General features: G+C 44.7%; 2 protein-coding genes and 1 non-coding gene across 3 annotated transcripts; 2 read left to right on the plus strand and 1 right to left on the minus strand.

The window, feature by feature from the left end:
- Positions 1–2,378: 2,378 nt before the first annotated feature.
- On the plus strand, positions 2,379–18,526 carry AHCY (adenosylhomocysteinase). Its single transcript, XM_061208761.1, has 10 exons — positions 2,379–2,488; positions 7,875–8,065; positions 9,218–9,293; positions 10,971–11,120; positions 12,007–12,119; positions 12,593–12,800; positions 12,892–12,979; positions 13,080–13,197; positions 14,005–14,199; positions 17,626–18,526. The coding sequence occupies exons 1-10, from the start codon at positions 2,461–2,463 to the stop codon at positions 17,755–17,757; spliced, it is 1,299 nt and encodes a 432-aa protein (XP_061064744.1). The 5' UTR covers positions 2,379–2,460; the 3' UTR covers positions 17,758–18,526.
- Positions 18,527–30,073: 11,547 nt separating this feature from the next.
- ASIP (agouti signaling protein) lies at positions 30,074–32,966 on the minus strand. The gene is made up of 3 exons (XM_061209228.1): positions 32,807–32,966; positions 31,500–31,564; positions 30,074–30,250 (listed from the first exon to the last, which is right to left on the minus strand). The coding sequence occupies exons 1-3, from the start codon at positions 32,964–32,966 to the stop codon at positions 30,074–30,076; spliced, it is 402 nt and encodes a 133-aa protein (XP_061065211.1).
- A 35,336-nt stretch (positions 32,967–68,302) lies between these two features.
- TRNAG-CCC (transfer RNA glycine (anticodon CCC)) lies at positions 68,303–68,375 on the plus strand. Its single transcript has one exon. It is a non-coding gene; the product is annotated as a tRNA-Gly (tRNA).
- Positions 68,376–70,984: the final 2,609 nt, after the last annotated feature.

Genomic DNA, 70,984 nt, shown 5'->3' on the forward strand with positions numbered 1-70,984 from the left:
AGCCCGTGCTCCGCAACAAAAAAGCAACCACAATGAGAAGTCTGCGCACCGCAACAAAGAGTAGCCCCCACTCACCGCAACTAGAGAAAGCCCGCGTGCAGCAGCGAAGACCCAGCGCAGCCAAAAATAAATAAAAAACAAAAAAACCCTGAAACAACCCAATGTCCATCAACGATAGAATGAATAAATAAGTGGATTAAACAGAAATGAAAATAAATGAACCATAGCTACAGTATATACATGAATGACTCTCAAAAGCAATGTTGAAAGAGAAAGCAAGTTGCAGAAGAATATATACAGTATGATTTCATTTATACCAGGGCAAAACACAGTCAAAACTAAACAATGTATTATTTAGGATAGTCATATAGGTAGTAACATCCATTTTTAAAAAGCAAGGGAACGATAAAGACATTAAACCTTAATCACTGTAGTGCTAACTCCAGGGAGAAGGGGCATGTAATTGAGAAGTGAAACAGGCAGTGTCTGGGGTAAGGCAGTGTTTTATTCCATGAACACTGGGATTACCTGGATATAAGTGGTCACAATAGCCATAAGTGTGGGTGAGATGGGCCTGGAAGATGGAGCAGAGTAAGAGAAAAAAGGAACATCAACACTTGAAGTCGCTAGTGAAGGATAGGAAGTTGTTTAGGCCAGAGAAGTTACCCTGTGGAGAGTGGGAGGAGAGTCAGGAAAGTGGAGGCCAAGGGCACATTGTGTGCAGCAGTGAGGTGGGTTGGGATGCAGGCTGAGGCACATCCTTTGGATTCAGCCAGGTTCCCTGCTGACTTTGGCTGGAGCAGTTTCAGCAGAGACCTGGGGGTGGAGATCACACAGCTGAGGACTGAGTGGGTGGTGAGAAAGCACAGACACAGAATGGGTCAACTCTGAAAAAGTATGAGAAGGAGAGGAAGGAGATAGCAGCTGGGTGGATGCTGGGGCAGAGGGTTCCTAGAGAGACGTTAAAGAGTCTTCAGGTGGCCGATTAAAACCACAAGGAGATTTGCACACCCATCAGTTTAACAAAAATTTATTTCAGACTGACAAGTGCTGACAGGGATGTGGAACAACAAGCCCTCTCAGACACTGCTGGTGAGAGGATAAACTATTTTGGAAAACAATTTGGCAATATCTAGGAAAGTTAAAAATGTGTTAAGATGCATCATTGTAATATGTGCCATTATTTTATGTAACACTACCTACTTTTAAAAACTGCTGCAGGGGGCTTCCCTGCTGGCGCAGTGGTTGAGAATCTGCCTGCCAATGCAGCGGACACGGGTTCGAGCCCTAGTCTGGGAAGATCCCACATGCCGCGGAGCAACTAGGCACGTGAGCCACAATTACTGAGCCTGCGCGTCTGGAGCCTGTGCTCCGCAACAAGAGAGGCCGCGATAATGAGAGGCCCGCGCACCGCGATGAAGAGTGGCCCCCACTTGACGCAACTAGAGAAAGCCCTCGCACAGAAACGAAGACCCAACACAGCCATAAATAAATAAATAAATAAATAAACAAACAAACCCAAAGTTTAAAAAAAAAAAAAGAATTACCTCTTTAAAAAAAAAAAAAAATGTGCCTTCAGCTCAGAAACTTCACCCTTAAGTACACTTATGGCCCAGAGACACCTACTCATGGGCACTAAGAGACAATGTTCATTTTTCCATGTATGCAATAATGGCAGACTGACTATACAACCCGAATGCCAGCAAACAGGAGAACAGATAAATTAATCATGGGATGTAGACAATGAAATTATATACAGCAGCAAAAATGAATACATTCAAAGTCTATGCATGACTCTTAACAGAAAAAAGCAAACTGCAGAAGGATAAGTACAGTATGGTACCATTTATATGAAGGGTTTAAACACAGAAAGAATTCTATGAAGCATTTAATGATTTATACATATGTAGTAAAAGTATAAAAACGCATACAAATTTAACTAAACTCAGGACAGTGGCAGGAGGGTGGAAGGTCTAGGATGTGCTAGGAACTTGACATATTGCAAGTTAGAATCTGTATGGTAGGTATCATTCTGCCCGCTTTACTGAAGAAGAAACTGAGGTTCGGGGAAGTGAACTGGTTGGAATTTCAGTTTCACCCGGTTTTGACATCGGTTTCACTGGTTGAACGAATGAAAGAAAGAACGGCCTCGAGTTAGTTCTCAGGCCTATCCCCGATCTCCCTTCGCTGCCCAGGGCAGGAGGTGGAAGGACCGCATGGGAAAAATACTGCGCTCAGCAGGGACCAAAGTCCACTCCGGCCCCGCCCCCGTGCGTTTGGCCCGCCCCTATGGCTCAGCTCCAGCGGGACTCATGAATATGCAAGCCAGGGGAAGATATTTAAAGGCGCCGGCGCCACGCGCAGGTCCCTACCCGGCGCCGCCTGACCCGCTCCAGTCTCCAGTCCGCGGCTCGGCACCCTTCGCCCGTGTCCATCACTCCGTGCGGAAACGCCGCCGGCATGTCGGACAAGCTGCCTTACAAAGTCGGTGAGTTCCAGGACGTGCAGCCGGCCGCATCTGCTCCGCCTTCGCTGGGGGCCTGTTGAGGCGGTTGCCGCGGAGCCGACCCGGGGCGCTCTGAAAGACCCCCCTGAATCGCCGGCACAGCGCGGTCTTGGCCGCGCGAGGCCGTCTGGGGGTTGAAGTTCTCCCGCCGCCGCGAGCGGGTCTTCGGAGGCGGCCGCGGACTATGCGTCCCGGCGTGCCCCGCGAGGCCGGTGCAGCGGCGAGGCCCGCGGAGCGGCGAACTGGCGGCGTGTTCCGCCAGAGCCGCCTGGGGCAGGCGGGCAGCGCGCACCTGGCCGCGGCGTGGGACCAGTGGCACCTGCCGGGACCTACACTAGGGGGCCTGGATCCTGCCTCCTGGGCCTGGACCGGCTCTTTGGCTAACTTGGTGGTCCCGGGCAAGTGCCCACCCTCTCTGGGCCTCCTACAGGGAAGGCGAGAGCACTGGGGCCCCGAAGGGCACGTGGGGAGAGGCCTGGAGACTGAGCCCAAGGCCGGGCTAGTCCACTTACCAGGGACTTTGGGCTTGTTACTCAACCTCTTGGGGTCACCCACCTGGCCAGAAGGTACAGTCATACAGAGAATCTCGAAATTTTGGAGTGGTTAGAAAACTTCTTCCTGCTGTTCTATGGATTGAAGCTGATACACTGATAGTTAACGTTTATTGGGCGTTTACTGTGGAATGGGCATTGTCTTCTACGTTTATTATAGATTAATTCATTTTATTCTAATGGCTTTTTAGGGTAGGGACTATTACTTTCTCATTTTATGATGGGTTTACTGAAACCCAGGAAAAAAGGTAACTTGCCCACATTTTTACAGCTGGGAGGTGGTGGAGCAGGATATGAACCCAGGCTGTGCCCACCTTTTCACCACTGTATATAAGTGAACACATCTGGAATAACCCTAATGACCTTTCAGCAAAAACCAGTTCAGCCTGGCTAGCAATTTTTAAAGTAAATTCAAGATGCCATTCAACCTGGAGAAAAGCATCATTCATGGAGCACTTGCTATGTATCTGGGGATTTGCATTTGTTTACAGAATGATCTTTAGAGGTGGACTTTATCTCATGATACAGAGGAAGAAACTGAAGCCCTAACAGGAAGTGACTTGCAAAGACTGTGGAAAATAACAACCTATCAATAGTAGTTTATAAAGTAGCAGGCCAGAGTAGGTATTGTCCCTCTTGTGTGGATGAAACTGAAGCCCAGAAAGATTAAGTCAAGGTCCAGTGGCAGAAGTGGAATGGGGACATGTTACACTGTGGAGAGTTGGATGGGTTAGGGTTGAGGGCTTCGGGTTGTGTGGCAGCAGATAAGGCTGCATTTGGAAGTGGAGGAGCTTGGCTAGGTAGGGTTAGAGGAAGGACGCTTCCATCAGGGAGGGCACAGTGTGCCCGACCTTGCCCATATGGCATCTTCTTTAATCCTCAGGGCTCATAGAAGGTTAGGGATGATTATTCCCACTTTACAGATGAAGAAACTGAGGCTCAGAGAGGGTTTTGCTATTATGCCTCTTAGCTTGTCCTGGGACAGGTGTTACTGCAACCTCTGCAAGTCCTCAGCTCTCCTGGGCACCAAAACCCCCAGAGCTTAGAGTGCCAGACCCTCCTGTGCCCTTGGAGTTGAGGGACCCACGAAAACACCAGGGCTGACACAGCTGTCCTGAGGGCAGTGAAAGAGTTCTTTTCGGCTAGAGGGACAGGTGGTGGCAGAGGGGGTGAAGCTTAGGATAGGACAGGAACCATTGTCCACTACTGCTGTGCCCCTCCCAGGAGCCTCTGGCTCTAGCCCTCCCTGGCCACCAGTCCTGCCTCTGCCATTGACTGGCTGTGGAACCTGGGGCAAACCCTTCTCTGAGCCTTTCCTCATTCGTAAATGCTGGGAGTTGGACTAGGTTCAGATTTGTTTCTTGTTTGCTAACCCTGTCTCATGCCAGCCCCTTTCGTGGACCTTCTCTCATTCAGTCCTAACAACAGGTGTGGTTGGTAAACATTTGCGGACCCCTTCTCTGTGCCAGGCCCAGCTGGGCACTAGAGATACAAGGGTGACTCAAGGATGAGGGTGGGACAGACATGCATACGGATAATATAGTAGTATTGTCTCCATTTTATAAGTGAGGAGATCTGCCCAATTCTCTGTCTCCGTGGCCACCACCCCAGTCCTGGTCTCCCTCCTCACAGGTCTCCCCGGGTCTGTTGCTCCACAGATACATGCAGCAACCAAAGAGGGCTTTTCGGAAGACAAGTCTGGTCATGATACTCCCCTTAAAACTCTATAGGAATAAAGTCCTGATTCATCATCTTACTCCCTCTACTAGAGTCACCCTGGCACACTCTGTTCCTCCAGCAACAAAATACCAAGTTCTTTCCTGTTTCCAGGTTTTTGTTGAGCCCCTGCTGTGTGCCAGGTACTGTATCAGGTGCTGGGGAGGAGCCTTCCAGGGTAAGAGAGCTGCTTGGTTAAAGCCCTGAGGTGGGAATGAGTTTAGCTCACCCGGAGGTTCGTGTGGTTAAGCAACTAGAGAGGGGGAGAAGAGGGTGGAGAGGTGGGGGAGAAGGTTGGGCAGTCACCTGGGTAGGACCCTAAAGCCATATGATGAGTTAGGATTTTATTCATGGTTAAGGGGAAGCCATTGGATGTTGGCTTGTTTTTTACTTGAGCAGAAGAATGGAGGTGATATATTTTAAAATTGAAAAGTTTGTTTCTCTGACTTCTGTGGGGAGAATAGTACGTGGGAGCAGGGAGACCAGTGAGGAGGTGGCTTCAGTGATCCACGGTGGTGAGATGCTGTTGGATTGCTTGTATTGGGGATGTTGAGCCAACAGTGTGCTGATGGGTTGAAAGGGGGTGCAAGGGAGAAAGAGAAAGCAAGAAATCGTTAAGTTTTTGGCTGGAGCAGCTGGTCGAATGGTGGTTTCATTTCCTAAAATGGGAAGATTTGGGGAGTGACAAGTTTGGGGGTGAGGGCAAGGAGTCACGAGGGCTCAAACTTGACACATAATCCAGTTGGGCATCCAAATTGAGATGCTGAATAGGCAGTTGGATTATATGAGTCTCAAGTTCAGGGGAGAAGATTGGGCTGGAGATGAATGTGTGGGAGACATTTCCATAGAAAAGGTATTTCAAGCCATAAAATGGGATGAGCTCATCTGGTAGGAGAGAAGAGGGAGATGATGAAGCCCTGAGGGCTTCCAAACTTTAGAGTCTGTAACAGGAAGAGGAGCCAGGAAGGTGGTAGGGAAGCCACAGAAAGACAGGCCTAGAAGCCAAGCAAAGAAAGGGTTTCAGAAGGAGAGAGTACTTAGTGCTATTCGTGCTGCAGGGAGAACCATGAACATAGGTAATTGACCATTAGTTATGGGGATTAGGCCTTACAGAGACCTTGAGAAGAGCAGTTTTAGTGGAGTAGTGAAGTCATCAAGGAGGTAAAACGATATGGGATCAGGCCCCACAGAGCAGAGACAGCCCTGTCTGTTGTAACAAAGGAATGCCTGGTCTGTAACTACATGTGAGGAGGACTAGTGGATTCCCTGGAGGAAAAGTGGCATAGTTCTGAATTCTTCTCGATGAATTGTGAAGTGAGGTCATCAGTTGATGAGGAAAGGTTAGAAGTTTGGAGTGGAAAAGGTGGTAAATTTACTAAGAAGATGTAATAGGATTGCTGGAGTGTCCCTTGAGATTTGTGGTCTTAATAAATGAAACTCTTGGTGTGGTCATCATTTTCCTCCTGCTGGGCTCAATGACTTGGGTGCAGTGGAGGGCTGGGTTTAACCAGGGTGGGAGTTTTGCTGAGGAGTTCTCAGAGAACAAGAGGGTAGAAGGGACAGTGGAATCTAAATTGTGGAAGATGTTGAGAACATGAAGGGTGCAGTGAGGTACAGTGATAATCGTAGGATAAATGGATTAAAGGTTCTGACCTGACCCGTTGCAGCTTTATTGGAGTTTGGGCTCTAGACAGAGAGTATTGGAAAGATGGGACATGGCCAGAGTCCGTTGCTTGAAATCAAGATTTCCAAGGGAGAGTATGATGGGTGATGGCCTGCCAAAGTGGGCAGGGGTTGGAGGGGGTGTGTGTTGAGGCACAGTGGGAGTAGTCCCTCCCATAGGGGGGTGTATTTCATCTGTGAAGTTGTTTAGATGTACAGTAGGAAGCAGAGTGACTTAGTTGGTTTTATTTATTACTAAATTCTCTATAGCCCTTTCCCTCCCACCCACCACCCCTTTTGGGTGATTGGCAGGATCTAAGCTCCCCTAAAGATAAAAATCACGAGGAGTTCCAGGCCCCATCCTAGACCTACTGAATTTGATTCCCCAGGGGAGATTTGTAAGCATGCCAGATGACCCTTATCAGGGAAGTTTGCAAACACTGACCTAGGGACTGACCTTGAGAATGGGCTAGTGTGGCAGGGGAGGGAGGGTGAGATTATAAGGGACAGGAGTTGTATTCATTGTACTATGACATTTTATATAAGGGACTTGAGCGTCCGAGAATTTTGGTATCCACAGGCGTTCCCGGAACCAATCCACTGTAGATACCAAGGGATGACTAATAACATCGAAGCCAGAGAATGTAGATTCGTGTCAAAGTCCCAATGATCATGCTAACTGAACCCCAAAATTCATCAGTTAACCTACGAGTTACAGGCAGGGCGGGCCTGGGTAGGTCTCTATGTGGAAGAACACACTTCCTGCAGGTAGGTTGGCTGCTGCTTGCTTGCAAAAGACGGGAGACCTGAACTGCGCATGCCCAGTTTATTCCGCCTAAGTTTACTAGTTAGACAAGTCACTCCACCTCCCCTGGGGCAGAGAGAGGCCAAGAGTGTTAGTTACACAGATGAGTTCCCTCCATGTGGAGAGAAACATTAGGAGTGGAGAAGCATTTTTATATCTTCAAGGAGATCAAGGAGCTGTGCCCAGTCCAAGGTGTTAGATTATATCATTTATGAGTGCTGAAGTCACCAAGAGTGATGACTAGGAATGTGGAGAGCCAGGAGCTAAAATCTTCAGGGAATGAGGACGTTGGTAGGTGGCAGCAGAAAGGGTAGCAGGAGGTATATATAGGCTGATAGCTATTTTTCAAGGGGGCACTTACCTGTGTTGTAATATTCATGGTCCTGTGTGATTCTTTGATTAAATGTGTTCTCCCACAAGGCTATAAGTAAGCTGTGGTTACTGGCAGGGACCATGTCTTTCTTTTTTGACTGCCCTGGCTCCATAAATCCTTGTTGAATGAGTGAGAGAGTGCAGTGACCGGATTACCCAGTCTCGTGTTTCTTGCCCGCAAGTGGATGAGTGCTGAGTGGCAGTGCTTTGTGGTTGGTGGGATGCGGTGGTTCACGAACTCCCATCCATCCTGCCCCCACAGCTGACATCAGCCTGGCCGCCTGGGGACGCAAGGTCCTGGACCTCGCAGAGAATGAGATGCCGGGCCTGATGCGCATGCGGGAGATGTACTCGGCCTCCAAACCACTGAAGGGCGCCCGCATTGCCGGCTGCCTGCACATGACCGTGGAGACAGCTGTCCTCATTGAGACCCTCGTTGCCCTGGGTGCTGAGGTGAGGCCCGCAGCAGCAGTTCTTGTGCAGTGGGGAACTCCAGTCTTGTGCCCCCTCAGGCCCAGCAGGGGCTCCAGCTACAGCCTTGTCACAGTGCCCCCCACCTCCATTTGTCGTGACTGTTCTGCAGATTTTCTCTCGCTGGGAAGACGGCGTCTGACTGCCCTCAGTTCACATTCTCCTGACTGGGGAGCTCTGATAGGAAAAACTCAAGCCCGGCGTTCTGCTGAGTCACCTAAGGACTGGCTCTCCTAGGCCCTCCTGGGGCATGTGCCTGCCCTTGGCCAATCATGGCTGCTGGAAGGATGGCGCCCTCTGATTGGTTCAGCCTGGGTTATGTGTACCAATGATTGCAGCTCTTCCAACTTCTCTGGGGGCAAGATGTTTCCCAAAGCAGGGGGCGGGGCAGAGCAGCAAAAGCCAGCTACAGAATACACCAGGGTTCAGTCCTTGCACCTCTTCTTTCTTTTATACACTCACACTCTTGGCAATCTGATTTTATGGCTTTAAATACTGTCTGTATGGTGATGACTCCCAGTTATATGTACTAGCCTGGACTTCTCCCTGGAACTCCAGACTTGGATACCCAGCAGCTGATGTATCACCTCCACTTGGAGATCTGATTGACATCTCAGCCTCAACATGTCCAAAGGAACTCATGATTTCCTTCTCTTCTTGGAGGCTTCCCCGTGTAGGCAGATGCAGACTTCAGCCTTACAGGCCCTCTCAGTTCAAGAACCTGGGGTTGTCCCTGACTCCTCTTGCTCTCTTACTCCAACAGCGAACCCTGCAGCAAATCCTGTCAGCTCAGCCCTCAAAGTACACGCATCATCACCTCCACTGCTAGAGGTGCATTTCTTGTCTGAACTCTTAACAACAGCTTCTGCCCTGTCTCCTTGCTTCTGTGTGGAGCCTTTTCCCTTCCACACAGCAGAGCCATGTTTTAACATAAGTTGGGTCTTGTCAGTGCTCTGGCTCCCATCCACTCCCATCCACTGGTTGCCATTTGCAAACCAGCCTGAGGTTGCAGAACTGGCTGGATGTAGATCCCGAGCCTCTCGGGCCTAGCTCCAGGGCTTTTTCTTATCCCTGTCCAGTGACCTTGGTCTTCTGAACTGTCTGTGACCAGCCCTGTTTTGCTGGCTCTTTCAGGTGCGGTGGTCCAGCTGCAATATCTTCTCCACCCAGGACCATGCAGCAGCTGCCATTGCCAAGGCTGGCATTCCAGGTGAGGCCAGCTTGCTTCTGGGGGATGCAGGAATGCATGAAGTGGCTCTGCTTTTTCCTGTTTGCTTCACTGACTTTTACTGCTACAGACTTCCCGGCGGTAGAGGAGAGGAGTCATGGCCACAGAATCCTAGCCTAGTGACCCATTGGAAAGAACTGTTTTGTCCAACTGTCATCTAAAATCCTATTGAAGGCACTTACTTGCCCAGTTCAAGTCATGTGATCAGGAAGGATGGGATCTAATGATTGGGAACCACACGATGTTGAAGAGGGGAAATTCTTTAAAGGAATAATGTGGGTCTGTTTCCGAAAGAATCAGGGAGGGATACTGGGCAGAAAAATGTCTCAGAGGTCCATTGCATAGTATCTGATGGTTTGGGTGCTGGGGAAGTACCAGGACCGAAGAGGAAAGACTTTCTCACAAGCTGCTGGAGAAATAGGCACAAGTCTGCCTGGGCTTGAGGAGGGCAGTGGTTAGCTCTGATGATGATGAAATAGGACATTCACAGTTCCTTCTAACCAGCCACTGGTGGAGGGTAAAGAGTGGGGGAGGACCTCTCCAGAGACTGACCAAGGCTGGATTGGCCTGTCTCCAACTCCTCAGCCTAGTTTGGGCTCCATGGCCCTTTTCTGGGAAAGGTTTTGTTTTTAATGCCATTGTCTGCCCCAATTTGGGGAGGGGAAGCTGGCCCTGCTTTGGCAGGTGTCCTTTGCTCACAGGAGGTTCATGGGAGCCCCACACCTGTGTCTCAGTTGTACCATATGATGGGAGGAGCCTGGGCTGGCAGTCAGGAGCACTGGGTTCTTTTTTTTTGGCTGTGCCATGTGGCTTGCGAGATCTTAGTTCCCCGACCAGGGATCAAACCTGGGCGCCTAGCAGTGGAAGTGCAGAGTCCTAACCACTGGTCTGCCCTCGAATTCCCAGGAGCCCTGCCTGGGTTCTGATGCCTGCTCAGGAATGCCATGCTGAGTGACCTGGGCACATCTTAGCCCCTCTCTGGGCATCTGTAAATGATGATGATGGTAATGGCTGCCTCACAGGGTTTCTGTGAGGAAAAATGAGATGGGGCATGAAGCGGTTAGAGTAATGTCTGGCACAGAGAACGTGCTCCATACATGGTAGCTGCTGTTAGTAGTTTTTGGCCAGACTTTGCTTAGGATAACCTACCACAGAGACTGCTGGCCCATCAAGTCCTTTCAGTGCATAATGAATCTTGGATCTTGTCTCGCTTGGGTCCACCTGAGTGTGGCTTCCTGCCCCTGTACACCTCCATCCTAGCAGTAGGCATTGTGGGTAGGAGCCCTGGTCACTGGGTTGGGGGCCCAGACAGAAGAGGTAGGAAAGGAAATAATTATTTCCAGATACCTATATATGGGGGGGGGGTCTGTACTTGGCCTCTGTCTCACATAATCCATACTATTATAGATGAGGAAACTGAGGCTCAGAGAGGTGAAGTGATTTTCCCAAAGTCACACAGCTGGTGAGTGCAGAACCAGGATTTGCACTCAGATTTCTCTGGCTCCAAGTTGTGTTCTTACCATTGCTGAGTCCTCAGAGGGGCTAGAGGTGGCAGGGGATGGGAATTAGGAAGGAGATAGTATTGGCTCTATCCAGGTGGGTCCCTGGAGCAGGTGCCAGTGGGGAGGGCCAGGCCCTGATGTGCCACTCACTCTCCAGTGTACGCCTGGAAGGGTGAAACGGATGAGGAATATCTGTGGTGCATTGAGCAGACGCTGTACTTCAAGGACGGGCCCCTCAACATGATTCTGGACGATGGTGGTGACCTCACCAACCTCATCCACACCAAGTACCCACAGCTCCTGTCAGGTGAGTAGGACGGGTGGATGGGCTGGGCGCTAGTGGTTTAAACGGGACCTGCTTGCCCACATGAAAGCAGCAGGCCTGGCAGGACTCCCAGTGCCTCGAGCAGCAGGTTCTGTGGAAGATGGGAGAACAGCAGGCTCCTGTAGGCGTGCTAGGGGCCGGCTTCGGGGCTGGGCGGCTAGGGGAGGCCTGGCTGAGATGATGACCCAAGGGCAAGCCAAGGCCAGGGCTGAGAACAGCTGGGAATGCGTCAGCTTTGTTAAAAGCGGGTGGGGAGGAAAGTGGGGTAGTGTAGTGAGTGCAAAGGCCCTGAGGCAGGAAAGGATAGACCATTCATAAAACAGAAACTTAGCCAGCATGGCAGCTTCCTTCACTGGGGAGAATTGCAGGTTGTGGCTGGAGCTTTAGTGAAGATCAGATGTGTAAAGACTTAATAGAATAGACTGAGAAAAGAGTTTGGCTTGATCCTGAGAGTAAAGGGAAGCAATTGGATGGTACTGAAAAGACTTCCCTGCAAATGTATATGTTAAAAATGGCTGCTGTGTAGAGGATGAGTTGTGGCTGGGACAGGCAAGCGACGATGGTGGCAGGGACTAGGGCAGGGACAGTGCAAGTGGAGAGTTGGGGAGTTGTTGGGAGGTAGAATCATTAGGCCTGGTGATGGTAGTGGCTCCTCCCTCATGCTGGCCTAGGTGATTAGGTGGACTGTGGTGTCCGTTACAGAGATAGGAACCCAGAAGGAGGAGCGGCTTTAGGAGGCAAAGATGAGGAATTTGGGTGAGTTCAGTTGTGGGATCTCTGAGGCTCTTGGAGTTTCATCCCAGATGCCACCCTGTCCCTTGGGCCACTCCTTCCTGGCCTGAAATTCATCCCCTCCTCTCTTGTTCAGGCATCCGAGGCATCTCCGAAGAGACCACAACGGGGGTCCACAACCTGTACAAGATGATGGCCAACGGGATCCTGAAGGTGCCTGCCATCAATGTCAACGACTCTGTCACCAAGGTGAGCCTGTGGGGCAGTGATGGCTCCAGCTGTTGGTTCCCAGAGCAGCTCAGGAGTAGGCCTTGCAGAAAGTCCCCTGGGAAGGCTGCAGGCTAGGGGCTTAGCCCTCATTTGAGGGGGAAAAGGGGTTGTAGACTTAGGGTAATGAGGCAAAGCATTAAAGGCATTAAAGAGGCAAAGAACTGTGCAGTGAGCCTCAGAGCTGGGCATCAAGAGGTTTAACGTGAAGCAGATTCTTTGACTGGGCAGTCTCTCATAGTTGATCCGCAGGAAGCCTTCTGGACTGGCAGAGAAAGGCCAGGGAGAAAGTCGTGGGACTGAGCAGGGCAAGGGGCACATGAGCACATTAGCTGGTGGGGAGAAGTCCCAGGAGGTGATCAGCCCAAGGCCCGCCAGGCTGAGATGTTGAGAGTGGGTCTGAGGCCCCAGGGCCTTGCCTGCCCCCGTAGCCGCCTTGCCCCCTCTCCTTTCAGAGCAAGTTTGACAACCTCTATGGCTGCCGGGAGTCCCTCATAGATGGCATCAAGCGGGCCACGGACGTGATGATTGCGGGCAAGGTGGCAGTGGTAGCGGGCTATGGCGACGTGGGCAAGGGCTGTGCCCAGGCCCTGAGGGGCTTCGGGGCCCGTGTCATCATCACGGAGATCGACCCCATCAACGCGCTTCAGGCTGCCATGGAGGGTATGATAGGGTGAAGGTTGGTTGTCAGCCACTGGGGCCAGAGGGGGGGCAAGGCCACCCTGGATGACGCACAGACACTGTCCCTACACAGGCTATGAGGTGACCATCATGGATGAGGCCTGTCAGGAGGGCAACATCTTTGTCACCACCACGGGCTGTATCGACATCATCCTCGGCAGGTAGGCGCCAGGCGGGAGTTCCCAGGGAGTGAAGGAAGGGGCAGGCTTGCAGCTGCTCTTGGTCCCTGACAGTCTGTCACAGGCTGGGGCTCCTCCACAGGCACTTTGAACAGATGAAAGATGACGCCATTGTGTGTAACATCGGACACTTTGACGTGGAGATTGACGTCAAGTGGCTGAACGAGAACGCTGTGGAGAAGGTGAACATCAAGCCCCAGGTGAGAAGCCCCAGCCCTGCCAGCAGGCTTGGTGGATGGAGCGCCGAGGGGGGCGTGCTCGTAGGCGGGCCGTCAAGGAAGTCAGATGACGAGGGTCTGGCAACCTGGGCAGTGGGATGGGTGCAAGAGGGACTGGTTTCAGGGCAGCTTAAATTGGAATCTTGGAGTGAGGCCAAGGCATCCCCATTTTTAAAGGTCCCAAGATGATTCCGATGTGCAGCCAAGGTTGAGTACCACCGCATTCAACTTGTTACTAGGCATGGTGATTGAGAACATGGGATCTGTCCTCAGACTGTCCAGGCTCATGTTGCAGCCACTTTGTAATGTGTGGCTCTGGACAAAGAACTTAATCCTTTAAACTTTAGTTTCTTTATCTGTGGAATGGGGATAATAGCAGTACTTAATTTACAGGGTTGTTAGTAGGATTAAATGTGATCATTTTATATATATATTGTGTATATGTGTATATATGGTTATATGTATGTTCTTAGCCCAGGGCACATGCCAATAATAATAATAACATTAGCTAATACGTAGTACTTAAACTAAGTGCCTTGTACATGTCAGCTCTTTAAATGCTCACAGCAGACCTATGAGGTCTGCTGCTCAGAGTTGCATAACAAATACTGGCTCTTATTAATTGTGTGTGCCAGGCCCTGTGCTGGAGGTTGTTCTGGGGCAGTCCAGGCCCTTTGTGGGCCCTGCTGGAGGTCGGGAGGCCTGCTGGACAGGAGGGTAGGATGAGGATAGGGGTGGACACTGGGAGCTGTGCCCACCAGCCCTTACCACTGTGCTGCCCACTTGCAGGTGGACCGCTACTTGTTGAAGAACGGGCGCCACATCATCATTCTGGCCGAGGGCCGGCTGGTCAACCTGGGCTGCGCCATGGGCCACCCCAGCTTCGTGATGAGCAACTCCTTCACCAACCAGGTGCTGGCGCAGATTGAGCTGTGGACCCACCCAGACAAGTATCCCATCGGGGTCCACTTCCTGCCCAAGAAGGTGGGTTCCTACCTCCACCCCTGGCCAAGGGTCATGTGTCCAGCCCTGGGCTCTCCATGCAGGCCTTGCCAGAGTTCATACAGCACTCGCCTCTCCACTCTCTTGAAGATCTTCACAGGGTCCTCCACAGGGCAGAAATCATTCTCTCCTTTTAACAGAGGAGGAAATTGGGGCCCAAAGCAGGGAATAACTCCCAGAGTGGCAGGGCTGGGTGGTGAGAGGAGCATGGGCTTTGGAGTGAGACACACCCAGGTTTGAATCTCACCCTTACCACTTAGAGGCTGTGTAACTGTGCCTCCATTTCCTTGTCTGTAAAATGAAGGTGATATTACCTCTTTAAGGATTGTGAGGATTTCCTTAGATCACAGGTCACAAACCCACATGCCCACAGGGATTGGGCAGGTAAATGGGCTGGGTGGGAACTGACCAAAGAGCACGTGCCCCAGTTGAAGAGGTTGGCTGCCTGTCATCAACCTGGACCCACTGGACCAGGGCTCCTGACGTTTCAAAGGAAGCCAGATATCAGTATATTTGTGTGAAATATTCAGTTTTTAAATATAACCAGGTTGGTTAACTTGGAAGTGTTTGTAAACCGAATGCAGCCTACAGGCTGCGTGATTGTGGCCTTGGAATGGGATGATGCCACTAACACACTGAGCATGGCACCTGACGTGTTGTGAGTGTGTGGTCAGATTAACCATGACAATGAGGTCGTCTGACGTCAAATCCAGTGCTTGTCCTAACACCCCCTGCAACTGCCCTCTCCCACAGGTCAGAACACTATGTTTTAGTCCTGGCTTTTTTTTGCCAGTGTCATGGGTGAACTTGGCTTTGCTACTTTGCCTGACTGGGCCTCAGTTTCCTTCTCAGATAAATGGTAAGAGTAGCTCTTGCTTCCAGCCCTTGGCTGCTGGAGAGGCTGCGGTGGAGTCTTCATACCACTCCTCCCACCCTTTGAAAAGCTGGTCTGCCAACTGATGAGAAGTAGGAAGAGGCTGGGTTGTCTGCCCCCGAGCCAGCCAACTCCTTTCCCCCTAGTCTTCCTCAGGCACTGTCTTGCCTGACCAGATGTTTTACCTGTAAGGGCCTCAGGGGGCTGTCCTGTCCTGGGCAGCCTGCCAGGTTCCCATGCTGGTTGTGCGGTTAAAAAAGTCTCATTCGACCCCTCATCTGATCTCAGTTGGAGGAAATACGGCTGTGAATATAGTGAGAGATTGGGTAGGCCTTTAAAATGAGGCCGGGGTTGGAAGTGAGAAAGCAAAGAGCTCACCTCCTACCCCAGCACCTGGCCCCATCCTATCTTCTTCCTTCATCACTGCCAAGATACGGGTTGGGGACAGGCTTCACATCTCACATGCGAGATGTGGGCAAGGGATTATGTACCTTGGTTAACAATGAAAGAGAGAGCGGCCACCATTTCTTAAGGTACTTGCACCAAGCGCTCTTGAATATCACTGATCTCTATACCAGCTGTGAGAGACCCAGCCTACAGATGAAGAAACTAAGCTTCAGAGGGTGACTTGCCTCCACAGCTGCAAAGTATTGGGCCAGGAGTGCATCCCACCCCTGCCTGTCCAAGTTGTTAACCGTTATGACCCACTGCCTCCTGGGTACGGGGAGCAGGGAGAAGGAAGGGTGTTCTCGGCTAAGCCAGGCCAAGAGAAGGGAGAATTCATTGTGTCCTCTGGGCACTGGAGACCTTCATTCTGCCTCCAGAGCTGACATGGACTTAGGACTTAGGGCTGGGCTCTGCTCCTGCCTTTGCCTGCCTCTCCCCAGTTTCTTCATTTGTTAAATAGAAGAATAAACCCTGGCCTCCTTCTTAAGGGTGTTTGTGAGCCTCTAATGAGACCGTGAGTGTGAAACCACTTGGGAATGTAAAGCTCTCTGGGCTGGGCTGTGGTTAAAGGCTATTGCGCCATTATGGGATGGGACTTGGGGGTAGAAAGAGGCCCTACCTGGAGCTGGACGCTGAGAAAGTGAGAGCCCCGCTTAGGGTTGATCCTTCTCTAAGTACAGCCACTTGCCCTTCTTCTCAGGCCCCCTTTATGCATTTCAGCACTGGTCAAACTTAGAAATAGGCCTTATCTAACACCAGCCTCTATCCTCCTTGGTTTCTGTTCTGTCTCTTCAAAGCTGCCTTGGAGACCATAACTTGAGACAAGTTATGGGACTTTGGAGCCAGGTGGACCCTGGATTCAAATCCTAGCTCTGTCATTAACTAGCTTTGTGACCTTGGGCAAGTCATTCCACCTTTCTGAGCCTTGATTTCCACGTTTGTGAAAGGAGATGGCAATTTTTTTATTAGTCAGGATCCTTTTGGTGGCAAGTGGTAGATAGAAACCCTGTTCAAACTGGTGTATTAGTTATCTGTTACTGTATAGCAATTTAAATCCAAAACTTACTGGCTTAAAACAATAAACATTTATTATTTCAGTTTCTGTGGGTTGAGAGTTTGAGAGCAGGGTAATTCATGAGGTTGTAGTCGAGATGTCAGCCAGGGCTGCAGTCATCTGAAGGCTTGACTGGAGCTGGAAGATCCACTTCACATCACTGTTGGCAGGTGGTTCCTTGCCACATGAGCATCTCCATAGGGCTGCTTAAATTTCCTCATGAGATGGCAGCTGGCCTCCCCCAGATCCAGGGGGAGAGCAAAGGAGGAAGCTGAAGTGCCTTTTAGGACCCAGTCTCCAAGTCACACACCACCACTTCTGCTTTATTCTATTCATTAGAATTGAGTCACTCAAGGGGTGAGGAATTAGGCTCCCCCTCTTGAAGGAAGGAGTTTTATGAATTTATAGACAAAGATTTTAAGGATGTATTTTGGAAGGCAGCTATGCTCACCACTATACCACCAGTGCTAAGGATGTATTTTGAAACAAACACAACCAGTGTAATCTAAAAAGGAACTCTATTGGTTCTGTAATGGAGGAGTCTAAGATTCAGACACTGGATCCAGGGATCCATTGGCATCAGAGCTCTTTCTCTGTCTCTTGGCCCTTTTTTCCTCCTACATTCACTTCACTTGTCAAATAGACTTGCCCCTGGTGAGCAGAGACTGATAGCCTCCCTGTTTAGGAATCCTGAAAGCCCCTGTCATGAAAATATGTCTTGTCCATAGATAAATTCCAGAGAAGCATTTTGGTTGGCTGCTTGGGTTGATGGAGGGTAAGGAAGGAGATGTAATTGATTGTCCCATTAGGGCTGCTTGGAGGGGAGGATGTAGCTTGGTTCCCCCTTGAAGAAGGGGAACTGAGCAGCCAAAAGCCACACTGGAGGCTGGCTGTGAGGATAGAATGAAGTAATATGCATAACACTCCACAGATGTCACAACAGAACAGTTCCTGCCTCTTTTTGGCAGCTAGATGCAAGTAAGGGATCCCAGAGCATGGCACTGATTCCAGCTTTTTCTGTGTTTCTCCCCAGCTGGACGAAGCAGTGGCTGAAGCCCACCTGGGCAAGCTGAATGTGAAGCTGACCAAGCTGACTGAGAAGCAGGCCCAGTACTTGGGCATGCCCTGTGATGGCCCCTTCAAACCTGATCACTACCGCTATTGAGAACCAGGCCTGCCCTATGCTTTCCAGCTGCTGTCCTTGCGTGGGTCCCACCTCTCCTCCCCAAGAGCAAATGGCACCACCTTTGAGATTGGTTTGATAATGTTCCCCATCAACTCCCTGGGGCTAGTCATTCAGTCTTTGGCCTCTGCTGCATCCCTCATACTGTTCCAAGTGTGGCAGGGGGAATTGAGAAGTCCCTCCTCAAGCCCTGGTCATGATAGAGGTACACGGGAGTTACCCACAGGGAGCCATGAGCTCAGGGGTTTTGGAACTGCTCACTCAGTCAGTCCTTCCTTAGGCTGGAAGTTGGCAGTGGTGTTCACAAAGCCCATGCACTTTACCATCCAGGCCCTCACTTGGCCTATGGACTTTATACCCATGTTCTTGGTTTACAGGTTCATTGGTTCCTCAGCCCATGACAGATGAGAAGGAGCTGTGTCAAAGGGTGTGGAGGAACTGTTGGAGTTTGAATGCTCCTGAGAGCCCGGCTTAGTGCTTGGCATTCTCTTAAACCTCAGAACGATGAGGTTGGTACTTTTAGTCCCTATTTTACAGGGGTTGGAATATATTGTTAAGGGATAGCCAAGAAAGGACGAGAGAAGTGACAGCCAGAGGTTGAGAGGGGCCAGAGAAACGTAAATGTGCATTGTAACTTGATGTTCCCATCACAACTCTGGGTCAAAAAGAGATTAATTTGGTTTATAATGTTAAAAGAGAGCAAGAAGGTGGGTTAATAAAAATTTTGGTGCCTAAAAGTATTTTGAGCCTTTATTTTGTAGATAATACACTGCCAACAATGTATGGTGTAAGCCAAGGGGTAATAGTCTGATGTGCTGTAATAGTCTGCTGTGTTGCGGTGTGGGGTGACAAGGGCTGCAGGCACACCCTTGGGCTTGGAAGAATGGGTAAAATGAAGAGAGAACTCTTGTGTCCAGGTGTGTCTTTTGTAAACAAGCCTGTTTTTTACCCAACCTAAGAGTCATTTAATAGGTGAGATTAACCTATTTATATTTATTGTAATCTCTGTTTGTATTTATTTCCTCTACCTTATTTTTTTCTGTTCCAATTTATAATTTCGTTTTCTCCCCATTTCCACTTTGGCTTGATCCAGTGCTCCTTGGGGGACTGTTGTTTATTGAGCACCTACTGAGTGCTAGGTGCTTTGTAGTTTCATTAATCTCGCAACAAGCTTAGTAATATTATTATCCTAGTTTTATGGATGAGAATGGAGACTTATAGAAGTTAAACGTCTTTCCTAAAGTCCACAGTTACAAGTGGCCTCATCATGATTTAAATCACAGGAAGGTGGGTGGGAAATGGGGCTCTCTATTTGCCTAAATCGTCATTTACTGAACCCCTGTTCTGGTCTTGGAAGTCAGAGAAAAACAAGAACCCGCCTGGGAAGGGTAACTAGAGACTATTCTAAGGGTCATCCACTGCATGGAAGGCCTGATGGGTATGCTGGGATGTTTGAGACCTAACCCCAGCCTGCTGGGAATCTCAAGCTAGAAGGAGAAGGCAGGCATACAAACAGCTTTGCCAACTCTTGGCACTTCCCTTTCTCTGCTCAGCTTTAGAGTTCAGTGTGCCTGGCAGCACTGAAAGGCAGGAGGGAAAAGGTGATGCTTGAATTGGATTTTGTTGTTTTGTTTTGTTTTTTAATATTTTATTTTCTTTTTATTTTTTTGGCTGCGTCAGGTCTTATTTGCAGCATTTGGGATCTTTCGTTGCAGCACGTGGGCTTCTCTCCAGTTGCATCGCTCGGGCTTCTCTCTAGTTGTGGTACACGGGTTTTCTCTATCTAGCTGTGGCACACGGGCTCCAGAGCGCATGGGCTCTGTAGTTTGCAGCATGCGGGCTCTCTAGCTGAGGCACACGAGCTCAGTAGTTGCGGCGCATGGGCTTAGTTGCCCCGTGGCATGTGGGATCTTAGTTTCCCGATCGGGGATTGAACCTGCATCCCCTGCATTGGAAGGCGGATTCTCTACCACTGGACCACAAGGGAAGTCCCTTGAAATGGATTTTGAAAGAACTAAAGATTTTTAATAGGAATTGAAGGCAAGAGCATTTTGGGCAGCAGAACAACTTAAGCAGGAGTGAGTTAGGGGGCAGGAAGTTTAACTGTAATATAGGGGGAGCTGTGAGGTAGAGGGCTAGAAAGGTGGCCTGGGAGACAGGAAGGAGAGCCCTTGAACACTAGGATGAGACCTTAGTTTTAATCCTTGAGCTGCACAGATCCCTGAAACGACCCTACTTGACTGAACATTCATACTTGTGGCTTGTTTTTGTATTCTCAGCCTCTGGCTATTACCTGGTATTAATTAGTGGAGAGATTCAGAGAGGCCAAATGGCCTGACCCAAGATCACACAGTAAGTGGTGCTGCCTGGACTCCACCTCGGGTTGGTCTGAGTCCTGGGCCAGGCACTTGTGTGAGACAAATGGCGAGTGTTTAAGTGAAGGTTGCTCTACTCAAGGCATGACGTTTTGACAGAAGGTAGTGGATTGCCGTTGGGGCTCTCTAGTATTTCTTCCTCCAGAGTTGAGTGAGAGTTGAGTACACAGGAGAACATGAGGAGATGGAGGTTGAGGCCAATCCTGCCTCTCAGATCAGCTTTCCCAACCATGAGTCCACAGCATCATGCTTGGCATGCCCTTGGCTGTATCTGGCATTGTAACTCCACCTCTTCTACTATTTGAGTGCAAATGCATCTGAGTGATAGAAAGAAGGGCTTGTTTAGTCTAACTTTTAAAAGTATATGGTGTCAAGCAAAACCCTTGTCGATGGCCTGCGGTCTGACAGGCGTGAAGGGCTGAAAACTAGAGGATCAATAGCCCCTCCCCATGCTTTCTCGGGCTTGGATGCTCATCAAGGTGTCCTGCCCAGTTAATTCTCAGCCTTTTTTTCTCCATGCATATAGTTGCTGTTGCATTAGGTTACAAGAATGTATGCTATGACTCTGCTGTAAATAATTTTAAAACTTTGGTACTTCAACTATTATTAGCAACAAACGACACAGGAACCACCTCTCAACTAATCATGACACCAGTGGTCAAAACAGACCGAGATCCACTGCTGCCCACTGCCATTTCTTTTACAGCTAATTGTGTACCAGCCATTGCTCTAAGTAAGCGCTTACTTAATCCTCCTGATAACCTTGTAGAGACTTGAATTCCCGTTTTACAGTTCAGAAAACAGGCTTTGAGAGAGTGAGCTGGTTTTTGTACTTGGTAGGACTCTGAGACCAGAATCCCAGCTCTTCTCAGTAGAAAAGGGGGAGGGCTGCTGTTCATCTGAGCCAGAGAGGTTAAACGCCTTATCCTTCATGGCAGCCACACTCCCTTCCCTCAAACCTGTCTGCTCCCAGACTCAAGAAATACCTTTCCAGATGTTCCCTCTGTGAGATCCAATGTAGTACCCCACATCCGGTCCCCTAGGGGTTCTGGTTTCTGTTATCCTGGCCTTTTCCTTTCCTCTTTGGAGGTGTCCTGCCAGTTCTCAGAACCTTTCTTTTTTTTAAAAAACACCCTCTCCTTTCACATCTGGTCTCAGCCTTACCTCTGATCTCAGATCTGCTAATCTGTCACATGTTTGACACTGACCAGGTATCCACAATGAAAGTTGATGCGTCTCCTGTTCCCCCCAACTCCACTCCTGATGCCTGGGCATCATGGGGAAAGAAGGAATTGGCCAAGGGTCCTATAGTATCTGGTCTGACTGGATTTTTTTTTCCAGGAAAGTGAGAAGGGAGGTTAAGACCTGGGGGATTTTGTGGAACAGTGGACTGGGCTTTGAAGGGAGGAGACCTGGGTCTGCTGTTAACTCACCATGTGACTTTGGGCAAGGACAGAAGTACCTACCTCAGATGGTTGTTTTGAGGGTCAGTGATATAACGTGTATATAAAGAGTTTTGGGGTTTTTTTTTTAACATCTTTATTGGAGTGTAATTGCTTTACAATGGTGTGTTAGTTTCTGCTTTATAACAAAGTGAATCAGCTATACATATACATATATCCCCATATCTCTTCCCTCTTGCGTCTCCCTCCCTCCCACCCTCCCTGTCCCACCCCTCTAGGTGGTCACAAAGTACCGAGCTAATCTCCCTGTGCTATGCTAATCTCCCTATGCTATGTGGCTGCTTCCCAGTAGCTATTTTACATTTGGTAGTGTATATATGTCTATGCCACTCTCTCACTTTGTCCCAGCTTACCCTTCCCCCTCCCCGTGTCCTCAAGTCCATTCTCTAGTAGGTCTGCGTCTTTATTCCCGTCTTTTCTTCGAGAACCTTGAAGAAAAGGTTCTTCATGACCTTTTTTTTTTTAAAATTCCATATATATGTGTTAGCATACGGTATTTGTTTTTCTCTTTCTGACTTACTTCACTCTGTATGACAGACTCTAGGTCCATCCACCTCACTACAAATGACTCAATTTCGTTTCTTTTTATGGCTGAGTAATATTCCATTGTATATATGTGCCGCATCTTTATCCATTCATCTGTTGATGGACACTTAGGTTGCTTCCATGTCCTGGCTATTGTAAATATATAAAGAGTTTTATGTCAAGTTTTCAGGGCTGTGTCAGGCACCACTGGATGGGAAGGAGCTGTTTTGAAGGCAGGAAATTTAGGATATTTAGAAAATTAAACAGTACTATAGAAAAATCTAAGGATCTTAGAACTTGGAAGGAACTTAGAGCATCTACAGAGCCAAATCCAGCATGTGTATATGGAGAAATGCGGGCCCAGAGAGTTTAAGTGACGTCCAAAGTCACCCTGCAGATCTAGGTGTCCTACTTGCCTCTAGGCAAGAGCTCTTTCCTGCATACCAAGGCCCTCTGCCCACCTCCACGTGGCAGGTTATGGTGGGAGGGCCTTGCTAGGCTAGATGTGCTGGAATCCCTTTTCAAGTCTTGTTGGAGACAAGTAATGAGGAGCTTGGAGGGTTTGAGGTAGCATGGACTAAAACCCGGGAGGGGTTGGGAGGGTTGTGAGGGGCTGCTTATGCCGGGAGAACTACAAGAGGCAGCAGGCAGGGGTCGGCTCTGCTTTGGGGAGCTGAGGATTCAGGAAACCTCAGGAATCCAGATTCTCATCCCTGAGACCCACTCAGGACTACCCCAGAGGACAAGGCTAGGAAATCTGCTTGAAGTGATGGAGGCAGCCAGGGGTGCTTATGTGATCAGGCCTTGTCAATCAGCTTCAGTAAGTTCCTCATGGATACACTCTCCAAACTGGCTCAAGGATAGGCACATAGCTCACATAGTTGGTCCAGATTCAACCCCAGGATTTCAGGATTTTTACTAGAAATCTGGTGTGATGCAATACAGAGAACTGTCCAACAGTGATCCCAGGAGCTTACCCTGGGCTGCCTGCACCCCGTGCGGGCTGTGCTTGGGGCCAGATTCCCTCAGGTCTGCTGGCTTCTCTCCCTGGCTGGAGGAGTTACAACCTCCGAGGGGTCCCAAAAGACCCCAGGTGCTGGGCAGTGGGCTTTTCCTGACAACTCCATAAATAGTTGGTACCTACATTCACACTGCTAAGTACCCTGATAGTCTGATTGCCCCCACTCACAGTTCTTCTCATACTTGCCTTATTACAAGGGAGAGAAACAGAAGTAGCTGGGAACATACACCCAGGGTATGTCCAACAGAATGCCCTGCCTCAGCATGTCTCTTTGTGGGGAACTTGCTGGCTCTTCTAACTGCTGGCTTGTATGGATCCCCACTAACCCAGTGGTTCTTAAACCTGAGTGTGTCAGGACCACCTGGAGGGCTTATTAAAACACAGATTGCTGGGCTCACCCCCAGAGCTTCTGATTCAGTAGGCCTGAGATGGGGCCCTATAATTTGCATTTCTAACAAGTTCCCTTTCGACCCCTCCCACCCAGTGCCTGTTGCACAGCAGGTGGCAACTGTAAAAGAGACCCACCTGTCCTGAAAATGGAGAAAAGGCGCTCTCTTCAGTAGGGCTGCCAGGCTTGTGAGCCTAGAGCTGCTTCTTTGCCCCCATGACGGGAAGTCTGCCTGAGGGTGACACCAACATAGAATTGAGAGAGTGACACATTCCAGAGGACCTGAATCTAGCCATGCTTTATGCTAACTAGATCTACCCACTGGACTGTTTAGTGCTGTGACAACAACAAAGTTCCCTTTTTTTCCTTTAGCCCATTTGAACAGGGTTGCCGTCTCTGGCAGTTTCAAGTGTCCTGCTGAGGTGGAGAAGACAGAAATGGCACCAGGAGAGAAAATGGGAGAAAACCTTGGGGCTGAGGCTCCTGCAAGGTGTCGGCTCTAGGCAGACAGAATCTCCTTTGCCTGGCTTTCAGTGGCCTGGTGGTTAAGGGCGTAGGCTTTGGAATGAGGTGGGCTGGGCATGAATCCCAGCGCTGAGGTGTGAGATCCAGGCACAATACCTAGCCTCTCTGAGCCCCAAGTTCCCTTATTTACTATAATTCTTACCTCAAGAAGCAAATTTGGGAGCTTGGGTATCATTCTGGCATGAAGTAGCTGCTCAATCAATAGACATTATTAGTATGATATGATAAATGCAGATCCCACAGGCCTCAATCAATAGACATTATTAGTATGATATTATGATAGTTACAAATCACATAGGCCTCAGGCTGTTAGCAGCAGCCCTGGGTCCCTGGCAAAAGGCAGGAAACAACCTTAGAGGCATCCTGGGGAGAGGGCGAGCATCTCAGGACCCTCCAGAGGCTCTGCACTCATCTCAGAGCCAGTGCAGGGGGCTCCATGATTCTGGTTTGGGTGAAATTACTGAGGATTACTTGAGGTGCTCCAGTACAGTTGGGCCTTCCTGGGTAGGGGGGTGGGGAGGTTCTGTTAGACAAAGATCAATTAATTTCAAGATCATTTAAGACTGGGAAACCAAGGCTGCTTTGGGATTTTAAAGGGGGTAGCCCTTGGCTGATCACTGAATTCAATGTCCCCTTCCCCTTATCAAATAACCCTCTTTATTTCCCAGCTCCTCAGGGGCTGCACTGCCCTCCCTTCCCCCCCAGGCCCCTTCTCTACTTTTCTTTTGCAACCTCTGACATGTATACATTATGCAGAATTCCAGATGTTGATAGACATTGGGATAAATAATGAGAGAAAAAAAGAAAAAAACCCCAAAAAACTAAACTTTTCCCCAAAGTCATAAGGCTCTAGTTTTTGATTTGGGGAGGAATCAGCTCACTCAATGGCTTGTAAATGTGATCTTATAAAATTAGGTAATTTAGGAAGGTTTTTATCATCATCATTATATTAATTTTTCTTTAGTAGTCGTGATTTTATTATTGCTCTGGTAGTCTATGCAGCCACTGGGTCCAGGAATTCCAAAGAGGAGCTCTGAAAGATGTGAAAATCTTCAAGAGTCAAAGGAATGAAGCTATTTGCTGGGCTCCGCAGATAACAAGAAGGCACGATCATCATCGTCATCATCATCATCATCACCATTAGGTGGTGCCACCTCCCAGACTCTACAACTCCCATAGCCAGCTGGGAGAGCTGACAATAGCTACTGTGTCTCTGCAAACCATCAGTATAAAACTCTTTTCTGGAGTGAACATAAACATTTGATGATTTTACTGAGAAAACAGAAGACATTCCTGCCCTACCCCCAGTCCCACAACACACACACCCTTTGCCTCACAATAAATATACTTCGTGCATGGAAGAAGAAAGGGAGGAACACGTTTATTCTAGACTAATCTGAAGTTCACTACAGATGGTTTGGCTACTTCAGTTAAAATTAAATTCTTTTCTTTACCTATCCTGTCCCCTTCACACATGGGAATTGGTTTTTGGAGTTAAATTCCTTTATAAAGTTCCTATTGTATGACTGGGAGTAATTTCTTGACAGTGGGTGAAGATGCTAGATCTGTGGTTGTTCAAACAGGTGGAGGCACTTAGAGTAAGGATCCAAAGATTGCCAATCAGGTTGGCCTGTGGTCCACAAGCCAGGAAGGGATTTGAGGTCCTGAGGACCTGCTACCCCTCAGGGTAGTGGTTTTTGAAGTATATTGCTTCTGTAGACCCATAAGCTTCAACTTCTACTTTGAAAAACTTTGAAGCCATTTAAAAATAATAATAAATAATAATAAAAACATTCATGTTTAAATGTGCTGGGCACCAAATTTTAACACGTTGGAGACCACCTGGACTAGATTTTGAAATAAACCTCTTGCTGTTTCTAACAGGAGACTGTTCTGAGGTCACAGGGTGAGCTGTTAAAACCTTTTGCAACAACTTCTCTGTGTGAATTAGACCTTTGTCGGTACTGTGCAACCAAAACAAAAGATGGAAACAAACTGGTTGCTGAGGCTGATATGGGAGGGCAACCATTAATCTCTAATCTCTGATTTCAAATTTTTGTGTGCATCATTACAACCTTATAGTAACTTAAAACTATTTTAATGTGTATTATATAATGGGGTTCCCCCTTAAGAATTCAACTGAGGAAAGGGTACCTCTCCTAAAAAAAAAAATGAAAACCATTGCTTCAGATTATGTTGCAGAATTTCTGGTGCCAAAAGTGTCCTCAGAATAAATCCAGAGACCAGCTCTCTCATAGTGGCCAGTTGTGGATTTTGCCCTCCAGTAACTGTATCTTTGGGGTTTTTTTATTGGAGAATTATCCCTCCCACATTTCGAACAGACTTTGTGGGACTGTCTATCAAGATGGGCCACCCTTTCCTGGGTACCACTTCAGGTCAATCAGATTCCCTCTCTTGGGAATTTGAATTATGAATGGTCCCATGCAAGAACTGAAGTGGTTGGAGGTGACTTATCCCATAGCTTTGCCCTGAAAACGCTGTCCATTGGTTTCTTCGGCCTGGCTCCTTTCACATCCCTCAGGGACCTATCCTTTCTGAGGCCTGTTGTATGGCTTTTCCTTCGATTCTTTGAGGTCTCCAGACCTCTCCAGTAGACTACCACCCCCCTTTATTTGTTTCTTAGGCTAGCCAGAATCGTTTCTGTTGTTTGCAACCAAAACATTCTGATTTACTCTGAATTTTGCAAATGGGGAAATGGTAGTAGCATCAAGAGGTCAGTGACTTATTCAAGGCCACACTGTGAGAACTTTGGCACAAGTGTAAGGCCATGCTCTACAGGAAGAAATGATCCTAATCCTAAATCAATAGCCACAAAAGTAGAATATATCTAGGACAGAATTCACCTTTGCACTTTGTGTGTGTATGGGGCAGGGGGGAGAGAAATATGAATAATGGTGTGGGAAATAGGGTATGTGTGTCCCACATCTTCACAACTCTGAGTCACAGATGTATTCCAATTCTGGTCACTCAGGCAGGATTTTGCAGAGACCCAGAACCATTCTCTCAGGACCCTAAGGCTTGAGGAGGAATTCTGAAAAGGTGGATGAATCTTAGGCTCTCAAGCTGAAGGGGAACTTGGGCAGATAAATACCTAACCAGGGATCTGAGTCAACAGAAGTAAGAACTGAGAGTCTGAGGGAACAGACCAAACATGCTAACAATGGTTCTAACCTTTAACAAGGGCTGGTGGTCATGGTCCACTGGACCATGAGCTCTGTAAGGAGAGGATTAGACTTGTTCACCACAGTATTCACAGCACCTGGCACAATGCCTGGCACCTAGTACGTGCTCAATACACATTTGCTGAATGAGTGAATGGGTTGGGCTTCCATGCGGTTGTCTGGACCCAGCAGCCTAGTGGTTTTGTCACTGATGGACTGGGTCTTTGGCTTTGCATCTCTGGCCTCACTCATAGGGGCCAAATGGTGCCTGGTAGGTGAGCAATGTCTGGAAAACACAGGAGCAGCCGCTGCAGTATATTCCCAATATTCTAATTACTGATGACATTTACTCAGCAGCAGCTGTGGTACAAGGAACAAAAGGTTCTTGCCCTGTGGGCTTGCAGCCTAAATGACAGAAAACAAAAACAAGCAACTGGTAGCTTTTCTCTGTCTGTGTGTTTATGTTGCTTGTTGTGTTAAGGTATAAGAAGCAACACTATCTCAGATTTATAACAAGAACAGCAAGAGTGATTATATCCCATTTTACAGACAAGTAAATGGAAGCCCAGAGAAACACAGACTTTCCCAATGTGCAGAATCGTGTCCCCAGCCTAGCCTGGAGCACCCATCTTTTTGTGTGTGTGCTCTGTCTAGGTGGCTCGAGCTCGGTCCAGTCCAGGGTCTGATGTTTGCCTCCTCCATTCCACACTGGTTATGTCACTGCAGGCACAACATGGGTTTCCAGTTGAGAAAGGTCCTTGGAAAGGAGGGAGTTTTAAAACATTTGAAAGAGGGAAGATTGTAAGTTGACAAGTGCGTCAGGGGAGGTGGCCCCATCTGTGCTGACCCCGGAGCCCAACTGTCCTCACCTCCAAGGACCGAGATACATGGTGGTTACCAGGGCTGAGGCAACTGCTCCACATTATTCTGTCACATAGCCTCTTTCTAGAGTCTTTCTCGTGTACAGACAGGCCTTGTTATTATTTTTTAACAAAACAATTATCTTCTTACATCACCATCGTTTGCAGTTTCTCCTTTCTTGCTTATAGTGATTCCTTGGGGAAGAGCTCCAGCTCTGGGAGATGCTGACAGGTGAAACCTCAGCTTTTCTACCTTTTCACTGGCAGGGATGCCCTCAGCCAAGCAGGGCAAGTAGGTGATGTCATTTAGAACCCTTTCCTCTCAAGGTGCTGGGAGTTTTCATGTGACTGCGCCCACATAGACCCTGTTCCTACCTTTACCACCTCTCTCCCCAAAACAGCACCTCCCAGGGTCCTTCCAGAGATAAAATGCTGCATTTCAATTTCCCACAGACTCAGAATCTCTAAGGATAGAATCTCAGGCAACAGTTTGGGACACTAGGAGACAGGCCCCTGATAATCCAGGACAAAAGTTGCTGCCTACTCACCACGCCCAGGCCCACTGCCTCCTTCCTGGCTGACAGAGCCGGGGCAGGGAGTGAGGAAGGATCCCTGAACACCTGTTTCCTACTTGGGAGAGCCCAAACTCTAGGCTTTCAGAATTAAAAATGGCTGGGGACCGGGCTTCCCTGGTGGCGCAGTGGTTGAGAATCTGCCTGCAAATGCAGGGGACACGGGTTCGAGCCCTGGTCTGGGAAGATCCCACATGCCGCCGAGCAACTAGGCCCGTGAGCCACAATTACTGAGCCTGCGCGTCTGGAGCCTGTGCTCCGCAACAAGAGAGGCCGCGATAGTGAGAGGCCCGCGCACTGCGATGAAGAGTGGCCCCCACTTGCCGCAACTAGAGAAAGCCCTCGCACAGAAACGAAGACCCAACACAGCCATAAATAAATAAATAAAATTAAAAAAAAAAAAAAAATGGCTGGGACCAATGATCAGTGTTCATTTAGCGTGGGAGTGGGAAAACTCAATCAGATTCTCTTTCTAGGGCATTTGAATTATGAATGGTCCCATGCAAGAACTGAAGCTGTTGGAGGTGACTTATCCCATAGTCTTGCCCTGAAAACATTGCCCATTGTTTTCTTTGACCTGGCTCCTTTCACATCCCTTAGAGTCCTATCCTTTCTGAGGCTTGTTGTATGGCTTTTCCTTTGATTCTTTGAGGTCCTCAGACCTCTCCAGTAGACTACCGCCCTCCTTTATTTGTCTCTTAGGCTAGCCATTTTGGGGGAGCCTCCTAAGGCTCTACGGTCCTCAGGCCAGAGCAATGCCCAGTCACAATCAGCCACCCCAGTTTGTATCCGCAGACCCCTTAGGACAGACAGCCCAGTGACACTGTGTATGGAGTTGTAGCCTTTCTTGTTTTGGGGGGTGCTGAGGGGAGCTCCTTAGAAGGGGGAAAGGGTGAAACACTGAAAGGCAGTTCCTTAATGGTTCCTTTCTGCCTCCCTGGTTTTGGAGGCAGCTTCGGGTGTTCCCAGGCTTAAAGGAAGGGGGCAGCATTGTCTCTGGCGGCCACACCCAGAGATGGGCTTACCAGGAGGGCAGCCTCAGGGCCAGGTAACCAGGTTTCCCCAGGCCCAGGAGAGAGCAAGTGCGCAGCCCGCGGAACTTCTGCGGTGAAGGGGACCCGGCGAAGGGAAAAGGATCTTTTGGGTTCTTTAAAGAAACAGCCACACACCTTTGATTAGCCTACATATATTTGGATTTTAGCCCAGCCCAAGCCGAGTCTCCTTGAAGCCCCGCCTCCTGAAAGCTCCGTCCCAACGTCAGTAGCCACCCCCACACCCTGTTCTAGGAAGCCACACCTACTAGAGATCGCCCGCCCCAGAAGGGCCCGTCCGGGGAGCCCCGCCCCTGGAAGCCCCGACCCACCCCGCCCACCACCCAGAAGCGCGCTCAGCAGGTGGGGTTGAGCACGCGGCAGGAACAGGCGCTGCGGAAGAAGCGGCACTGGCAGAAGGCGCACGGGTCGCAGCAGGCAGGCGCCGGCGGCTTGCAGCTGTCGCGGGTGGCCACGCAGGGGCCAGGCGGCGGGGGCCGGGGCCGTGCCACCTTCTTCATCGAAGCCTTTTTCTGCGGGGAAACGCCGGGGCTGCCCGAGCAGTCCACGTCCGCCCCACTGATCCTCACCTCTGCCTGGGAACTCCTTGGACTATGGAGGCCCCCGACCAGACATCCCCACCTGCTGCCCACCGCCCGCTCGACTGATGCCCACAGGGCACCCCAGCGGGTCCCCACCTGCTCCCCCAACAATGCCCCACTTCATCAGAACTTAACTGGCTCCGGCCTGGCCTCTTCTCTCCCTAGGGCATCCCACTCAGCTCCACCGTTTTTAACTACCGTCTCTGTTGCCTTCCCCTTCCGGTGTAGCCACAATCCCTGTCAGTTCTGCCTTCACAATAGATCCGGAGTCTACCTACTGCTTCACTAACCGCTGCTATCCTGGGCTAGGCCCCTGTCTGCTGCTCTTGCCCCCTTACAGTCCAACCTCCAGTGCACAAAAGGGACCTCTTAGAAGACCTATGATGGCATCACACTTGGGGTTAAAGCACACCCTCCTCCCCCTTACTTTGGTCCTTGAGGCCCTCTGTGGTTTGGCCTGCCCACCTCTCCCAGGGGTCTTTAGCACACTGCCTTCTGTGCACCGAACACAAGAAATGAGTTCCTACTGCAGGAGCTTTGAGTTTGCTACTCCCTTTCCTGGGGACATTCTTTGCTGTGCTGTCCACCAGCCACCAGTCAGCCATATGTGGCTGCTGAGTACTTGAAATGTGTCTAGTGTAACTGAGGAACTGAGTTTTCAAAAAACAAGGTTTTATTTTCATTTTACTTATTTTTAGGGTTACTTTCTATTTATGTCAAGTGATACTGGTTTTCTATCATGTTTATATAGGTTTTTAAATAACTATATAACCATGATAGAAAAGTTTTAAAACTAAAGTTTTAATTTTAAACAAATATATTAAATAGGTGAAACTCAGATATGGTAAAAGTTGTGGAAATGGTTCTGAAATGACTGAGGTTTGGGAAACATTGCATTCATCCAAAAGAATGAGTGATGGTGAAATTTCAGGCAGGGTGTGAGCTAGTATAGGAAGATGCTTTTTAGCAGGTAAGCTATTTTGCTCAGTGAACCTTAGCTTTCTGGGCCTCAGCTCCTGGGGGTATGGTTCAGGGCTTGAGGCCAGGAAGTTTTGGTAGCTTTCAGTTTCTTTTGGGCATGCAGGCCTGGGAAATCTTTTATTTAGTTCCTAGCCAGAGCTTGGGGATCCTCTCCCTTTAAGTCCAGTCCCACCCCAACAATGTGAGCTCCCAGGCCTACCTTGGAAGATCTTTTCTTTTTTTCCGCTTCTTTTCTGCTGATCTTTTTGGATTTCTTGTTCTGTGCTTCAAGGAGAGAAGGAGCAAAGCCAGTCTCTGAGGGCCCTGAGCTGCAATGAAGTGGGAGGAGCAGAGGGGGCTCCAGGAAGCCCCAGGGTAGGGGAGAGGATGAAGGGTTGGCTGGATAGATCACATCTTGGGACTTAGGCCAGCAGGTTCTTGTTAGCCTGGCTGCAGACCTGGAGCCAGAAACTGAGAGCAAAGAGTGCTCTGAGGGAAAGCAAAGGCGGCCCTGGAAAATGGACTCAGTGTCTTGTACATGGATGGACTTGTTTTTCCTGTATCCCTATTTTCCATTTCTCAGAGCTTTGGAGCCAGGCATACCTGATTTGAATCCTGACTCTGCCATATAACAGCTTTGTGGCCTTGAGCAACCTACTTAATCTCCTTAAGACTCAGTTTTCTCATCTGCAAGTAGGATACTGTAATACCTACCTTGAAGAGTTGTTTTGAGGATAAATGAGGTATGTTTATAAAGTGCAAAGTCTGACACATCGAAGGTGATCAATCAATGTTAATGTGCCCCAGTCCCTTCCCTGATATATCTAGAATATCCTCTTTTTGAAGTGAGAGACAAGTCAGCAAGGAATATTAGTTTTGAGCTTAGGTTCTGGAGTTAAACACTTGGGTTTGAATTCTGGCTTTGCCAATTAAGAACTGGGTGTTAGTTACTTAACTTTTCTAAGACTTAATTTACTTAGCTGTGAAATAAAATAGGAATAAAAATAATACTTCACAGTGCCTAGCACAAAATAAGTATATATGTTATTATTATTATTGTCAGATGAAGTCAAACCAGAAGATCTCCATGCCAGGCTCTAATGCCCCTGATATTTTCTCCCAAGCAGTCATTTTCAATTCTCAACCCTGGCATGAAAGGACTAGTTCATCCCAGACTTGGTTATATTCTGCAGCATTTCCTAAAATTTTTACCATTGATAGGAGTTCCATGACTCATTAAGTTTCAGAAATGGTAAGTTAAACCAAATTCACCAAGTGTCATGAATTTAAGGTTTCTCAGAGCCTCTAACATGCTAAGCTGCGTATTCGATTGGTGGCAGGCAGGGCTTTCCTAAACCAAATGAGTTAAGGGGCACTTTATTCCTCCAGGATTGTTTTGAGGAATGAGCACGAAGGAGCTCTGACCTATGGCAGTGGATCCTGGTATCAGCTTGGGGAGTGTGTTTGACATCCTGCAGTTCTCTTGGGCCAGAGCCTGGAGGCTGGGCCCCAGGCCAGGCTACCTACCCACAATAGAGACAGAAGGGAAATCCAACAGGTTCATGGAAGAGTTGCTCCTCAGGCTCCTTTCATCTCTGGGCTTTTCCTCAGGTGCCAGGTGGCTGTAGGCAGTGAGGGAGCACAGGCAGACCAGCAGGGTAGCCAGGAGGAGGCGGGTGACATCCATTCCGGGAGGCCTGAGTGGGACAGAGAAGGCAGTCAGGTGGGCCAGGGGTCCTGGCAAATGGATGTGCCCTCCTGCTTTTTTTGGGCTGGTGCTCTGACCCCATTCCACACCCCAGTGTCCCAGGGGAGCTGGAGGACCAGCAAGGCTTAGGACAGGGAAGGGGAACTGATGAAGGAAGAAGAGAGAAAAGGAGAGATGGGAGAGGAAGAAAGAAAGACAAGAAAGGGAGGGAGGGACTTCCCTGGTGGCGCAGTGGTTAAGAATCTGCCTGCCAATGCAGGCGACACGGGTTCGAGCCCTGGTCCGGGAACATCCCACATGCTGTGGAGCAACTAAGCCCGTGCACCACAACTACTGAGCCCGTGAGCCACAACTACTGAAGCCACACGCCTAGAGCCCGTGCTCCGCAACAAGAGAAGCCACCACAATGTGAAGCCCGCGCACAGCAATGAAGAGTAGCTCCCACTTGCCCCAACTAGAGAAAGCCCGCACGCAGCAATGAAGACCCAACACAGCCATACATAAATAAATAAATAAATTTATTTTGTTAAAAAAAGGGAGGGAGACTGAAGCAAAGAGAAAAGGAATGCATTGCAATTGCACCCTCTGCCTTCCAGAGGGTGGGGTGCTGGGGTTTTTTAAGTCAGTGGCCCCAGGAGACCCTAGGCTTGGGCAGAGTTCTTGAAAGGTCCCCAGTAATGCCTCACAGTGGCAGAGGTCTTACTGAAGTGCAGAGAATAAGGCTCATGAGTTAAGACTGAATGAGAAGGTGTAGGGATAAATGGCTTTTTTGGACAAGTGTGTAAGTCATTGCATATGCTATATTCCGACATCCAGAGGAAATAAATGCAGATATGGTTTGCGTCAGGAGGATAGGATGGACCTGTTCAAATAGGCTAACTGTATTTATGATTTATTGCTAGCTGGATTTTGATGAACCAGACAGATCCCAGAGTGGATTTCTTCCCATGAATGTCTAGGTTTGGCTTAGTGAGGGCTCACAGCTTCAACAGCATCTTCATCTTCTCTGAGTGTGGAATCCCTACTCCTCACCCACCCTGTGCGTGTTCTTTCTGGTCTGGGAAAAAGCTGAGACTGCTTTCCCAAGGTTCTCTGGCCCTGCCATAAGGCATAGTGGGTGAGAAGAGAATAAAACAATCTGCTCGTGCTGGTCCTGCCCATTCCTGGGCTCAGCCTGGCAATTTCTAGCCTATTCCTCCCAGCCCTCAGATTTTTTAGAGTAAAATTTTCTCCATTTCTGTTACATTCCAGGAGAAGGAGGACCCAGATAGCCAGCCTCCAACCTCATTCTAAACTTCTTAAAGGTAGAGGGGACAGTCCCTTCCTTTTGAAGTCCATCCTCTACCTCTCTCAGCCCTAACTCCATTTCTTCTGATTCCTTCAGATTCTTTCATCAATGGGCATTTATTTGCCTATCATGAACTGGCCACCAATTTTCTTTCTCAAAGCCTGGTAGTGAGTCAATAGAATGAGCCCTGGGCTCGGAGTCAGGACCTCTGAGTTCTTGTCTTGGCTTAAGCATTAGTAAATGCGTGACTTTGGACAAATCCATTCTTTTTTTTTTTTTTAATGGACTCTAATTTTCTTTTTGGTAAAATGAGGGGAGTGGGCTAGGTGAGTGGTTTGCATTCATTTAGCAGGGAAACTCTTTTTTCAAATAAACAATGACTTGAAGAATCCCAATCTATAAAACAGAAAGAGGCAATACAGAGGTTTTTCAAGCAGCTCACATCTTTTTTTGTGTGGTGGGACAATACATCTCCTCAGGCCCTAGAGCCCAAAACATTTTTTGAGGCCCTAAGTTTCCCAGCTCCATGCAGTTCGATCTCTGAGGTTTCTAGTCCCTATCAGCAATAGTTAACCCAAACAAACCTTTATCAGGAAAGTCTGGGGACTGAGGCATAGTAATTTGCTCCATTCTCTGCTTCTCAGAACTTTGTACTGTTCTCTGTCAAATCCTTTATCACATTGTTTATGTGTTTGTCTCTCCCACTTGATAAAAAAAAAGGTCATGTTTTACTCATTTCTATGACCATGAACCTGGCACAGTGACAAGCCCCAAGCAGTAACTTGGACCTCTCTTCCTAGCAGGACTCCCTCTCTCTCTCTCTAATGATGCTGCTGGGCTCTCAGCTTGGAGAGCAATTTCTCCTTCTCTCTTGTTCCCCACACCCAGTCAATCAGTCATTAAGTTCTAGTGATTTTCACTCCCCCCAATTCTCACAACCCTCCCTCCCTTTCCATTCCTTCTGTCCCTAGCAGCCTAGTTCCTCCCGCTTGGTCTTCCATAAGAGCCTCCTCACTGGCCTCCTTGACTCTAGAACATATAACCAGACTAAGCTTCCTTTTAAATAAAGCCCCATTTCCTTTCATTCATTCATTCATACATACATTCATTCATCTAGTTAAAAAATATTTGTTAAGTACCAACTATGAACCAGTGCTATGCTAGATTCTTGGGTAACAATAGTGATCAAGATACACAGTGATGCCTGTCCTTACAGAGCTTACATTCTATCAGGGATGACTGACAAGTTAAATAAGTTATTCTAATAAAGCTTGTGCTATGGGAGACCTCAACTAGTGCATGGATTAGGGAAGGTCTCTTGAAGCATGTTGCATTGAAGCTGAAAACAGAGGGCTGATTTGGACTTATCCATGTTGGAGAGGCGAGTGGAGGTGGTGATGGCAGTGTTGCAGACACTGAGAACCATATACATGAAGATCCAAAGGCAAGAGAGGATGGTGCATTTGAGGACCTAGAAAAGATCAGTAAGGCTGGCAAATAAACATAAAAGGAGATGGAAGCAGGGGCCAGATCATGATGGGACTTGTAAACCATGGTAAGGAGTTTGAACAATATCTTAAGGTCGATGGGAAATGAATGAAAAGTTTTGAATAGGGGGAGGGACTTGTTCAGATTTGCATTGTAGAAAGATCCCTCTGACTGGGGTGTGGGGATGGAAGGGACAAGACTGAAAGGAAGGAAAACCAATTAAGAGGCTGCTGCTGGATTCCAAGCATTCTATTCCTCTGCAGGGGTTACCCTGACTACCAAATGAAATACATAATCCATAGGCTTAAAAAGGCACCAGAGCCCTCCCAACCTGCCTTCCACATTCCTTTCCAGCTTTATCTTTTCCTATAGGAAGTATATATCCTAGCCAAGCTTGGCTACTTCCTGGTCCCCATACAAAGCTCCTCCTTTACCACTTCTTACGCCTGACCACTTCTGACCTAAGCACAGTACTTAGCTTGTTATACAAGCATTTATTTACTTACCACTGAGGCTGAATCTGTAGCTGTTAGTGACTGCAGTATTCGTTTGCCCTTTCCATATTTCGTGTAGCATTTGTACAGTCTTCAAGCTAAAAATGGTTTTCATGTTTGTAAAGTGTTCTATTAAAAAAAAAAACAACCTAACAGAGACCCTATGTGGTCCACAAAGCATAAAGTATTTACTCTCTGGCCTTTCACAGAAAGTCTGCTGACCCTGTCTAGATTGTGAGAATCGCGAGGGGCTGTTAGGCAAGCAAGCATGTCACGTCTGCTCTCTCAATATCTACTAACTGATTGAAGTAATTAACTGCTTCTTTGGGTAAAGGTACTGATGATCCTTATTAAAAGACCAGTGTGACTTGGGAAAGTTAACTTGTGCCATTACCAACCAATAATATTTGTCATTAATTTATCAGGTTTCAGATTCGCTTTAGGACAGGGCTGGGTCCTAATGAGACAAGAGTTAGGACTGGTAAGTTTTGATTATTAGAGGCAGAGGGAAAATATCCATTCTGAGTAGTTATCGTAATGTTTTGAAACTTTCTATTACACCATGCTGCCTAGAATTTATAAAGATGCAGTGCAATAACCCCTGGAATACAAATAAGAAATATAATCATTGGAAATTGCAAGATAATATTTTGATTAGTTGCATAAAATTAAATGTGTATTTTAAGATTTTCTTTTGTATCCCCAATCTCTTCTAAAAGCAATTTAAAAAAAAACTTTTTTCTTGTTTTTAATTAATTAATTTATTTTTTGGCTGCGTCGGGTCTTGGTTGCGGCATGCGGGATCTTCGCTGAGGCATGCGGGCTTCTCTCTAGTTGTGGAGTGCAGGTTTTCTCTCTCTCGTTGTGGTGCGCGGGTTCCAGAGTGCGTGGACTCCGTAGTTTGGGACACTCAGGCTCTCTCCTTGAGGCGCGTGGGCTTAGTTGCCCTGTGGCATGTGGGATCTTAGTTCCCCGCCCAGGGATCGAACCTGCGTCCCCTGCATTGGAAGGCGGATTCTTTACCACTGGACCACCAGGGAAGTCCCAAGAGACCTTTTTTTTTTTCAAGCAGCAGAGCTCTGGTATCAATGGGTATTAATTAGAAGGACAAATCAGAAATAAATTCAACTTGAAAAGAGAAAAAAAAAAAAGAAAGGAAAGAATGGAGATGTGGTGGAATGGGTTGGGGAGAAGCTCTGATTAAGGAAAAGCTCTGATTAAGGCAAGTCACAAAAGTCATGTCATTGATTGAGAGGCATTATATGTAGTTATTCTATTTCTTTGGGTTTTCCTTATCGAGTGATATAAAACTGACCAAAAAACATGCTGTGAATTCCTGCAAAGAAGTGAAAGGGTAATTGGGAAATGTGAGTTACAAAAGGAGTGGCTGGAGTTTGGGGGGGATGAACTGAGACCCAAAGTCCACATTCATCACTTCCTCTGAACACCAGATAATGCAGGAATTATCACCATCACAGCAAACAGCAGGCTTAATATAAATAGTAGCCACTGCACAATGGGCAGGGAGGAGATGTCACTAGGTAACATCTCTAGACTAATTAAGGATATAGTGAATTACAGGGCTTAATTATTTTTTTTTAATTTTTAAATTTAATTTTATTTATTTTTTATACAGCATGTTCTTATTAGTTATCCATTTTATACATATTAGTGTATATATGTCAATCCCAATCTCCCAATTCATCACACTCCCCCCACCACCACTTTCCCCCCTTGGTGTCCATACATTTGTTCTCTACATCTGTGTCTCTATTTCTGCCCTGCAAACCGGTTCATCTGTACCATTTTTCTGGGTTTCACATATATACGTTAATATACGATATTTGTTTTTCTCTTTCTGACTTACTTCACTCTGTATGACAGTCTCTAGATCCATCCATGTCTCTACAAATGACCAATTTCATTCCTTTTTATGGCTGAGTAACATTCCATTGTATATATGTACCACATGTTCTTTATCCATTCGTCTGTCGATGGGCATTTAGGCTGCTTCCATGACCTGGCTATTGTAAGTAGTGCTGCAATGAACATTGGGGTGCATGTGTCTTTTTGAATTATGGTATTCTCTGGGTATGTGCCCAGTAGTGGGATTGCTGGGTCATATGGTAATTCTATTTTTAGTTGTTTAAGGAACCTCCATATTGTTCTCCATAGTGGCTGTATCAATTTACATTCCCACCAACAGTGCAAGAGGGTTCCCTTTTCTCCACACCCTCTCCAGCATTTGTTGTTTGTAGATTTTCTGATGATGCCCATTCTAACTGGTGTGAGGTGATACCTCATGGTAGTTTTGATTTGCATTTCTCTAATAATTAGTGATGTTGAGCAGCATTTCATGTGCTTCTTGGCCATCTGTATGTCTTCTTTGGAGAAATGTCAATTTAGTTCTTCTGCCCATTTTTTTTTTTTAAAGATTGATTGATTGATTGATTGATTGCTATGGTTGGGTCTTCGTTTCTGTGCTAGGGCTTTCTCTAGTTGTGGCAAGCGGGGGCCACTCTTCATCGCGGTGTGCAGGCCTCTCACTATCGTGGCCTCTCTTGTTGCGGAGCACAGGCTCCAGACGCGCAGGCTCAGTAGTTGTGGCTCACGGGCCTAGTTGCTCCGTGGCATGTGGGATCTTCCCAGACCAGGGCGCGAACCCGTGTCCCCTGCATTAGCAGGCAGATTCTCAACCACTGCGCCACCAGGGAAGCCCTTCTGCCCATTTTTTGATTGGGTTGTTTTTTTTTTAATATTGAGCTGCATGAGCTGTTTATATATTTTTGAGATTAATCCTTTGTCTGTTGATTCATTTGGAAATATTTTCTCCCATTCTGAGGGGTGTCTTTTCATCTTGTTTGTAGTTTCCTTTGCTTTGCAAAAGCTTTTAAGTTTCATTGGGTCCCATTTGTTTATTTTTGTTTTTATTTCCATTACTCTAGGAGGTGGATCAAAAAAGATCTTGCTGTGATTTATGTCAAAGAGTGTTCTTCCTATGTTTTCCTCTAAGAGTTTTATAGTATCCGGTCTTACATTATGTCTCTAATCCATTTTGATTTTATTTTTGTGTATGGTGTTAGGGAGTGTTCTAATTTCATTCTTTTACATGTAGCTGTCCAGTTTTCCCAGAACCACTTATTGAAGAGACTGTCTTTTCTCCATTGTATATCCTTGCCTCCTTTGTCATAGATTAGTTGACCATAGGTGCGTGGGCTTATCTCTGGGCTTTCTATCCTGTTCCACTGATCTGTATTTCTGTTTTTGTGCCAATACCATATTGTCTTGATTACTGTAGCTTTGTAGTATAGTCTGAAGTCAGGGCGTCTGATTTCTCCAGCTCTGTTTTTTTCCCTCAAGACTGCTTTGGCTATTCGGAGTCTTTTGTGTCTCCATACAAATTTTAAGATTTTTTGTTCTAGTTCTGTAAAAAATGCCACTGATAATTTGATAGGGATTGCACTGAATCTGTAGATTGCTTTGGGTAGAATAGTCATTTTCACAATATTGATTCTTCCAATCCAAGAACATGGTATATCTCTCCATCTGTTGGTATCATCTTTAATTTCTTTCATCAGTGTCTTATAGTTTTCTGCATACAGGTCTTTTGTCTCCCTAGGTAGGTTTATGCCTAGGTATTTTATTCTTTTTGTTGCAATGGTAAATGGGAGTGTTTCCTTAATTTCTCTTTCAGATTTTTAATCATTAGTGTATAGGAATGCAAGAGATTTCTGTGCATTAATTTTGTATCCTGCAACTTTACCAAATTCATTGATTAGCTCTAGTAGTTTTCTGGTGGCATCTTTAGGATACTCTATGTATAATATCATGTCATCTGCAAACAGTGACAGTTTTACTTCTTCTTTTCCAATTTGTATTCCTTTTATTTCCTTTTCGTCTCTGATTGCCGAGGCTAGGACTTCCCATACTTTGTTGAATAATAGTGGTGAGAGTGGACATCCTTGTCTTGTTCCTGATCTTAGAGGAAATGCTTTCAGTTTTTCACCATTGAGAATGATGTTTGCTGTGGGTTTGTCATATATGGTCTTTATTATGTTGAGGTAGGTTCCCTCTATGCCCACTTTGTGGAGAGTTTTTATCATAAATGGGTGTTGAATTTTGTCAAAAGCTTTTTCTGCATCTATTGAGATGATCATATGGTTTTTCTTCTTCAGTTTGTTAATATGGTGTATCACATTGATTGATTTGTGTATATTGAAGAATCCTTGCATCCCTGGGATAATTCCCACTTGATCATGGTGTATGATCCTTTTAATGTGTTGTTGGATTCTGTTTGCTAGTATTTTGTTGAGGATTTTTGCATCTATATTCATCAGTGATATTGGTCTGTAATTTTCTTTTTTTGTAGTATCTTTGTCTGGTTTTGGTATCAGGGTGATGGTGGCCTCATAGAATGAGTTTGGGAGTGTTCCTCCCTCTGCAATATTTTGGAAGAGTTTGAGAAGGATGGGTATTAGCTCTTCTCTAAATGTTTGATAGAATTCACCTGTGAAGCCATCTGGTCCTGGACTTTTGTTTGTTGGAAGATTTTTAATCACAGTTTCAATTTCATTACTTGTGATTGTTCATATTTTCTATTTCTTCCTGGTTCAGTCTTGGAAGATTATACCTTTCTAAGAATTTGTCCATTTCTTCCAGGTTGTCCCTTTTATTGGCATAGAGTTGCTTGTAGTAGTCTCTTAGGATGCTTTGTATTTCTGCGGTGTCTGTTGTAACTTCTCCTTTTTCATTTCTAATTTTATTGATTTGAGTCCTCTCCCTCTTTTTCTTGATGAGTCTGGCTAATGGTTTATCAATTTTGTTTATCTTCTCAAAGAACCAGCTTTTAGTTTTATTGATCTTTGCTATTGTTTTCTTTGCTTCTATTTCATTTATTTCTGCTCTGATTTTTATGATTTCTTTCCTTCTACTAACTTTGGGTTTTGTTTGTTCTTCTTTCTCTAGTTCCTTTAGGTGTAAGGTTAGATTGTTTATTTGAGATTTTTCTTGTTTCTTTAGGTAGGCTTGTATTGCTATAAACTTCCCTCTTGTAACTGCTTTTGCTGCATCCCATGGGTTTTGGATCATCGTGTTTTCATTGTAATTTGTCTCTAGGTATTTTTTGATTTCCTCTTTGATTTCTTCAGTGATCTCTTGGTTATTTAGTAACGTATTGTTTAGCCTCCCTGTGTTTGTGTTTTTTACGTTTTTTCCCCTGTAATTGATTTCTAGTCTCATAGCATTGTGGTCAGAAAAGATGCTTGATACGATTTCAATTTTCTTATATTTACTGAGGCTTGATTTGTGACCCAAGATGTGATCTATCCTGGAGAATGTTCCCTGTGCACTTGAGAAGAAAGTGTAATCTGCTGGTTTTGGATGGAATGTCCTATAAATATCAATTAAATCTATCTGGTCTATTGTGTCATTTAAAGCTTGTGTTTCCTTATTAATTTTCTGTCTGGATGATCTGTCCATTGGTGTAAGTGAGGTGTTAAAATCCCCCACTATTATTGTGTTACTGTCGATTTCCTCTTTTATAGTTGTTAGCAGTTGCCTTATGTATTAAGGTGCTCCTATGTTGGGTGCATATATATTTATAATTGTTATATCTTCTTCTTGGATTGATCCCTTGATCGTTATGTAGTGTCCTTCCTTGTCTCTTGTAACAGTCTTTATTTTAAAGTCTATTTTATCTGATATGAGTATTGCTACTCCAGCTTTCTTTTTTTTTTTTAAAGTTTTTAATTATTTATTTATTTATTTATGGCTGCATTGGGTCTTCGTTTCTGTGCAAGGGCTTTCTCTAATTGCGGCAAGCGGGGGCCACTCTTCATCGCGGTGCGTGGGCCTCTCACTATCGCGGCCTCTCTTGTTGCGGAGCACAGGCTCCAGACGTGCAGGCTCAGTAGTTGTGGCCCATGGGCCCAGTTGCTCCGCGGTATGTGGGATCTTCCCAGACCAGGCCTCGAACCCGTGTCCCCTGCATTGGCAGGCAGACTCTCAATCACTGCGCCACCAAGGAAGCCCCTCCAGCTTTCTTTTGATTTCCATTTGCATGGAATATCTTTTTCCATCCCCTCACTTTCAGTCTGTATGTGTCCTGAGGTCTGAAGTGGGTCTCTTGTAGACAGCATATATATGGGTCTTGTTTTTGTATCCATTCAGCAAGCCTGTGTCTTTTGGTTGGAGCATTTAATCCATTCACATTTAAGGTAATTATCAATATGTATATTCCTATTACCATTTTCTTAATTGTTATGGGTTTGTTTTGGTAGGTCCTTTTCTTCTCTTGTGTTTCCCTCTTAGAGAAGTTCCTTTAGCATTTGTTGTAGAGCTGGTTTTGTGGTGCTGAATTCTCTTAGCTTTTGCTTGTCTGTAAAGCTTTTGATTTCTCCTTCGAATCTGAATGAGATCCTTGCTGGGTAGAGTAATCTTGGTTGTAGGTTCTTCCCTTTCATCACTTTAAATATATCATGCCACTCCCTTCTGGCTTGTAGAGTTTCTGCTGAGAAATCAGCTGTTAACCTTATGGGAGTTCCTACAGAACTTAATTTTTTTAAAAAGTTTCCTTTGCTGTGCAAGTAACTCTTAAGAAATAAACTTAAAATACAGTTTCTTAGAACCTAAGTAACTTAGTGGAATTATAAAACTAGACTGAGTCTGCGAAAGGTGAAGTCTCAGTGGAATTAATCTTATTTGTGTATTGGGAGAAGGTAAGAACCAATATTCCTTACACAAATCCTGGGGACATATGTATATTCTAAATGTAATATATGTCTATAATACCTAGGTATATTATGATGCTTGGGGTCAGATTTTTTTTTTAGGATTCAGAATTTTAGAAAAACAATATCTTCTATATTAAACCACATATAAGGGCTCTAGAAGCACCCATTAAAATGTACTGATGGGCTTCCCTGGTGGCGCAGTGGTTGAGAATCTGCCTGCCAATGCAGGGGACACGGGTTCAAGCCCTGGTCTGGGAAGATCCCACATGCCGCGGAGCAACTAAGCCCGTGTGCCACAACTACTGAGCCCGCGTGTCTGGAGCCTGTGCTCCGCAACAAGAGAGGCCGCGATAGTGAGAGGCCTGCGCACCGCGATGAAGAGTGGCCCCCGCTGGTCGCAACTAGAGAAAGCCCTCGCACAGAAACGAAGACCCAACACAGCCAAAAATAAATAAATAAATAAATTAATTAAAAAAAAAAAAGAACTTGCTTCCTTTAAAAAAAAAATGTACTGATGCTTCTGTAGCAAAAAGGTATGGATAAACAAACAAAGGATAAACAAAGACTGTGAATTGATTCGTATCAATTCAGGACAGGTTTTTTGCCAAATGAGTTACCAAAGGAAAAAAAAAAACTTACAGCAGAGTTTTGGGATTTTGCAGTTTCAGGTAATGGATTATGGACCTATACAAACCCTCAACATGGGACACACACTCCACCTATTTATGCAGGATCATAATGCTGACAACAATGACTACCTGTGCAATTGCTTTTCTCAAGAGTAATTTGTCTTTCCACTCTGTGGTGGTAAAGACTGTTCTTTGATCTGTGGTATCACTGATGACAATTCTTCCTCTTAAACTTATCATCTGCTTTAAGTTACTGCTTAGGACTTAAGATGAGTTTCTCTTCAGCAGCTGGATATAAAGAATCCAGAAAGGGGAATCAGGTTACATGGACATACCTGCCAGTTAAGTGGCTGTGTGACCCTTGGCCCATTTGGGCCTCTGCTTTCTCATTTGCAAAATGAGAGGATAGGACTACATGACAGTACACATTATGAGGCACAGAGTAGAAATTTAATAAAGATTTGTTTAATGAATTAAAGAATCTAAAGACCTTTCTATTCTTAAATTCTATGAATCCATAATTTCTGATTCCTGCTTCCTGGACTTTGGGGAGATTAAGCAGTTGCACAAAGAAGGATTTTGTAAAGGCCAGTTGTTGTGTATCCTTAAGAGTTGAGGGATTTATAAATGCATGAGTGTGGCTGAATCTGATTAAACTCTGGAAAAGAGGGCATGGAAAGTCAGGGCTAAATGTAAGTGGTTTATATACCTCAGGAGTGCTGTTGATGTGTGTGTGTGCATGCGCGTGTGCGTGCACATGAGTACTAATGTGTAAGGGCTCTGATTGAGGGAATATGGGAGACAGCAGTGTCCAGAGCATCTCTGAGTATGGTAAGGTGAGGAGACGGTGTATCAGTATGCAGCATACACCGAGTGTACACTGCATACATCCCCTTAGCTATGGCACTGGGATAGCCTGATATCTTAATCCTTTAGGGTCAAGGCCTTGATCCTAAAAGAAAAAGAAAGGATTATAATGTTCCAGTGATGGGGGATGGCTAACCACCTATTGGGACAGAAATATAGTAAGAGATGAGAACGGAAGAAGAGGTGAAGGCAGCAGTCTTCTTGAAGACAGTGAACAATATTAGCTGCTGACCAAACTAGGTGTAATGAGGTGCAGTCCTGACAGCCTGCCCTGGGCTGTGCTGGTGGCACCTGTGAGGGGAACCAGGGTGTCTGCGCAGCCGGCAAGCTGGCACTGCAGGGGAGGAGACAGGGCTCAGTTGATTGTAATAGTGGCTTCCATCAGTCCTGCCAAGCACCCATGGCTAGGGATCTGGTGAAACTCATCCCTGTGAAGAAGGAAGTTGCTAGAAGCAAAACAGTGTTGGGTATGCATCCAACATGGAGGAGCAACTCATATAGGCTAGTGGTGACAGAGGCATATCTTCCTCTGACCAGTCTTTTGGACAAAACATATACTTAGGAGGAAAGGGAAATTATAGCAGGAGAGAATCTTAACCTAAAATTGTCTGCAAACTTTTGTGCATATGTGCATTTTTCTGGGGAGAAGGTCCATAGCTTTCTCTGGATCTATAAGTGTGTCTCTGGCCCCTAAAAAGCTCAGAACCACTCAGCTTCTAGGAGCTAAAATGGAAACCCCTTCTTGGTATATTATGTTCCTGCAACTTGATGGCCTCATCCTGAATCACAGGCACGTGAGAGCAGAGGATATCGTCAATTTTTTTCTCTGCCCTGGAACACTCTCAAAGCCTATAACTCTTCTGGCTCATCAGCCACAGTTTCTGATATGCCAAAACCTGGGAGAAGTAACACACAATTTTTGTTGTGGTTTAGTTTCGCAGCCAAACTAGCTGTACCAAATACTGAGGGTCAGGGCCAGAGAAGAAATATCTCTCATTCATAGTTACCTAGATTCCCCACACCAGATGTTCAGCAGCTGCATAAGGATCCCACTGCCTTACACATCTTTCATCCACCTGGGCAGCTGGTGATACGCATCCACTACAAGTGCCTGGCCAGGCTGAGCTTCGGAGGCTCCACTGGGGCTACCGGCCCATTCCTTAATGTTCACCCAGGCTTATTAGTGATGATAATTTCTGGGGTAGCAGGAGAGTGGTAATATGTTTTATCTACTTAGTTTTGTCCTACAACAGCCAATCAAGCAACAAAAATTTTTTGAATGCTGCGGGAAACCTTCCCTGACTGTCCCCTCCAGGGGAGAAAATTATTCTCTCCTCCCTAGATTGAAGACTCATTAAGGGCAGAGCCTGTGCCTTATTCATCTCCATGCTCATCCCCTCCCTACTACACCTAGCCCCAGTGCCTAAGCTCAGCACAAAATAAGGCCTCACTAAATGTTTCTCTCAATTGAATTAATTTACTATATGCTCAATATAAATGAATATGGGAATTCCCTGGCAGTCCAGTAGTTAGGACTCCACGCTTGCATTGCAGCAGGTGTGGGTTCCATCCCTGGTTGGGGAACTAGGATCCCACAAGCCACCATGGTGCGGCCAAAAGAAAAAAAAAAAGATGAATAAAGAGTCCCTGGGCTTCCCTGGTGGCGCAGTGGTTGAGAATCTGCCTGCTAATGCAGGGGACACGGGTTCGAGCCCTGGTCTGGGAAGATCCCACATGCCGCGGAGCAACTAGGCCCGTGAGCCACAACTACTGAGCCTGCGCGTCTGGAGCCTGTGCTCCGCAACAAGAGAGGCCGCGATAGTGAGAGGCCCGCGCACCGCGATGAAGAGTGGACCCCGCTTGCCGCAGCTAGAGGAAGCCCTCGCACAAAAACGAAGACCCAACACAGCCAAATAAATAAATAAATAAAAATTAAAGGTGCTAATAATTTAAAAAAAAAGAGTCCCTGCCTTTAGATGGCTTTCAGTCCTGCAGGGAAGACAAACAAATAACTAACAAAAAAAATGAGGAGAGACATGCTAGAGTTGAGGTACAAGTGAAATAAATGCCTTGGGTAGGCAGAAAAAAGAGGGTGGTTAAACTGCACAGGGTCTTGGATGATTTTGTGAGTTATTGTTGAACAAGGACCTCTCTAATTTCCTCAGCCTCCTTCCAATTTTGGGCTGCAGCTCCTGGAGTGCTCAAACATTCTGTGCTGCTCTTGCCAGTTCCTCCCTCTTTCACATGGTTCTATGCAGCAGACAGCCTCTGCTGCCTTTCCCCTTTGGCAGTCTCCTTGAATTTCCTGCCCTAGAGCGGCTTACTTTTACAGCCGTCAAGCCACCGGTAGCCAGATGTGCACAGCCAAAGCCAATTACTGAGATTTCTATCCTATTTTAATCGATTATTTGGCTAGAGTTTTTCTTAAGAAGCCAAATCTCATACTGGGAAGATCATTAGGTCCTGTACATCCAAACCAGGCTGGTGGCCTGGGGTTGTGGGAAATAGTCAGTGGCCTGAGTCAGGAGTACAGGTGCCAAGTTCTTGATCCTCTCCCAGGGGATAGTTCTAGGTATTTCATTACAATCTCCTAATAAAACAGGGAGACCATTTTCCTTCTCATTCCTATCTCCCAGGATGTAAGTTACAGGTAGGCTACCTAATTTGTGGGGCTCTGTGCAAAGTGAAAATGTGGGACCACGTGCTAAAACATTAAGAATTTCAAGGAGAGCATTAAACTAAGCAAGCATGAGGCCCTCTAAGTGTGAGGCCCTATGCAACTGCTCAAGTGCACACCCATGATGTCATTTCTGGTTACAAGATTGAGAAAGCTGACACTGATGGTATGACATGGTGGCTGTAAAGAAGTTTGTGAGAACATAAAGAAGTTTGTGGATTGGGGGAAACATTAAATTACACTCAGTAGTTTCAGCAGTAAGTTATATAATGATGAGACTGCTTCTAGACATCCCCTGCAGCTGCCTTACTAGTGCTCCAGGCATCAGACATCTCAGTGCAGCAGACACCAAAGAATGGACCGGGGTTCTAGACCCAGCCCTGCCAGGAATTCGCTGTGGGACTTCTGGCCAGTTACTTTCTCTCTGTGGGCATATTTTTCTTCATTTGTACACAAAAGGATTTGAATTAGATGTTTAAGGTCTCTTCTAACTCTGACTGTAAGCAGCTTTTGGCAGGAAAGAGCTCTCTGGAGGAGGCCCCTTTTGTCTTGTCACTTTAGCAAAGCTATAATGTAACTAACCTTAAGCCAGACACCCCCATGCTCTACTCACCTCTGGCCCAAGCACACCTTTCAAACCTTTTTTTTTTTTTTTTTAATTTATTTATTTATTTTTGGCTGTGTTGGGTCTTCGTTTTTGTGCGAGGGCTTTCTCTAGTTGCGGCGAGCGGGGGCCACTCTTCATCGCGGTGCGCGGGCCTCTCACTATCGTGGCCTCTCTTGTTGCGGAGCACAGGCTCCAGACGCGCAGGCTCAGTAGTTGTGGCTCACGGGCCTAGTTGCTCTGCGGCATGTGGGATCTTCCCAGACCAGGGCTCGAACCTGTGTCCCCTGCATTGGCAGGCAGATTCTCAACCACTGTGCCACCAGGGAAGCCCCCTTTCAAACCTTTTGATCACACAATACCTTGCCTAATCTGTTGGTTCTTTCTGTAGATCAAAGAAGTAGAAATGAAGAATAAGAAATTAAGAGATGACCAAATCTCTTCCTTAGCTTCCCCTTCAGTAATCTCACAAATTGTGTGAACAATATATAATCTAAAGAAAGATCACAAGTAGTTGACAAGCCTGCACACAGGGGGAGATGGCGACGAGTCTGATTCCCTATCTCAATGATTAACTGAGATTACTTCCCCTTTTCCTGTAAAAACTTTCATGGCTGAGCAGAATCTTCGGAGTTGATTCCACCTTCTCCCCAGAATGCTGGCTTTCTGATTAAAAGCAACATTTTCTGTTTCTACCAACACTTGCCTCTCGAGTATTAATTTTAGAGCAGCAAGCAGCTGGACTTCAGTTCAGTAACATGACTTGCGGTGATTCCAAATGAGCAGCATCCCCTTCAGAGAGGCTGTAACACATTCTGTTGAATGTTCCTTTTGATGGTAAGAATTTGCCCTCTGAGAATAAATCTGATTTCTGGAAATAGACAATGATTTACAGCCAAGTCTGGTAAGGATAGTAATATATGGCTTAAGTCATGAGATTTTATAATTTAAAAATGATTTTAATTTTAAGCTAACACAACCAGAACTGAGATAGCCTGTTGAGTGTTTTTCCTCAAAGCTGTAACATTGAGAGGCCAAAAATTCATTCTAATGCTGCAAGTTGCTTTAAATATCTTTAGAATTCTAGACATTCTAAAGGCAATTTAAAAGTCATACAAGGACTTCCCTGGTGGTGCAGTGGTTAAGAATCCGCCTGTCAATGCAGGGGACATGGGTTCGAGCCCTGGTCTGGGAAGATCCCACATGCTGTGGAACAACTAAGTCCGTGTGCCACAACTACTGAGCCCACGTGCCACAACTACTGAAGCCCGCATGCCTAGAGCCCGTGCTCCTCAACAACAGAAGCCACTGCAATGAGAAGCCCGCACACTGCACCAAAGAGTAGCCCCCGCTCGCTGCAACTAGAGAAAGCCCACACGCAGCAACTAAGACCCAACACAGCCAAAAACAAATAAATTAAATAAATTGTTTTAAAAAGAAATACATTAAAAAAAATAAAAGTCATACAAGAAAAACACCATATAACTTAATAATCACAACTTTTATATTGGGATGGAAACCTGTTTCATTGAGGACCAGATATGCACCCAAAAAGTAATCAAGAGCCTTAAAGAAGCCTCCTTTTAAATTAGTCTTCTTTTTTAAAAAACATATTTAGAAGAGGAGAATGTAAAATATTAAACTCACTAGATTTTAGAATTAATGAGAAGAGGGGAATTCCCTGGCGGTTCAGTGGTTAGGCCTCTGGGCTGTCACTGCTGAGGGTGCAGGTTCTATCCCTGCTGGGGGAATTAAGATCCTGCAAGCTGCGAGCCACGACCAAAAAAGAAAAAACTAAAAGAATTAATGACAAGAGAATAAAACAGGCAGAAAAGGAAAGTAGAGAGGAGAAAGATAAGTAGGGAAGAAAAGACAAAGAAATAGAAGAATTATGAGAATTGGAGCTGGGGGGTAAGGGAAACTCCAACTTTGTCTGTAATTGTTTGTTTTTGTGGGGATTTTTTGGCCACACCCGAGGTGCCTTACAGGATCTTAGTTCTCTGACCAGGGATGGAACCCGTGCCCCCTGCAGTGGAAGCGCAGAATCCTAACCACTGGACCGCCAGGGAATTCTCTGTAATTTTTTTTTAAATAAAAAAAACTTGAAGCAAATATGGTAATAAATATGGATGATTCTGGGTGGAGGTTACATGAAATTTTCCATATTTAAAAACATTCTCACAATATAATAATGGGGAAAAAAAGAAAAGGTAAATTGTACTGTGGTCTGGTTTCTGTATCTGTTAGATCATGGCCCTTTGAGATGTTGATTAGGGTTCAGAGCTCTTAGGTCTTTAGACTTTCTAAGAGTGAGGCAATTACTTATAGCCAAGCCAAGATGTTGGTTCCGTTTCTCTCTGAATGAGATGTTTCCCTTTAACCAGAATAAAGCATGGCTCATCCAACTCATAAGACCAGGGTTGTGACTTAGTGTTGCTCATCCCTAAGTGGACTCCAGCTTGCCTAGGTCAGGAGAGGAGAGAAGGAAGGAAAAGGTAGCACCATCAGCATCAATCAGAATCAGCTGTTGTCAGACATGGGTTTATGCTTGACCTCCAGCTTTTCTCTCTACAACCATGGGTGGGAAATAGGGAGCAAGTTAGGGGCAGAGTCGTGGACTTGTACTTTCTAGTTTGCAAGTGAGAGAGCGTCAGTCACCTTGTTTACCTTTTATTTTTTTTTCATTTTTGGCCATGCCACATGGCTTGTGGGATGTTTAGTTCCCCCACCAGGGATTGAACCCAGGCCCTTGGCAGTCAGAGCGCAGAGTTCTAACCACTGGATCACCAGGGAATTCCCCATTCACCTTGTTTAGAATGCCATGGCCATTCATCATCTCCTTCTCCAAATCCTACACTTCCCTTCAAAAGCCTGTTTAAGTCTTGCCTCCTCCAGGCCCATTGTTCTGGCCTATTTCTGGACTCTGCCAGACAAGAGGGGGCCCTCTACTTGGGGACTGCCTGGACTGTCATCTCTTAAGATTTCTATGGAAAGTCAGTCCCACCCTTTGTTGCTCCAGATCCCTCTACCTGTTGATCCAGGCCACAGGGTCCAAGATCAACAGTGTCTCCAGTTAATGTTTTTCTTCAGACAACCTCTGTTGGCTAGTCTGAGTTCTTTGGGAAGACAGAGTGGGATAACTCACAAAATAGAATTTAAGCCACATTCTGCCTCAAAATATCTTCCCTTAACTAGCCGGATTCCATAGCATGTCTTATGGGATATAAGGATCAAGTGCAAATGCTCTCAGTCATGGTTAAGTTGGTAGCAATTAGTGTTATTGGATTAGTTTTCTGTTTTCCTACCTAAGGGCAGACCTCTGAGGAGAGAAAAAGAAGGAGAAGTAAAGAAAGAAAGGTCCAGAGAGCTTTGAGGCACTGTGTTAGGAGGGCAGATTCTGCTGAGGGTGGGCATGAGACCCCAAAAGAGAGAAAGAAACTGATGAAAAGGAGCTGGAGAAGCCCCGGTCATAAATTTGGCTCGCTTCTCAAGATTGGGTCTGAAGAAAGGCACTTCAGGGACTGAGCTCAACATTCTGAGGGATCCTTTATTCAGCCTCATCTATGACGTGTGGGGAAAACATTAGAAAGACAAGGCCAACTGAGCATGAGGAATTCACTAACTTCTGAAGTTGTTTTTTCTTGCTCTCTGTCTTTGGTTAACCGAGTTACCAAACTAGGGTAGCTTTGCATAGCAGTTCAGCCCGGATTCTGAACCTCTGGGACTGTTGCTTGGACAACTATAAATGTCTCTTAATTGATATCCTGTCTCCACTCTTGTCCTGTTCCATCCATTTCCAAAATAGTAGAGTGATTTTTGTGCGGGGGGAGGGGGAATTAAAATCACGTATCACCCCCTGCTTAAAAACTTTAATAGCTTCCCATTGTTCTTGAAATAAGATCACGATTTCTTGTAAGGCCCTGTTGTTACTCTCTCTGACCTCATCTGATAGACTCTCCCTCTCAATCACTAGATTCTAGACATATTGTACTCCTTTCTGTTCCTAAAATATGCTAACTCTTTTCTACCTTGCCCCTAATGTTCATTCCCTGGCCTTGAACTTGATTCTTTTAGTTCTTCCCATGGCTGGATCACTGGCAACCTCTGGATCTTTGTACAAATATTACCTCCTCCATAAAAACGTCCTCCCCCAGTATTTATCTATCCCATCATCCTATTTCTTTCATAGCTCTTATCACAATTAACAATTATCTGTGTTTATCTTTGTATTGGCTTTCCTTCTCTCGTAGAATTTAAACTTCCTGAGGGCAGGGACCTTGCTATCATATTCATTTTGCTACTCCCACTACCCAGAGGTACCTGGAACAAAGCAAGGCACTCAATAAATATTTGGTGAATGAATGAATGAATGAATAGAAAAGAAAACCAGCAACAGAAAATCCTCAGATTTGTTGGTCCCTTTGGGACAACAGGACAGGTGACAAGTCAGATTTGATGGTGACTTAATGTCTTTTCCTTGGCCTTTGTTCTGTCATATTGGGGCTTGGACAACCCTTAAATTTCATTAGCATCTCTTATCTGAGTGCTAGGATATGCTCAGGACTCTGGCTTTTCTTAATATCTTTTATCTTGTATTTGATCGAGAAAGGTAAAAGATATAACCTAATTTGTGGATAAAAGGGACTGGTAAGGGGGCCTGAGACGGGGATATAAGAACCATAAGGCTTTAGAACTGGAAGAGAACTTATGGATCATCTTGTGCAGGAAACTTAAACCTGCCTATGCATTAGAGTTGTCAGGGGAACATTTTGCCCTTATGCTAACAGTACTTTGTTAAGATATCATTTACATACAGTAAAATGCACCAATTTTAAGTATCCAGCTTGATGAATTTTAACTTTACAAACCTGTGTAACCACCACTCAGCTCAAGGTATAGAACATTTCTTCCACTCCTGAAAGTTCCCTTGTGCCTCTTTCCAGGCAATACCCATTTTTACCTGTCAGAGGTGACGTCTATTCTGACTCCTACCACCGTAGATCAATTTTGCTGGTTTCTGTACTCATATAAATGGAATCATACTGAATGAAATCATTTGCATCTGACTTCTTTTGCTCAACATGATGTTTTTGAGGTTTCATCCATTTTGTTGCATGCATAAGTAGTTTGTTCTTTTTTTAATAGCTGATTAGTATTCCACTGTAAACATACCACATTTGTTCATCCCTTTTCTTGCGGAGTTTTACCAAATATAAACCCCAAAGCCTGCCCTAGGCCCACTGAATCTGAATTTCCAGGGATGGAGCCTGGGAGACATACTTTCAATAAGCTTCCAGGCAATTGTGATATACAGCCATGTGTGAGAAACACCGATTTTGTCCATTCACTCTGGTTCTACAGATAAGGAAACTGAGGCTCCAAGGAGGAAAGGGGTTTCCCAAGGAGACACTTGAATCAGTAAGAGTCAAGACTAGAATCTCTTCCACTGTGCTACTCTTTTCATTGTAAGACAACTCAAACTGCTAATTACTGACAAGGGCAGAGACATGAATCATAATAGCTTCTATTTATTGAGTACCTGCTATATGCCAGGCTCTGCTCTAGGCACATTATGTACATTTAATCCTTTTAACAATCTATATATCACAGCTGAGGAAACTGAAACCCAGAGCAGCCCAAGGGACAGAGGTAGTAAGTGACAGAGAGAGCAGTCAATCCCAAGTCTTCCGGACTCCAGAGCCACACAAGAAGGTTGGTACCTTTGCCTGAAGTAGAAAAAGGAGGAAAATTGCAAACTTCTTGGTTTGCTCGTCTGCCATCCTGGCCCAGTCCAGCTTGCTACAGTAGAAATAAAAACAAAACAGTATTTACCCCATTTCTCAAACCCTGGTTTTAGAATTCTTTCAGTTCTATACACTCAGTGTCTATCAGTGAGAGTTGTTGACTGTCAGATGGACTAAAAATGCGCCAGCTAAAGGAAGGGTGATGTGTTTGCTTAATCACTAGCTCTGCCTCCTCTACTGTCTCTAGGGATGGGGATTGCAAATGCTGCCAGTGGGTCTGTCAGGGATGTTGTCCACAACTGGAAAGTAAGTTTCCCAAAGTGGAGAGGGCCTTGACTCTTTCATCAGAGAGTAAACCGACCCTAGCAATCAGAGACTGGAATGAGTCAGAGATACATCTGCTAGTTGAGATGCTGAATCTGGAGTCCTGAGAGTCTGGCACGCTCTGTTTTGGGTTTTTTTTTCCATTTAAATTAATTAATTAATTATTTATTTTTGGCTGCATTGGGTCTTCGTTGCTGCGCACGGGCTTTCTCTAGCTGTGGCGAGTGGGGGCTACTCTTCGTTGTGGTGCGCGGGCTTCTCATTGTGGTGGCTTCTCTTTTTGTTCAGCACAGGCTCTAGGCATGTGGGCTCAGTAGTTGTGGCTTGCGGGCTCTAGAGCACAGGCTCAGTAGTTGTGGCACACAGGCTTAGTTGCTCCACAGCATGTGGGATCTTCCCGGACCAGGGATCGAACCTGTGTCCCCTGCACTTGCAGGTGGATTCTTAACCACTGTGCCACCAGGGAAGTCTGGCACACTCTGTTTTTTGATAATGAGGAAATCTGGGAAGTGTAAGGGATGGCTGGCTGAGGAAAGTGGAGACCTCTCTTTTGTAGCTGGTGGGGTTGGGGGAAGTAGGATGGGAATGGATGGGAGGAAGAGAAGAAAGCTTGTGGATACTGACAAAGACTCTCTCCCTGACGAAACTTTAGTTAGGCTCCTCTGAGCCCTCTTCTTAACTAGGCCTTGACTTTGGCCCTCCATTCTGTCTTTGGCTTGCATAGCTCAGGTTTAGCAAGAATGCTGTCAATGTAGTGAGAATCCTCCCACCCTTGATATCTGATCACTCGATATCTAATCAAGTTTCTCATCCCCCACCTTTGATGTATAAACCTGACTTTAGGGAGAATCCTGTTAGGTCAGTTTAGCAAGGATCCCCTTACCCTTGATATCTCCTCTTAGTAATTTTCCATCCTCTGACCCTCTTACTCTAATCATTGGCTAAAAATTCCCAACTGTCTTTGTTCTATTCTGAGTTGAGCCTGATCTTCCTTTCCTATTGCAATATCCCTATCGCAATAGTATTGAATAAAGTCTTCCTTACCATTTTAACAAATATCAGAATAACTTTTTTATATGATACCAAAACAATTTGATCTCTTGGGCTATATCTATACACACAGACTGATTTGACTGTTGTGACTGAATTGACTAGTCTAATTCTTATGCCTAACAGATGACAAATTGAATAATATTCTAATGGGTGGTTTGGGTCTTATATGGACAGCCTGCTTCAGGACTCTTCTTCTGAGACCAAGAACCATGTGGTAGGCCCAGGCTCTGCCTAAGGGGCTCTGAGTTAGTATTCGAGAGAAGGCCTGATGCTGTGTTCTTCCTCAAGAAGCAAAAGGACACAAATCATCCAGGCAGCTGCATGTCAGTGTGAAATCTGTCTCCCTGTTCTACTGAAACAGGTGTCAAGAGTCCTGGCTTCCCAGATATGCCTTCCCAAAGTATATAAGGAATACAATGCTGGTAGGAGCTGCTAAAATGATTAACCTCCTGACATCATTCCCTTCGGCCTGATTTAGTGCTTATCACTCAACAAAGACCTTAGTGGGGACTTTATTGATTTTGGTTTTACTCTTCAGAAATTACTTCTCTCACTTTTCTTTGCCCCAGTCATCATGCTGTCTTATGGTTTTCTGAATTCCTTTAACTTGGGATGTATTCTGAACCTACTAAGCATGGCCTGAAGCTGGGTGGATGGTCTGCTACAGCTCTCAACAACTTTCCAGCAGAAGGAAGGGAAGAGGCTTTGATGTCAGAGAAATTTTCTGCAGAAAAGGATCAAGGCAGACCAAAGGAAATACAGCTGAGCAAACCTTAAAACGATGTATGAATTAGACAAACTTTGTGTTTAGACAAAGTAGAAAAGGTTTTGAGACAGACACATGTGAAAGTGTTTTATGGAATGGGTCATGATCTCTTTTTTATTTGGCTGCACTGGGTCTTTGTTGCAGCACGTAGGCTTCTCTAGTTGTGGCATGCGGGTTCCAGAGTGCGTGGACTCAGTAGTTGTGCGCAGGCTCTCTAGCTGCAGCATGCGTGGGCTTAGTTGCCCTGTGGCATGTGGGATCTTAGTTCCCCAACCAGGAATCGAACCTGCATCCTCTGCATTGGAAGGCAGATCTTTTTTTTTTTTTTGAAGGCAGATTCTTAACCACTGGACCACAAGGGAAGTCCATGGGTCAAGATCTCTTGATCCCACAAAGGCCCCCAAAATAGCCAAAGAAAACCCAAGGTGACTCCAATGTTGCATCTCTTAAGCCTCCTAGAGCCTCTCCAATGGAAATGGCAGAACAAACGTCCAGTGTTGCTGAAGCAGAACAAACGAATCCACAATTGAAAATATTAACCCGAGCTTTCCTCTAAGGGGCATTAAAATGTGCTGAAATGGGCATCCACTCTGAAAAATCAAACACTTAGAAAGGAAAAGGAAGATTTGCAATAAATGGAAGTTTGGTTGTCTGTTTTTTGCTCTAATAAATATGAAATGAACCAATTCTTCACATGCAGACTGATCCTAAATCCCAAATTCTACTCTATGAGAGTCATTAGAAATCTGATACTACAAGTGACTTTTATTTATTTATTTATGCATTGGGTCTTCGTTGCTGCGCGAGGGCTTTCTCTAGTTGTGGTGAGCAGGGGCTACTCTTTATTGCGGTGCGCGGGCTTCTCATTGCAGTGGCTTCTTAGGTTGCGGAGCACGGGCTCTAGGCGCGCAGGCTTCAGTAGTTGTGGCGCATGGGCTCTAGAGTGCAGGCTCAGTAGTTGTGCACATGGGCTTAGTTGGTCCACGGCATGTGGGATCTTCCCAGACCAGGGCTTGGATCCGTGTCCCCTGCATTGGCTGGCGGATTCTTAACCACTGTGCCACTAGGGAAGTCCCTACAAGTGACTTTCTAAAGACATTTAAAGAAGTGCTAAAATATGATTCCGGAGTCAGGGCTGAGATTTTAAAGTACCTTTTTCTATGGAATTTTTTTCTTTTACTGCTAGAAAATGGAAAAAGCAGGGTAAAGAGAAATAAGAAGCTACTAGTTAGCAAAAGGTAGATTGCTTTCTTTATGCTAAACTCCTAACTACTCTGACCCACAAAAGTGAAACAAATAAATCTGTTTAGCTTTCCTGAAAATGAAGAAATGAGGGATGACCAACAAGTTCTTTAAACTTTCCAAAGTCGCAGTGGCTTCACTCACTCTGAAAGCATATTTAAGCTGCCAACTAGACTCACATGCTTCCCCTCAAAAAATGAAGGCCAAAGGAACTTTCTCACCTTGCAACAGAGGAGGCTTGGGGCTTGCTTGTCTGTAATTTCAAGGACAAGAATAAGAAAACAAACAGCCATACTACAAAAATTATTTTAAACTTCACTCCATCTCATTGGCAGGAAGATTCTCACTGATCCACAGTGAAAAGAAGTGTTTCATCATCAGAAAAGTAGTAGCAAACAGAGCAGGTTTTACAAAAGAAATGAAAGTAAAGGGTAGCATTTATTTTACGTAGGGGATGTCTAGCAACCCAGGTTATTTGAAGAACCCAGAGGAGAAGATAGGATTTCTGTAGGCAGCAGAAGAAAAGAAAAAAATTTTCTCCTACTTACAGTGCCCTTTATCAGCCTCTCTAAGGGAAGCCAGAGCTGAGCGTCTTCCCTGTCCTTACACAGCAGAGGCAAGATGTGTTGCTGTGAGATTTTTAAAAGACCCCGGGAACTCCCAGTAGCTGGCTTCCCCATCTCATCTCTTTGCTTTCAGCCAAGCAAAGACTGCCTTCATACTCATTCTGGTGGCCACAAGGCTTGTGGTCTAGTCTCCCTATTCTTCTCCCCAGTCTTTGGAATTAGAATTGGTGTTGACACTGAGGTTGCAAGGGGTTGGAAAGGAAGTGGGTGCACTGAGGATACTCATGCACAGGATTTAATGAGACTTTAGCTCAGAATGGATCCCAGGAGAGAGAATGAAACTTTGCCCTAATGAGTTAACCTGGAAAAACAAATCCTGCCAAAGAAGGGTTTAATTCAGCTTCTTTCAGAAATTCTGGGTGGACTAAGGAGTACTTGGTGGAGAAGCTAAACTCTAGGTGGGCAGATTGCTGAGGCCCAGCCTGCCTTATTAGTAAAATCTCTCTGGGAACTTTCAATATTGGTCTCATGATTTTCAAATTTCTACGTGAATTTTCAACAGTTGAAGGGCTGCCCTTCTGCTGACACGGTAAGTTATTAGGCTGTGGTGCTCCTCTTCTCACTCACTTGGGTTTTATTTGAATAAAGTAGAATTTACAAGATCACAATTTATGACCCCTGGGTGATGTGAAGATTTGAGACTCTTTAGAGCAGAGCAGCTTAATACAGGGCTATGCAGCAAGCATTGTTTGTTTTAGTGGGGATGGTGGTGGAAGAATGTGATAGGTAGTGGCATGGTCCTACATTGATTTATCCTTATTTCTAGGGACCAACTTATTTCTGGTGGTTTATGGAGACAGGGGCAATTGGAAAGAGAAGTGAATAAGAAGTCAGAAGATCTGGATTCCTGTTCAGGTTTTGTTACTTTCTTTCTGTGACCTTGGCAAGTCACATAAACTGTCTAAACCCACTATCTCACCTGCCTACCATCCTGGGCTGAAAAGAAGATCAAATGAAATCATGTAGACACCTTGAAAACTGTGAAGCACTCCACAAATGTGAATGTTTTCTAAATTTTAATTCATTGTATGACCCACCAAGTAAGCTCTTCAGATAAATCAAGAGTTTGAATATGGAATTGGGAGGAGGCAACATCCTGAATCTGATGGATTTTAGGTGATGGGAATAGAAGGCTATGAAAGATAGAGCTAAGTGGGAAAAAAAAGAAGAAAAAGGAGGGAAAGAAAGTAGAAAAGACATAAAATTCCTGAGAAAGGCTTGGCTCTGATGCTGATTGGACCTTATGACTCTAAAATATAATCCTATTCAAGTATGGAGCAATGGAATATAAATGAGTAATGAACATTATTATTTCCTTAAAAGTAATTAGCCAAAAGGACAAATACAAGTTGTCCAGCAGGCAAAATCATGAGCCTTTGGGGATAAATCAGGAGGTAAAACAGATTGTTTGAGAATGGCAGGATGTGGGAAAGGATGGTGGTGAGGGTGAAAAGTGCTCTGAAGTCTGGGGACTTGGTTCCTGCCACTGACTCGCAGTAGGCCCTTGAGCAAATTACTATCTGGCTGGTTCCCTAATCTATACAGACTGACCTCAAATCCTAAATGAGAGAATTAGACTAAGTGATCTATTAAAAAAATTCCATCTTTGTTACTTTTATGTGACTTTGGACAAGTCACATAAACTGTGATATTCACCCATGTGCTCACCACAGATGTTAATGTTGTCCCCATATTTGCTTCAAAGTTTTAAACAAAGAAATAGAATGCTATAAATATAGCTCCCCATTCATTTCTCCTCCTTCTCCCAGAGGTAAACACTATCCTGAGTTGGCGAGTACCACTCCCATGAATATTTTTATGCTTCTAGGTATATGATTTTGTAAAAACAACATAGAAATGTTTTGAGGGTTTTCAACATTTATGTAAATGGTTACATACTATATGTTTCCTGCTACATCTTGTTTTTCAGCAATATCATACTATGGAGAAGTAGTATAGCCTGGTGGTCAGGCTCTAAGATTCCAGGGCAGATAGCCTGGGCTCATATCTTATCTCTACCATTACTAACTGCATGATCTTGGGTAAATTGCTTAACCTCTCTGAACCTCAGTTTCCCCATATGTAAAATAGGGATAGTAACATAGAGCTTCTGTGAGAATTAAATAAGTTAAAACATGTAAAGCCCATAGAATAATGCCTGCACATAGTAACTACTATGTGTTTGCTACTATTATTTGAGATTTATCTATGTGGATACTTAAAGATTTAGTTTGAGATTTATCTATGTAAATAATTAAATCTTTAGAAGTATAGATAATTAACTACTATACTACAGTTTTAACTCTAAAATAGTATTTCCTATAGAGGGGGCATGTAGGTCAGGGGCCATCCTGGATTATAATCTCCTTGTGCACAGGTGTGAGCATTTCTCAAGGGGACTTAGATGATCTCATTTAGGTCTGATCCAGCTCTAAAATGTTATGATCAAATGAGACCCTGTTATGATCTAATAGGATCAGACTCATTTCTATCTTTCTAGACCTCCTGGATATGGTCATTTATCAACTAATTATCCATCATTTACTTATTTTAGCTGAAAACCAAGAGAAGAATAAATAGCTAATTTCCTTAGTACTGTTCTGTTTGTGTTTGAATTGTCAAGGTCTTATAAATATCTTCTAATGCATTCCAAGTGTAGATAATTAAGCTCTCTTTCCAAGAAAATTGACATTTCTGTTAGTTTTGAAGACCCTCATGGTTTTCCCACATTGAGTAGAGTTGGGCGTCTCTCAAGAGCCCATTGGCTAGTTTTCACAAAAGGGCTATAATATAGGTGACCAGATAACTTCTAATAAGTGTGGGATTTGGGAAGTTCTCCAAGGTCAAGGGGCATGTCACAGGGTTGACATGATCTGATGAGAAGGTGCTTGTGAACTCTCTCTAAAAACTCTGAAATGCTGACCTAGTACATGGTATTTCCAGGAAAGATTCTGAATAGGCCACTGGGCTGCCTCATTCAGGTTGCAGTTCCCTGTGTGGGGTGAGCTAGGCATGGGCCATGTGGCCTGCCTGGGGTGGTGATGGCGCCCTTTCTGCACCATATCTGGAACTTATTGGAATAGTTTTTCTGGGGCAGAACTGCCTCTGAGGGCCGTACTCATCTTTGCTGATTGGAAGAAAGTGGCTTTGAGAGGTGAGGCCTGAACCATCCTTTCAGAGACAAGAGCCTAGCTCCCTCTGGTGCTATTTAAGAGGCCCCAAACACTTCTATCCAAAAATATCTTCCTTAATGAAATTTTACTTCTATCTGGAATTAGCACCACTCTTTAAGGGTCTTCCGGAGACTGTAAAATTATTACCTTGAATTTCAGCTGAATAATGCCCTTGCTTGCTTTCATGGTTTACCACATCAGTATGAATCTCTAAACAATAAACAGTTTAATTTAGCCTGTTTTTGAACTTTATCTAAATGGAGTCCCATAACTTTATCTTATGGGACTTGTTTCTTTTGTTTTACCTGTTGATATGTGAATTTGTGGTTTAGTTACTTTTACTGCTGTAAGGTATTCAATTGTGTGACTATCCCACAATTTATTTATCCATATTTTACTAGGATGATCAGGTGAGTTGCTCCCAGTGTGGGCGATTAATAACAGTGCTGCTCTGTATATTCTTTTTTTTTTTTCTTTTTTGCTCAGAATATTCTCCTGGGCATACATACAGTGGTTACTCCATATACTTACTTAGGAATGGAATTGATGGTATTAAAGTTATATGCATGTTCAACTTAATTAGGTAGTGCCAAACTGTTTTCCACCTTCATTTTACCAATTTAACACTTCTGTCAGAAGTAGATATGAATTGTTCTTGCCCCATTATGTCACCAATATTTGTTTACTTTTTGACTTTAAAATATTTTGCCCATCGTGTATAAAACAGTATTTCATTATGGTGTTAACTTGCATTTTCTTGATTACCAAGAGATTGAGCATTCCCTTCATATTTTTATGGGCATTTGAATTTTCTTTTTTGTGAAATTCCAGTTCATGTCTCCTCCCCATTTTCCCATTGATTGTCTTTTTTCTTATTGATTCATAAATATCTTGTGTACTAATCCTTTGTTGGTTATATGTATTGCAAATATTTTCTCCCAGTTTGTGGCTTGCCCTTGTACTCTTTTTATGGTATTTTGGATGAATCAAAATTCTTAATTTTAATGTAGTCAAATTTATTTTTCTTTCTGTATGTTTAAGAAATCTTTTCCTATCCCATGGTCATAAAGATATTTTTCTATATTGTTTTCTAAAAGTTTTATATGTTTACCTTTCACATTAAAATCTCTTTAACTTTTTATAGTGTATAATTTCAAATATATATAAAATAGAGAAAATAGTATATTAAACCCCTTTATTCCCTTTACCCAGCATCAAAAATGTTCAAATCAGGGAGTTCCCTGGTGGTCCAGTGGCTAAGACTCCACGCTCCCAATGCAGGGGGCCCAAGCTTGATCCCTAGTCAGGGAATTATATCCTACATACCGCAACTAAGAACCTGCATGCTGCAACTAAGATTCCCGCATGCCATAACAAAAGATACCGCATGCTGCAACAAAAGATTCCGCATGCCGCAACTAAAGATCCCGCATACTGCAACTAAAAAAAAAGATCCCGCATGCCGCAACTAAGACCCAGTGCAGCCAAATAAATAAATATTAAATTAAAAAGTTCATATCAGGGCCAATCTTGTTTTATCTATACTCCCATCCACTACATCCTCTAGAACATAATATTTCACCCATTAATATTGTAGAATATATATCTAAACTATAAGAATTATTTTAAAACGTAACTATGATACTAATATCATACCTAAAATATTAAAAATTTCTTAATATCATCAAATATCTATTGAGTTCCTCATATTTAAATCTTTAGTAAACCTAGAATTCATTTTTGTATATGGCATAAAGTAGGAATCCAATATAATTTTTTCCTATACATAACAACTGTCCCAGCACAATTTATTAAAAAGTTTATCTTTTTCCTTCCTTTCTGTAATGCTACCTCTGTCATAAATAAAGTTTCCACATATGCTTGAGTTTGTTTCTGGGATTTCTTTTCTGTTTCATTGGTGTATTTGTTTTAAGATACTGTCTTAATTATTATAGCATTATAAATCTTGATATTTGGTAGGGGAAGTCCTTTGACTTTTTCTTTATCAGGAATGTCTTTGCTATTCCTGGTCCTTTGTTCTTCCGTATAAAAATTATAGAAACATCTTGTCAAATTTTACACACAGAAAAACTGTTAGGATTTTTATCAAAATTGCATTAAATGTATAAGTCAATATGAGGAGATGTCATCTTTACAGTATCTTTTTATGTGAACCTATCTCTCCATATATTTAGGTACTCTTCACTGTATTTCAATACAGTTTTAGAATTTTCTCCATAGGGCTTCCACAACTTTTGTTAGATTTATTCCTAGGTATTTTAAATTTTTGTTATGATTGTAAATGGTCTCTTTATATAAATTTATTTACTAATTGTTGCAATTGACTTTTATAACATGATTTTTACCCATAACTCTTGCTAAATTCTTTTAATTCTAATAATTCACCTAGAGATTCTTTTGGATTTTCTGCAGAGTTGAACATATACCCACAAATAAACACCATTTGCTCTCTCCCTTTCCAATCCTTATACTTTTTTTTTTTTTAACATCTTTATTGGAGTATAATTGCTTTACATTGTTGTGTTAGTTGTTGCTGTATAACAGTGAATCAGCTATACATATACATATATCCCCATATCACCTTCCTCTTGCATCTCCCTCCCACCCTCCCTACCCACCCCTCTAGGTGGTCACAAAGCACGAGCTGATCTCCCTGTGCTATGCAACTGTTTCCCACTAGCTATCAATTTTACATTTGGTAGTGTATATATGTGAATGCCACTCTCTTACTTCGTCTCAGCTTACCCTTCCCCCTCCCCATGTCCTCAGGTCCATTCTCTACGTCTGTGTCTTTCCAATCTGTATACTTTTTATTTCTTATTCTTATATTATTGTATTGGCTAGGGTCTTCAGTATAATGTTGAATAAGATGAAGCATTCTTGCTAATCTTTCAACAAAGGGGATACTTTAACATTTCACAATTACTTGTGGTAATAGAGATGCCCTTCATTAGATTAAGGAGGTTCCTTTCTGTTGCCTTTTATTTTATTTTATTTTACTTTATTTTTTTGGCTGTGCAGTGCGGCACGTGGGATCTTAGTTCTGGGACCAGGGATCAAACCCATGCCCCGTGCAGTGGAAGCACAGGGTCTTAACCACTGGACGGCCAGGGAAGTCCCATGCCTTTTTAATTTTATTTTATTTTAATTTAAATGATTTATTATTTATTTATATTTATTTATTTTTGGCTGTGTCGGGTCTTAGCTGTGGCATGGGGGATCTTTTGTTGTGGCACACAGGCTTCTCTCTAGCTGTGGCGTGGAGGTTTTCTCTTCTGTAGTTGTGGCGTGTGGGCTCCAGGGCGCATGGGCTCTGTAGTTGTGGTGCGCAGGTTCCAGAGCACGTGGGCTCTGTAGTTTGGGCACACGGGCTCTCTCGAGGCGTGCAAGCTTAGCAGTTGTGGCGCGCGGGCTTAGTTGCCCTGTGGCATGTGGGTTCTTAGTTCCCTGTCCAGGGATCAAACCTGTGTCCCCTGCATTGTAAGGCGGATTCTTTACCACTGGACCACCAAGGAATTCCCATGCCTTTTTAATTTTTGAATCATGAACAGATCTGGGATTTTCCTCATCAATTGGTACAATCATATTGTTTTTCTCCTTTAATCTGTTAATGTGGTGAATTAAATTAATTTATTTTTCATTATTAAATCAACTTTGCATTCCTAGTATAAACCCAACTTGGTCATACAGTACTGTTTTTTCCTGTCTTGTTTTCTTTCACTATGCTTGTTTGGTTTTGGTATCAAAGTTATTCTACCTTCATAAGATGAAATGGGAAGTGTCCCTCCTTAAAAATTAAAAAAAAAAAATTGGAAACTTTGTGTAAGATTGTCTATTCTTTGAAATTTTGGTAGAACTTACTTTCCAGGCTTATCAGAGTGCATCATACAGATTATGGTAAGATTTTAAAATTATGGTCCAATTTCTTTAATGGTCATGGGACAATTCAGATTTTCTATTTCTTCATCAATCAGTTGGAATTTATCTATTTCATATGTTTTCAAATTTGTTGCCTAAAATTGTTTATACTATTGTTTGTATCTATTTAATCTCTTCACCACCTGTCATATCACCTTTTATCATTTATAATATTGTTTATTTTTACATTTTCTCTTGTTTACTTAATTAATTTTACCAGTGGTATTTCCAAACCACCAAATTTTGGCTTTGTTGATTTTCTTCAGTGGATGTTTGCTTTCTTTTTCATTAATTTCTGCTTTTTATTTTCTTTTGCTTTCTTTGAGTTTATTCTGCTATTTTTCCTTTAATGTCATACACTGGATGCTTAATTCTTTAATTTTAACACTTTCTTCCTTTTTTTCCTTTAAGGCTATGAATTTCCCTCTAAACAGTGCTTGGTTGCATCTCAACCATTTAGATACATAGTAGTTTTACTACTGTTCAGTTATAAGTATTTTCTCATTTCCATTATAATTTTTCTTTTAGACTGTGAGTTAAGAAACTAAGTTTTAAAGTTCATAAATATGTGAGGTTTTTCAGGTTTTCTTTTTATTATTGGTTTCTTTTTTTAAATTTATTTATTTATTTTTTGGCTGCATTGGGTCTTCTTTCTTTTTTAATATCTTTATTGGAGTATAATTGTTTTACAATGTTGTGTTAGTTTCTGCTGTATAACAAAGTGAATCAGCTATATGTATACATATATCCCCCTAACCCCTCCCTCTTGCGTCTCCCACCCACCCTCCCTATCCCACCCCTTTAGGTGGTCACAAAGCACTGAGCTGATCTCCCTGTGCTATGCAGCTGCTTCCCACTAGCTATTTTACATTTGGTAGTGTATATATGTCAATGCTACTCCCTCACTTTGTCCCAGCTTATCCTTCCCCCTCCCCATGTCCTCAAGTCCATTCTCTATGTCTGCATCTTTATTCTTGTCTTGCCACTAGGTTCATCAGAACCTTTTTTTTTTTTTTTTAGATTCCATATATATGTGTTAGCATATGGTATTTGTTTTTTCTTTCTGACTTACTTCACTCTGAATGACACACTCTAGGTCCATCCACCTCACTACAAAAAACTCAATTTCGTTTCTTTTTATGGCTGAGTAATATTCCATTGTATATATGTGCCACATCTTCTTTATCCATTCATCTGTCAATGGACACTTAGGTTGCTTCCATGTCCTGGCTATTGTAAATAGTGCTGCAATGAACACTGTGGTACATGACTCTTTTTGAATTATGGTTTTCTCAGGGTATATGCCCAGTAGCGGGATTGCTGGGTCGTATGGTAGTTCTATTTTTAGTTTTTTAAGGAACCTCCATACTGTTCTCCATAGTGGCTGTATCAATTTACATTCCCACCAACAGTGCAAGAGGGTTCCCTTTTCTCCACACCCTCTCCAGCATTTATTGTTTCTAGATTTTTTTGATGATGGCCATTCTGACAGGTGTGAGGTGATACCTCATTGTGGTTTTGATTTGTATTTCTCTAATGATTAGTGATGTTGAGCATCCTTTCATGTGTTTGTTGGCAATCTGTTTATCTTCTTTGGAGAAATGTCTATTTAGGTCTTCTGCCCATTTTTGGATTGGGTTGTTTGTTTTTTTGATATTGAGCTGCATGAGCTGCTTGTATATTTTGGAGGTTAATCCTTTCTCAGGTGCTTCATTTGCAAATATTTTCTCCCATTCTGAGGGTTGTCTTTTCGTCTTGTTTATGGTTTCCTTTGCTGTGCAAAAGCTTTAAAGTTTCATTAGGTCCCTTTTGTTTATTTTTGTTTTTATTTCCATTTCTCTAGGAGGTGGGTCAGAAAGGATCTTGCTGTGATTTATGTCAGAGAGTGTTCTGCCTATGTTTTCCGCTAAGAGTTTTACAGTGTCTGGTCTTACATTTAGGTCTTTAATCCATTTTGAGTTTATTTTTGTGTGTGGTGTTAGGAAGTGTTCTAATTTCATTCTTCTACATGTAGCTGTCCAGTTTTCCAGCACCACTCATTGAAGAGGCTGTCTTTTCTCTATTGTATATTCTTGCCTCCTTTATCAAAGATAAACTGACCATATGTGTGTGGGTTTAACTCTGGGCTTTCTATCTTGTTCCATTGATTTATGCTTCTGTTTTTGTGCCAGTACCATACTGTCTTGATTACTGTAGCTTTGTAGTATAGTCTAAAGTCAGGGAGCCTGATTCCTCCAGCTCCATTTTTCTTTCTCAAGATTGCTTTGACTTTTTGGGGTCTTCTGTGTTTCCATACAAATTGTGAAATTTTTTGTTCTGGTTCTGTAAAAAATGCCATTGGTAGTTTGATAGGGATTGCATTGCTTTGGGTCTTCGTTGCTGTGTGTGGGCTTTCTCTTGTTGTGGGGAGTGGGGGCTACTCTTTGTTGCTGTGTGTGGGCTTCTCATTGTGGTAGCTTCTCTTGTTGCGGAGCACGGGCTCTAGGTGTGTGGGCTTCAGTAGTTGCAGCATGCAGGCTCAGTAGTTGCGGCACACAGGCTTCAGTAGTTGGGGTGCACAGGCTCTAGGGCACACGGGCTTCAGTAGTTGTGGTGTGGGGGCTCAGTAGTTGTGGCTCGCGGGATCTAGACTAAAGGCTCAGTAGTTGTGGTGCACGGGCTTAGTTGCTCTGTGGCATGTGGGATCTCCCTGGACCAGGGCTTGAACCCATGTCCCCTGCATTGGCAGGTGGATTCTTAACCACTGTGCCACCAGGGAACTCCTATTATTGGTTTCTAACCTAATTGCACTGTGGCTTCAGAATATGGTCTGTTTGATACTAATCCTTTAAAAATGTGTTTAGGCTCACCTTATGGCCTAGCATTTGTTCAGTTTTCATAAATATTCCAAGGGTACTTTAAAAATGTTTTCTGTAGTCGTTAGGTGCCATGTTCTTTTTTTCTCAGTCCCAAAGAGTGTCCTCTTGATCTCCAGCAGCTTAGGGATCATTTAAATCACAACAATGGAGAGGCTGTTTTTCCTGATGCCAGGCACTCTTTGGCACTTAACTGTAGACAGAATATTTCCCAAAGATGGCAACAAGCACCCTTTTACCAGACATGTTACAGTCAATAAAGTCTCATTCAGACCTCACATTTTCTGCCTTAGCACATATTTACACCGTTTTCCTTTCTATGTTACAGATTTCAGACTCTACCTTGCCTCACTCATAGTCTAGTCCTTTCATCACTCCTCAGTGGCTTTGGAGGAAGCAGATTTTCACAAAAACTTTTGTGGTTATTGTTTTTTAAGGAAACAACATGTGATAACCGGCACTGTGCCCAGTATTAGTAGGTGCACGATAATATTTGTTGAATGGAAAAGCTAAAACTACAATACAATGTCAAAACTGAAGCTCGTTTACTAAAAATTGTAATCAAGGCAGAAGATCTCATTTAAATGCTTAATAATTAGAATATAAATTAATACAAATTTAGAACATAATTCACAAATTGGTTAATTATTCTTTTTCCACTGAGAATATAGACTACCTATCATTCCATCTTTAGTCATAGAATGCACACATGTGTGACACACAGACACAGGACTAATGAGTGACGGCAGATTAAAATGAATATAGTGAAGGCATATCGTGACCTGGGGTTAGATTCTAAAGTCAGTATAGGGACTTCCCTGGTGGTCCAGTGGTTAAGACTCTGTGCTCCCAATGCAGGGGGCCCAGGTTCGATCCCTGGTCAGGGAACTAGATCCTGCACACTGCAACTAAAAGATCCCGCACGCCACAACAAAGATCCTGCGTGCTGCAGCTAAGACCCGGCACAGCTAAATAAATAAATATTTTAAAATAAATAAATAAAGTCAGTATATATAGTGAAAATTGCGTATAGTCAAAATGCCCTTGAAACCCCTTAAGAGGATGCCATGTTGTCTTCACATATTTTATACAGCCAGTTTCTCCTCCAATGTTCGAACAGATTGCTGTTACTTCAGTTAAGCACCAGATTGAAGAGTTGGTTTGCATTTAGGGGCCATGATCCTTTAATCATTAGACTCATAGTTAGCTTGGTAAGAAGCTCATCAGAAAGAATTGAAACAGCCTGAGTGCAGCAAAAATAGAAATGAAGTTTTCCCTCTCCTGAGAACAAGGAAAATAAAGGGAACAGTGAACAGGCTAGAGAAGAAACATAACCTGGCCTGAAAGTTAATTACTCCTAGTTTTTTTTTTTTTTCAACTGTTACTAATCTGCAGTGTCTGTAACTAGATTTGTACTTCACAAAGCTAACCTATTACTCTTCAACACTATGTGAATTACATCCTGCACTCCCTTGCAGCAAATCACCCCTTGTAGCATTTGCATTTCAGAAAAAAGATCGCAGGCCAATAACCAGAGACAAACGGACCCAATTACCCGGCTGCCTGACGCCAGCTGTGACTGTTTTGAAATAATGCAGGAAGAAGAAGAATGCAAGACCTTCACTACTTTGATCCTTATCATATACCCCGGACTGCGAGCCCCGCATATAAAATCTTCTCCGATTCCAAAAGGAGGCGGGGACACAGTTCTTGAGGCGCTAGCCTGCTGTGTCTTCCCTTCTGTCTGGAAGAAAAATAAAGCCATCTCTCTTCCTCCAAAATCTCTGTCTCCGTATTTCTGTTCGGCATCGGTGCACAGGGAAGCCGATATTTCCGCAAGAAAATGGGGGGTCGTCAGGGATCTGCTCTGGGGCAGGCGGCCCGCAGGGCCCCTCGGCTTGATCGGAAACTCAGGGATCTCTCTCCACGCCAGCCTCCTTTGGGAGAGCGGAGGGTTGGAGGATATCTCTGAGGCCAGATCGCCAGGGACTCCTTGCTGCAGAGCTGTGCCCTGATCCCAGCCGGCCCACCGACTGGGCTGCGGAACTCGGAGGCTGCGGCGGAGAACCGGGGAGAGGCTGACCTAGCAGCTGCCAGGCTTCTTTTGCCTTGAGGACAACTTCTCTTCTCTTGCCCGCGCCGGCCTGGACTTCCACTCTGAGAAAACACTAAATATTGGAGGATCAGAAAGAGGGCGTAGGGAAGTCGCGACACACCCGTCAGCACCTACGTGAGTCTCCCCGAGTGCACTCCGTGACTTTTGACCGTCCCCTTACGGGAACTTCGGTTCCAATTTTGGGATTTCCCTGCAAAGGGAAAATCCTGGTGTGGAATTCTCCCTGCAAAGGGAGATTCTGATGTAAGGCGCTGCTTTGGGGCAACGGTCCAGGTCGAGCGAGATTTGGAAGTCACGTTTGAGCGGGTCTCCGCCATATGTTTCTCCTTTTTCTTTTTGAACATCCCTTTGCTGTTTCCTTTTACGGTTTATGTTTTATGTGTGACTTCCAGCTGACAGGGTGAAGGTTTATGTTTTGATTTGAGCGCGCTAACCTCTAACGTCTGTTACCAACTGCTCGAGCCTAAATGGGAAGCGCTTCCTCTAAGGTTCCACCCCCACCCGGGAACCCGCAGGGAAAATTTTAAATGACTGGTCGACCTATAGCTATGATCCAGTGACAAAGAAAAATGGACTGAAAATGCGTCTCCTACAATTACATCTTTATTGCCACAGGATGGGAAAAATGAACTGAGGTTCCCCTATGTTCAAGAATTTATGTCTCTTTTATTATAATCCTGTTCTAGGTGGCTCCATAATCAAAAGCCTGAGGAATCAGAAAAAAACCAAAAAAAAAACCAACAAAAAAAACTACCTCTCCTGACATTCTAAATGATCCTCTTCTAACTTCTCCCAACTCTCGGGGAGGGGGGAAACCAAGCTTCCCCCACTCCTGCAAGTTCCCTGACTCCTTCAGATTCTTCTGATCAAACTAAGACCCCACCTCCCCAGAGGGACAATTCCTGATGGGACAACATTTTATCAGCCACTCTACCCCTGTTATCAGAGCCAATTTGAGCACTATCTGGTTTAAATTTTAGCTATGAGGTCATGACCACAGAAAGAGAAAGATGATTTTTGACAGTATGGCCACAACATTCTTTAGACTGGAGAAAACTGGTTAAAATAAAACTTTTCTTAAAATTGCAAAACCAGTTCTTTTTGCATGTGCAGTTAGAAAAAGCTAGCTGGTTAAAATACTTTTCTTCAAAATTCTGACCCTGAGAGAACAAAAATATGCCTAGGACAAACCTTGAAGTTAACTCTTATCATGTCCTTGAGCTACAAACATAGCCCACTCTGCCTGAGACTTCAGCCTTGGGTTAATTAGTAGAACTTAAAGCCAAGAGAAAAAAAAAAAAAAAAAAAGAGGCAAAGAGATATTTTAAATCTCAAGTGGAAACTCTGAGATCTCTCTCTGTCTGGATATATGTGTATGTCT

Source organism: Eubalaena glacialis, chromosome 13 (assembly GCF_028564815.1).
Source record: "Eubalaena glacialis isolate mEubGla1 chromosome 13, mEubGla1.1.hap2.+ XY, whole genome shotgun sequence".
Lineage (NCBI taxonomy): Eukaryota > Metazoa > Chordata > Mammalia > Artiodactyla > Balaenidae > Eubalaena > Eubalaena glacialis.

Bases quoted from the DNA above. Each gene is read 5' to 3' on its own strand.
- ASIP (XM_061209228.1), bottom strand. From the start codon at position 32,966: ATGGATGTCACCCGCCTCCTCCTGGCTACCCTGCTGGTCTGCCTGTGC. The intron at 31,565-32,806 runs GTAGGTAGCCTG...CTCTCCTTGAAG, and splicing joins CCCTTCTGTCTCTATTGTGG to CACAGAACAAGAAATCCAAA. The intron at 30,251-31,499 runs GTAGGCCTGGGA...GTTTCCCCGCAG, and splicing joins AAAAGAAAAGATCTTCCAAG to AAAAAGGCTTCGATGAAGAA.
- AHCY (XM_061208761.1), top strand. From the start codon at position 2,461: ATGTCGGACAAGCTGCCTTACAAAGTCG. The intron at 11,121-12,006 runs GTGAGTAGGACG...TCTCTTGTTCAG, and splicing joins GTACCCACAGCTCCTGTCAG to GCATCCGAGGCATCTCCGAA. The intron at 12,120-12,592 runs GTGAGCCTGTGG...CTCTCCTTTCAG, and splicing joins TCAACGACTCTGTCACCAAG to AGCAAGTTTGACAACCTCTA.